Source organism: Meleagris gallopavo, chromosome 1 (assembly GCF_000146605.3).
Source record: "Meleagris gallopavo isolate NT-WF06-2002-E0010 breed Aviagen turkey brand Nicholas breeding stock chromosome 1, Turkey_5.1, whole genome shotgun sequence".
Lineage (NCBI taxonomy): Eukaryota > Metazoa > Chordata > Aves > Galliformes > Phasianidae > Meleagris > Meleagris gallopavo.
The window spans coordinates 85,083,866-85,151,777 of record NC_015011.2 but is presented as its reverse complement, the minus strand read 5'-3'; the positions used below and the strand labels follow the sequence as shown (position 1 = coordinate 85,151,777).

Sequence of the window (67,912 nt, the reverse complement as noted above, 5' to 3'; positions counted from 1 at the left end):
CCTTCTAGTCCCGGAACCGGGCCGAACCAGCCCGTAAAGTGTTGACAACTGCACTGGCTGGAAGCTGTAGTGCAGCTCTTGATGACTTCTGCATGTTGCAGACAAGATTTTGGAAATGTGAAGGGGGGGACCTACGTCTTATGAAGATGTGGCTGGCTGGCTGCTGAGCATATCCAGCATTCCCCTAAGAACCCACCACTCTTTCCATCCCGCCTAACCATCCTACATCTCCTTATAACCTCTAAGCTTCCAGGCCTTCCATCTCCCTTCTAGCTCACTGGGCTCAGGAAGAACCTGGCCCTGGAGTGTTGTGTGGCACGCAAAAATATGGCTCTGAAAAATTAGTAGTTTAAATGAAAAAAAAAGCAACTTTTATTCACAGATTTTCCAAAAATAAATCACAACTAATATAAGCATTTTTCCAAGTCACCTTCATTTACAGTAAGCTACAATTACTTAATGCTCATTCTTAGTATCTGAACAGCAGCTAAAATTACTGGCTCTCCTCAGCTTAGTCCCACAGAAAATGTCAGTAGGATCTAATTATCTGAATGAAATGAGCTTTCACTGAAGCTTTCCTTCTTATCTGCACAAGAGTTGAGCTAGGCGTTGTATTTACTGGAACTAGGAGTTTGTACATTTCATTCTCTTCCTGGAAAAGATGCTCAGATATACATACCCCCTGCATTATCAAGCCTCAGGTGAAACGGCTGAGGAACTGTGTGGCACTGGATGAAGGATTTCTTGCAGTGCCTCAGCTGGTTTTAAGGATTTGGATGATGAGTTCTGGGTTTACATCTCTTCAACCTGGGACTCAATGACCCGTCAAGCTGCAGATGGTCCTGTGCATTTCTACACATTTCACACATTTCTGAAAGAAATATGTTTGCCTGACTATGCTGCAAGTCTTGCGGAACACAGACAACTACAAAAGCAAGAAATACACAGTACATTTCCCTACCCTTGGGAAGGGTCAACTCTATCTATTGAAAAAGGTCCAGGAGATAGGCAATAACTTTTAAATATTAAAGACAAATCGTGTCCTCTGTTAATGCCAGCACTGAGCAACGAGACTGAGCAGTGATTGTAGGAAAGTTATCTACAAAGAATTTACAAATGCTGCTGAGGTAAAACAAAAACAAAAGGTATACAAGGAAGAAAATGTCAGAAGACCTCATTCTAAAACATTTGTAAATGGATTGATCAGGCACTCATTTCTAACAGGAGCATTGGAAGCAGTGTGACCTGCATTGCAGAGCTGTCCTGCTGTTTTTACCACTGCTTACAGCATTTTTAGCACTCGGAGATTTTAAAATGGGAGTGGGCATATGGCATTGTTATCACTTGTTCTTTATAACTCAGAGCAGAGAGTCTCCCCTTTCCAACAGTAGTGGCAATGCTGAAGAGCTTTGGTGCCTCTATTGACTCAGACTGGGGGCTGGAACGTAAAAAACTCCTCATCACCATTTATCTGATCCTCCCAGATTTTTGGTCTAATGAGAAGTGACTCTCTTTTTCTAGTCCTTAGAAAAGAAAGTGATTGCAACCTCCTTCTTTGGGGCAGGCAGCTTTGTCTCTCTTGATGGGCAGAAACATCAGCCCTGCACTCCTTGTGTTCTCTTAGTTATATTGCAGAACATGAGCACTGGGCTTGTGTCACCTATCCCAGTTTTACATTACTGTCTCTTATTCTTTCCTGAGGAATTGCCCTGGCACAGGCTGCAGAATGAGACATGAATTCTCCAAACACCCCTGCTTGTATTTAAATCCCTTGTGTTCATGCATGCATATAACTGCTGAACATGAGAATCTGTGATCCATCTGTAGCTCAGCCCTAGACTGAAATAGGGGATATAGAAGTTCGCTTAGTCCAATAAATGCCCTGGAAAAAAGAAGCTGAATATTGGAAAAATATTGGAAAAAAGCAAGGAAAAGTACATAAATAATCTGACAATTCAGGTATCTGTTTCTTCTAAATCTGTATTTGCCATGAAAGCAGATTACGCTCTAACTAATTTGATAAAAGCAGAGACTGGCAAAATTTACTTAGATGAGAGCATTGTAGATCCGTCCTTTGTTTTTTAATTTTAACACACGTAGCAAATGCACAGAACATTCCTCCATTGAATATCATGACTTTACTCAGCAGATTCACCTTGAATAGACCATCAGTAGTGGTAAGTGCCTGGAATCTGAAAATTAGACAGCTGCTGTGCTGAGTGTAGTTACATTATTTTATTTGAGCTTTTTCTCTAGAACTTTATTCAGTCACAGCATTACCAATTGATCCTTTCCACCTAGTGTTCCTTTGGCAGAAAAGATGCTTCTGAAAATCTGACAATTCCTTTGGTACTCCAAATATCAAAGATCAAGGATTTATATATTATATCAAGTGATTAAATACTGCAGATGGGAGACAAAGTTAAATATCAAATTTTCCCCTATCCTTGATTGCCCATGACCTCCCTCAGCTGTAGTTCTTTCTCTAGCACCAGTGCCACAGTTTTATATCCAATATTAAACTGCTTAACATAATATACAGTTCTTGAGCTTTGATGCTTGTTCTGAGAAGTACCAGTGGATGTGCCAGTGATTTTGATGAGGTAAGACGTTTTACAGTCATTTGCCAAGAAGGATTGTTTGTTAAAGTAATTTTGGTGCACAGGGGTATAAGCCAGATAACTGAAATGTAATCACTTGCCATGCACGGTATTCCACCTAACAGCTTAAAGTGACTTCTTAATTTGTCTTCCAGTTGTGAAAATGTTGAGCAGTGTTGTATTGCTCTTCCTCTCCTGACAACTGGGAGATTATAAAATTGTCATTTCTTCCACCGAGCAATCATTCTCTGTCATTTAAAAATTCCAAACAGAAAAACAGCAAATAAGTCAAATGTTTGCCTTAGTGTTTCCTAAGTGTAGAAGATCCCTAGCAAAAGTCCAGCTTCTGCTGTGTACAGTGCAGGGAGCACTATAGCTATTTAAGCCACCACTATCTAATGTTGGACTTTCTGTTTGCTCTGGCCTCTCATCCAGCTGGAGCACTCGAGCACTTGCAAAGCTTTCAGCACATGCTGACACCATGTTGAAGCCTTCCTCCCTTCTACTATATGCTTCTCTAAACCAGCACCCTGTCTCCTGGTGGGTCTAGTGTGCCTCAGTGCAGTCCAAAGGCTCCATGAGCCCTGCAGGCCTGTGCTCCTGAGCAGCCTCCAGCAAACATCTGACCTCCAAGCCTGGCTCCCAATCTTAGCACCCAGAACAGTGGTCAAGATCCATGTCTCTGATGTGTGGCCACTACAAGGTGACTGCTGGGAACCTACCTGCCTCTCCATGCTGCTTTAGAAACACTGGAGCGAGCAGGTGGCTCACCTCACTGCAACGAGCAGCCGAGGCATTTGCCTGGATTGCTGCATTCCTCCTGGAGTCCAGCAGATGGTAACATCATCATGCATATGGGCTCAGCTCTTATCTAGGGAGCCTGAAATGAGAGCTTGAGCTTTATTCAAATGCACTGCAATGTCCTACACAGAGTTAAAAGAAAATTTCAAGCAAATTCTAGCTTTTGGGACTGCACAACTGCTCTGAATCTGATCAGGACTCCTTTGAAGCTGTACAGAGCAGTTTTCTTTTGAATGTCCATTTATTAGTTTTATCATTTGTTAAGGTATTAATCTCTAGTCTGAGCAACAGCTTTAGTTTTCAACCAGAAAGTCTGACCTTACACAGGGATCGTGACCATTTAAAGCCGCAAATGACAAGAAGAGAACTGATCAGGTCAGGAAACGGGCCTGGGGGAAATGTTTGTTTATTCCCCTACCTGCTTACTCCCCTTCATTTTCTTCAAAACTTCTGAAACAGCATGTGCACTTTTAATGCTTTTATATATTCATCTATTTCTTAAAACAACAGCAACAACAACAACAACAAGATCTTTTCAAGCATTTAGGTTTTTCTGGTGAGATCATTTCTTTATTAGAATGAGAGACACAGAATCAGGAAGATTATTACAAAACAAGAATGGAACCTGTTTCAGAATAATTATTCCATTTCATCTCCCCCTTCTGCTCTTCCTCCTTTCACCATGTTACAGAAGAGCTGAGAGGATTCCTTGGGGACTGCATGCCATTGCAATAGTGGGGAACTAATTCCTATTGGAGTATGATGAAATGTCAAGTTGTGAGGGGCACAGAGAGGCTGCATGAGTTTTAGCCCAGGCTCACTGTAATGCTCTTGAGTATCCATGTGGTTTTATCTGAAACAGTTAACCATTTAGAATATGTGCCCTTGAGCATGTGACTTGAAAGCGTTAGCAGAACTGCAGGATGCATACATGTTTTTAATATAAGATCTATTCACTAAGCACTAAACGAATTCTCAGTCAAAGCTGTTTAGTATGCATTGCAACCCTGAGACTGGGACATGCATGTGTGCATGCCTCACATGCACAAAAAATAAAATGTGCAAAGTGATTTTACTTCTGGTAGTGCATGCTCTATGTACCAAGGAGATCATTTTGGTAAGATTGACATTTTATGCCTAGAAGAAATGAATTAACAAGTTTGACTATCTCTTCTTGATAGCATTTTAAACTGTACATGTTAAATCCTGGGATTTAATGCTATTAGTATAATGTAACCCTCTTTTATATTTTACTTTCTGTAGCTTCTTATCTATCAGTGTAATTTACTTAACAGAGCTTGTAAGTTTGGCAGTAATATCAACTCTGTCTTTAGCTAAATAAGAAGGCATCATTACGAGGAATCCAATATGATTCATTTTTAGCCTGTTTTTGCTCGCTCTTTTTGCTTTGTAGCAGAGTGAGTTTCATTTTGTTTTCTTCACCACATATACTCTTCATACTCTTTATACACTGTGACCTGTCAGGGACCTTATTGCCATTTGGCTGGACAAGGTCACATGAACCTTTGATTAGGAGTAGATGGTTTCTTACTTCCTCACTACTTCCTAGCCTACCACAAATGAGTCTGCAGTTGTGGATTGTGCCCTGCCCATGGGACTCCTTTCTGAATTCCTCAGGATGCAATGGCTGATGTTCCCACTGGCCCACACACTGCAAAACCCACCAGTTTTTGCACAGCTTTCCAGCCAAGAAAATTTTAAAAAGGTGAAGGGCAATACCACCACAGTGATAACTCAAAGTACCAGTAGTGAAGATGAAAGCAAACTTCATTCAGGTGTGTGAAAGTGCTCAATGTGTTCATTGTTGGCATGAAGACTGCATTCCTATTTAAATGTTTGATCTTGCAAACTTTTCTAACTCTGTGCACGAATCTTTGCTGATGAATGATGACAGAGCCTTTCACTTGGCATTTGATAATTAATTTCAATTGTAGCAGAAAATAATTGTTCTGTTCAAGCATACCAGGATGTGCTTACTCTGTCTCTATTGACTACATTAGAATAGGCAACTCAACCACATCTTATTTTTGCACAGGCCACAAACTTTATGACTGACTCATTATTCAGCCACTTCTTAGTCCTAAAGTATAGGCCTCTAGTGTGTTGCAATAGCAGTGTTTTCCCATTTTATAAATCACTCAGGTATTAATTGGTTTCTTAGAAGAATCTGGGAATCTCTAGGAATGCTGCTTTGAGACTCATGTTGTAGCCACTCTATTCTGCACAAAAGGATTAAAAATTGAGATACAAGATTTTGATTGCGGAACAGATTGAGAAAAGAAAAATACATGAATCTATGTTTTGTCTGCACTTAGGATATGTTCTAAATAAATGGTTCAAAAGTAGGCAGAATTTTCAAAGAAAATTTGATGATTCAGAAAAGCTTGTCATACTGGTTCTCTGCTTGTCTACAAGTTTTCAGGGACCATCTAGCTCTGCTTAAAAGGAGTCCTGAGTCAAAAGACATGTATCACTTGGGCAAAAAATTGTTCTGCATCATAGGTGACCCTCAGAGAAAGTAAATGTTATTTGCATTCTGGAATGTCCTTTTGTTTTTGCTTTCACTAGGAAAGTCTCAAAAGGATCCGTCTTGGGGACATAATGGTGTAAATGACAGTTCAGACCAGCCCTTCCTAAAATAGTCAGGATTGAGAAAATGGTCTGATCTGTTTCTAAATCCTGCAAAGTAGCAGAGAAAAATTTAGTAGGTGTATTGTATTGCATGAAGCTTTTCTATACTTAATTCTCACAGGGGCAGTTTTTCTATCTTCAGGGAAAGTGAATGAACATACCAAAATGTCTCTATAGTAATGAAAGAAATCTCATTGTGCCACTGGAGATTGAAGCTGCATGGCCCTGTGGGTAATAAATTGCTACTATTCAGACTCATGAGAGCATCAAGGAAAGCTGATGCAGAGTACTCTAATGACCATTATAACTGAGTGTAGTGAAAAAGACTGTTATTTAAGTACATTTCAGAATGTTCTGTAAATTGGGCAAAGGTACAGCTGTGCTTATGCTCTGAGACAGCCTCTGGTTTTATGCAGTCTGGCAGACTTTGCTCTTTGAATTCAGGATTTATCTCTGTGAGCTAAATGCTCTTAGTATTTATGGCCGCTGTTTGTAAGGGAAGATGCAAAACCAGGAAGAAGTGACTGTGTTCACACAGGCTCCAGCTGGATAGCACAAGCTTTGGGAAGTTTAGGCAGAGACAGCTGAGGGGAGAGTCCTACAGCCATTCAACACTGCACTAAGTTAGCCTGTCAAAAGCTCCTACTTGTATCTTGCATCAAACGTGACCCCTATGAAGCCAGCATTTCTGCCTGGACTTTTAAGAAGAATCTTTGAGGCTGAGTGACAATACTTCATGGACAATTACATGGCCAAGGAGAACCATGTTTATTGCTCATAAGACCTTATGGACCAGGCAGTCCAGACTCTCCTCCCCATTGCAAGTAACTTAGGTTTGTTCTGGGTACACTCCTACTCCAGTTTGTAGGCTACTGTGTTTACAGAATCATTTGAGTGTTCATATAAACCTATTTGATAGAAAGCAAGGAAAGGAAAGCACAAAGTTTCCTTGCTTTGCCATGTGGGCAGTGAAATTTATGGCACATTGCAGCATCTGATGCACGGACTCAGATGTGAAATTGTTTATTACAAGTTCTCATATCTCTTATATACCTTCACAAGGTATTCACAATTCTTTTTCTAGCTTTCCCATCCACCCCTACAATTTTCCCATCCACATTTACATGTCAACAGAGCATTCTACAAACACTCTTCTTCAACCGTTCATGCAGGCGCTTATCCAGTCAGAGCCATGAGATGTTCTTTCTTCTTCTAGAGGTGTCCTTGGTTCTCATGCTGTTTATCTTGCTCCATAGCTGCTGCTCTGAACAGTTTTTCTTGTATTCCCACAGCACATTGTCAGCCAGTCATTACAATATGTCCTTGCCTTGGGATTTCCAGCTTGAGGTAGATCAACAGCACTCATACTTTTTTTGACTAGGTCCTTAATGGTTGATTTTGCCTTTAGACTACTTGTGCCTTTTGGGTCTAATTGAGTCTTTTTATTGAGTACAGTATTCCATGTATTAATTTTTTGTCTGAAGAGACTCTTGCAGATAATGCAGAACCAAGAACTACATCCATTTAAATTGGTATATCACCTGGCAGGTACATTGTGATCAAGTAACTAAAGAAAACAACTTGCAGTAAGCAAGCAACCAGCAACGTTTGGACAGCCAACAGTGCAACAAATAATCTGTAGAGCCTTGTGTTCAGCATGTGGGGTCAGACCTTCACTATCCAGGAACCATCTAATCAGTCTGTTTGAGATATAGTAAATAAATGTGGGCATCTTAGCTAATGAATTAGTCATAGGGAAAATAAACCACATGAAATACAGTCAATTGCTTGTATTAGTGACCTTCCTAGAGAATAAAAGGATTGAGTCAAGAGTCAAGAATTTATCATAACAACATCATTGCTACCTGTCAGAAATGTCTAAAGGGACACTTCACTGGACTGGAGGTAGAATATTGCTGCAAAGAAAGTTGTTAACATACTTTCCTGAATATGTTTCCAATAATTGGGGGTAATCCATCCTGTCTTTGTCAGGCAAAATGGAGATTTTTTCTTGAATGAAGCCCACAGAAGCTAACAGAAAGACAAGTGTTTTTCTACAGAGGGGCTCTATGGTCCAAATACTGGTTGTGCTCAAAGCATCATCAAATAATTATAAAGAGGAAAGAATGAACTAGACTTAGACTCCCAGTCGCAGTCACCCTACTTTGAGTTTTCAATACTATTTCATTACTGAGAAGCTGCACAGAATAACTCATTAACTCTCAATCTCTTGCTTTTTTATTTTTACATATCTATGAATAACAACTTCATTGCAGTTAACAATGAGATGACTAATTAAGGCTGTGTGGCATTTATTAATAGGTCAATTTCCTTATTAGTGTGGAGGCTGATGTAAACAATTCTACAGAGTTTTTTTTAATGTTTCCAAACCTTGGCTATTTACTTCTCATGGTATTATCATCTCTGTATAACTCCTGAACCCAGAAGAAATTGGAGAAAGCAGCTGAAGATATGCTAGACATGCAGCAGTTCAAAGAAGGTTCTGATCAAGAATTTATCTTTCTAGGTTAGTGTTCAGCTGTACTTGTTTGATTCTTTGTGTACTTACGACCATTTGAAACAATTCCAAAGCATGAGAGCTTGAAGTAACAAAGTAATTTCATTTAGATTTGACAACATAGGTCAGAAGTTTAGATGAGTGACAACTGTAGAAGAAGTATGTGCTAAACGCTGTCACCCGCCCAGTTTGCAGGCTGAAGATCTAGTGCACTGGTATGAAAAATTGCTTGGTTTTTGCACCAAACAAAATATCTCATCTCTACTGATTAAAAAAAAAGAAGTGCAAAATAAAATCTCTGTCATTCAAATGCTTTTCCTTCGGGTATTTGGAGTGCTTAGTCCATGTATTATTTACTTTGTCAAGTGGTCATTCACTATTTTGAAGACTTTTATTGGCCCACGCTGCTCAAAATGTCTAGTTTTCCCACTTCCTACATTAATTTCAGACAGGCTAGAATCAATTTGTGGTGTGTTTTGACATTTCATTTGTGAACATGTTTAGTGACTATGCTGGTAGGAAAAAAGCATGACAAAATAAAACACACAAGTGAATGGAAAGATTAAATATTGTTAAAACTATTGCCAATATTCTGTGGAATTAAGATTTCAGAGCTGTAGAGAGTTCATATTAATGCACAGTGTTTTATAAACTCTATTGGCTAAACATACTCTGAGATGATTCTGTAGGAAATCTATTAATTAACTTCCTACTTATCTGACAATGAAGTTCAAAGAAATTTAAAAAAAAACCTTAAAAATATAGAATTACGAATTACTTGATTTCTGAAATATACTTGTTAAATATACATATTCTAGCTATATTTAATTACATATCCTTTTTAAAAATTCAGAATTTAAATAGATCTAAATTAGTTCTGCTTGTTTTAAGAAAGGAGCTCAACTTTTGCTTTATACAGGCTTGAATAATTCTGCTGAAACCAATGAGACTGTAAGAGTTTTAGTTTATTGCTGCTGAAGTAACTGGAAATTGGATCTAAGTTTGAAGGACTAGAAATTCCGGCATCACTAGCACTGAGTAAAAGCTGAAAAGCTTTTAGTGTGGAAGTCTTGAATGCCACCTACTAAGGAGTGTCTTGCATATTTCACCTTGATGCTCCATACTGGAAGTGCACATCTCCCTCCTTCTTTAGATCGTATAGAGAACTGGGCCACCAATGCCTGGGTTCAATATCTAAACGCACCTAATGACAACAGAATTAATAAACCTCCAGTCTTTTCTGTATTTTGCCTGGGAAAATGAAGGCACACAGCTAGGAGCATGACACCTTGATGTATAAGATACATGAACTGTCCAGGTTCCCAGGTAAGAGAAATAAAGTAGCACTCACAGTCACAGCTAGAGCCATTTTGAACTGACTGTGAAATCAGGCACTCTCTCCAGCAGTGTAGGAATATGTTGGCACAAGGCTGACATCCATGCTGAGCATCTGAGGTGCAAACAACTATCACTGGCTGCAAATGGGCTGAAAGGTCTAGAAGGCTAAGGTGAAGGTCACCCAGCAGTCATTCAGTCCATGCAGAGCCACATGCTAATAAGTTGCGTACCAAGACTTCTTATTCCATTTTTCCAAGCACAGACAGTAGGATTTGATGAAGACTGCAAAAGTCTGAAAAATAACATAGCAGTTGGCAGATGCTGGACATGAAAGTAAGATGGGATAAGATAACATATTCCTGAAATTGTCACTGCTCATGTTTTGATTGTGTTACAAAGGAAATCATTTGCCCAGTTTTGAAATATGCATTCAAACTTCTGTTCTATTAAACACACATCAGTATGTTGCCACCTGTTCCAGTCATGGTTGATAATGAACAGTATGCAGAGATAATACACCCGTATGGCCTTGTAAATGTGTTGCAGAGGAAAATCAAAAATAGGTAATGCAAGTCAAATTTGGATGGATAGTCTTATTACAGTCAATGTTAAATCCTGTGCTCTTAATTACTTTGTTGCCTGAATTGGAAACCATTCAAATAACTGCTGAGGGAGGGAGGGGAGAGAGTGTAAAGAATAGATCTTCATGACAATTGAGAGCTAAAGAATATGATTTTGTCACAAGATCTATCAGTTAGCTACTGATGACAGTAAATCTCTGCATAGATCAATCAGAGAGGTAGTAGAAAATGAAAGTAAGGGTTGGCACATACACTAAAGATTTAAACCTGACAGTGCCATGACTAAAGGATAAAGCAAGCAAGACACCATTGAGATCCCACTGAAATCAGCAGGAGCCTCCAATTTATCTGCAGGACTGCAGGGTTGGCCTAGATACAGCTTTTAATAATTAGGAAGGCAAAAGCATCAATTAAGGCCAGGAAAGGGGTTGACTTTAAGCATGTACTAATGCCTTTGACATATATGCTTAAGTGCTTTGAACACCAGCTTATTTTCTGGCTGAAAGCTGGAATTCTTCTAATAGCTTCCAAAACCCTTTGACTGAGTGAATTTCTCTTTCATGTCTGTGTGGAGCAAACATGGGCTTACGATGTGCTCTAAACTTCAGAGTGGAAATTCCTACTTAACAAGTTCTTCTGCGTATTTAAGAAATTGAAGCTGTAGGTGTCTCTGTTAGAATGACTGTGGAATGCTGTAAATCAGTAAGATATGAAAGAATAATATGCACATCTCACACTCTGATTTCTGCCCATTGGGCTCTTACTTGGTTGACTCTGTAAGGAATCTCTGCCAAATGAGTTTGCTTCAAACAGGCTCTTGGGCTGTTACCTTACCATGACATTTCATTACCAATCATGTTAGAAGAGAGATGAATCATTGTAAGGGCTCATTGTGCTTACACATTTCCCAGTTTATCAAGATTCCATATGGCTCTCCTAGGTAGGAGTAATATGAAACTCAGAAATGCCTCTTCTTTCTTCCAGTATTGCTCTTTTGAGAAGAAAGTACTTATAGCCATAGTATCTGAGAAGAAGTTACCTGTTGGTTTCTAATCATCTAGCAACTACAAAGAGTTCCATTCATCTCAAACTAGGTGCATGCTATATAACATACAGATGAAATGCTTTTTATATCACATATATACAGCAGATAACCCAGCCACATGAGAAAGAGCAGATACAAGTGAATCAAGGCTGGATTAAAATAATCCAGTTTTATAACTGGTTTGTATTACTATTATTATTGCTTTCCCCTGAGCAAACTGTGAAGTACTAAAATCATGCTTTCAGATGCTTCAACTGGTAGTAGTGCTGATCTGACCAGAAACTGGCTGCAAGCTGTGTTACTGAAATCCAACTACTGATGCAATTTTCTCTGAAGATCAAGGATCATCAGTTCTGGATTCAGGAAATCACTGCTTATCAGTTGGGATGTCAAACACAGCACAGCAGTCAAGTACCAGGATAATTACAAAGGGAGATTCTCATATGATATAATTTAGGAGCAAAGTTAGGTAACCACGTCATTTAGCGAGTATGCAAAGAAAGACTAATTTTCTCAACAGATAATTCAAAACCATAAAAGTAAATAAATTGAGAAGCTTAAAATGGCTGATGCAAACATATCAATGCCCTCCATGGCTGTAATTTCCCTTGTACTTTAACCGGTTATGATATTTCTCTCTACCTTCTCATACAAAGATGTTGTGTGATCTTGCAGCAGTCCGCAGGATTTCCATCATACCCTATAGTACTGTAGGCTTCTTTTGCCTGGTTTCCACTTGGAGGCTCATCCTTTGGTAGCAGAGGAATTCTACATATACATGTAATGTGATATTCAGACAGTATGATTACATCTTTGTTCCCTGATTTTGCCAAAAAGGGATAGGGTATGGAGTTAATATAATAAGTCCCTGATATAAAAATACTTAGAAGTTTTCATATTCCTGAAATTCCTGCAATATTATTAATGTTTTTCTTATCCGAGACTTTAGTTTGTGAAGCCACTACCCTATGTGCCACTCATCATTTGCCCACGGTATTATCTCATGAGTTTCAGCAAGACATAAACCATATGAAGAAGAAAAGACATTCAGAAACATTTATTTGTACACACTAATTGGTACTCAATTCTTGAAAGAATCATAGAATGATTTGAGCTGGAAGGGACCCTTAGAGGCCATCTAGTCCAACTCCCCTGCAATGAACAGAAACACCAGCAGGTAGATCAGGTTGTTCAGAGTCCCATCCAACCTAACCTTGAATGTCATCAAGAGTCATTCATCACTTCTCTATGCAACATGTTCCAGTGCTTCGCTATCCTTATAATAAAAAACTTCTTCCTTATACCCAGTCTAAATCTCCCCTCTTCCAGTTTAAAGCCATTGGCCTTTGTCCTATCACAACAGACCCTGCTAAAGACTGTCTCCTTCTTTCTCACAGCTTCCCCTTTAAATACTGAAAGGCCACACCATGTTCTCTACAGGGACTCCTAAGTTATATGATATGGGAGCCCCAGCTCTCTTTGCCTGTCTTCATAGGAGAGGTGTTCCATCCCTTGGATAATTTTTGTGGCCCTCCTCTGGATGCACTCCAACAGGTCCATCTCTCTCCTATACTGAGAACTCCACATCTGGATGCAGTACTCCAGGTGAGGTCTCACCAGCACAGAGTAGAGGATCAGGATTAACTTCCTTAACCTGCTGGCTACATATAAAGGCCCAATTCTTTTCTGACAGATGCCAAAGACAGAATTGCCATTAACTGCAATTTTGTGAGACAGGAGGTTTTCTATAACAGAAACACAGCCTTCATGAATGTGGGTGAAAATTAGAAAAGAGAGTTGGAAGGCACCATAAAATGTCACCTACTGCAGGCCAGGCAGCCCACTGGACATTTATCTGAACTCTTAAGAACTCTCCTGATGGATCTTTCTCAAGCAGACTATTCCATCACTTTACTGTCTTTAACTGAACTACCCAAAGTCTTGCCAGAATCTATTTTTGCTACAAAGCCCACTATTTTTTGTCTTATCCACTATGGATGCAGAAAACAAAGTGCCGCCTTCTTCTCTGCAGCAGTCTTTTATGTATTTGAAAACTATTACCATGTCTCTGCTTCATTTTCTCTTCCACAGATTGCACAGAGCCAATTAGTTCAATCTTTCATTGCAGGTCATGTTTTCTAGTTCTCTGATCGTTCTCACACTGAATAATAAAAGCTCTGTGAAAGGAAAAAAGCATCAAAATTATTGTACTGGTTATAATTATTATTAAAATTAATGATTCAATCACAATGCATTTTATTTGGGCTATTGCTAATCTAACTTTTCTTTTAATGTTTAATAATGTGTACACAGATATATCCTTCCAGACTGTGCCTTTGTGCTAGGATGGCTCACTGCCTTTGTGAATTGTATTTCAGGAAATAAAAGAAAGCCTTGCAAGCTAAAAACATGTGCTCCCAGAGCTGAGGAATGCAGACATCCTCTCTTTCTTACTATATCATTGCCAGCGCTCCTCTGATAAGAACAGATACTTGCCTGAAGCTCTGTATCTCCTACCAGTGCACAGGTCTGCAACAGAGATGCAGCCAGACCATATTTCCTCGTCCTATTGGCAACAGCCCCAGTCTCTGATTGCCTTCCAGCTTCTACCTCAAATCCCCAGTAACTACACTGTCCCCCTGGTTCCTGCTTATTTCCTCAGCCCCATGGGTCACCATAGAATCAGTGACTCAAGTATAATGGATGGGAGGGTTGAGTTTCAGTTACAATGCCAACCTTTCTTTTCTGATGGAGCTGCCATCTGAATAGCCTTCCTTTGAGTGGAAGTTTCATGTACAGCACATGATAAAAAGACCACATGGGACAAAACTTCTGAAGTGTTTCTGTATGTAGAATTCTGTATGTAGAACTGGCAGAAGTTTGCTTAGACTAGAAGTTTCAGTGATAAGCTGACATTGTTATCAAATGTAAATACAAGGGTAGTCCTGAGGGGCTGTTTTCAGAAAGAAGCCCCAGTTATTGTGTCTTCCAGCTGAGTAGCATCTAAAAATAAAACTATTTAGTACAATCTTCCTCAGATGTATCATGTACAAGACACTCTGTCTGCAATGAGTGCAAAAAGACACTTTGGTGTGCTTACCAAATCATGTGATCCTAAGCAAAGGTGAAGAGAATCTGATTATTACCCCAAGAGCTATAGATAGGGATATCCAACAAAGAGTTAATTCAATTTCAAGATGAAAACTTTACATGCAACTTGCTCCCTTAAGAGGTGCGTGATTCTCTTTCACTCAAAGACTCAAAGAAGAAAAGAAAGGGAAGATAAAAGCTGCTAGAAAGCTGTGCAATTTAGGGGAGAAAAGAGAGGAACAAAACCAGGGGAGAAAAAGGAGGAACAAAAGAAACTCACTCCTAAAAGGAAAGTAAAGCACATACACTAAAGAGGAAAGAAAAGATGGTATCAAAAGAGGTTTTCAGCCACAGACATCCAGCAGCCAGGCACTGCAGGTGATATCAGCACCAAGAACTCTCTGTAGAGAGAGAGATTCTTGCAGGACATGCTACTGGTGTAGGGGTTAGGAGACAAAGTGTGATTTCACAAGACTGAACTTCAGAGAGATTCTTTGAGAACCAGGATTCAAGCTGTTTTCCACTTGCTGAATGAAGCTTGGTGACCTGTTTTGCCTTTTGGGTCTCTCCCTCTCTCTCTGATTTACCTGTTATTTTTGGACTCATGCTTCAGTAAGTTCTAATAATTAAAATAGATCTAGCTGTTAATATTAGGTACAGTAATTTTGAATTTTGCACACAGAAAAGAATGTTCCCTGTAGAGAGTTCATATTTTTATATAAGAACTCAAGACCACTTGAATGGCCTTCTAGGCGAGACTAAAGAGAAATGAAATCTGATCAGAATTGTATGGACTTCTCTAGTTTCTTATTTCCCTCATATAATAAATTATGAATTAATATCTTCGAGTTCCCTAGGTAACACATCTCCTAACATCCCCCCAAGGGGTGCTCAGCAACTTAATGTGCCCAATGGCGACGTCACATCTGTGGGTCACTGTCATCAGGATTAATTATTCATGATCTGTCGTGCAGATGCTTTCTTTTCCTGAGCCTAAGACCACTCACAGTGCAGGAGCTCCCCATTTCCAAGTGTAAGACATCAGGATGTTTAAGAGGCTGCTGCTAACTTGATGTGCTGTAATGTTAACAAAGCCAAGGAGCTCTACGAGCTGAAGAAGTAATAAAACAGAATTTCCAGTGGATTTGTTTCAGTTTGCTTGAACAATAGAACTACAAGACCTAAGTCCTCCGCCTGATATTAGGTGCTCCAGAAGTTATAAAATCAGTGCTGCCCTCCCTTGCAGTCCTCCTCTCATGGGGTGCCTTGGTGGCAACACACAGGGTGCTGGGCACCAGTTAGAAGTCACTGGAGAGTATCAAAATCAGTTGGGAAAACAGTGTAATTGTTGGAGTCCGGTCCCAAAGCCCTGCCTGTGGCTTTCTTGTGAAAAGGGGAGACAGGGTACTATTTTGTAAACTATCACCCTTCTCTTATATTTGACTGAAATCTGCCAACTGGTTTGAAAATCATGGTGGAATGGGGAATGGAAAAGCAAACAGACAGTTGTGCACAGACTGGCTGATCAGATCAGCTTTGTTTTCTTAAAAACCAAACTAGAAAATGTGCTTAAGGTATCTTCAGGTACTGCACTGACCTTGAGCTTGCTCACTTCATTAATTTCATGATTTTATCACTGCATTTTCCAATTAAAAAAATTCTCCTCCCTCTTCCTGGGCAAAAATTCTTTTCCCTCCCTCTTCCACTCTTTGCATTTCTTTCAATTCTCTTAATCCTTGGTGTGATAATAGGTAAGGAAACATTCCCAGACAAAAGACTGATATTTTAATTTTGATAACCTCTCTGAATAGAGAGGTTTGTGTAGGATGGAGATTAATGAAAGAAATGAACAATTCACTCATGTCACCAGGTAAAGTTAAGAAGCAGATAACCCTCAGGGAAGGAAATGGTTGAAAAGGGGAATAAGTAATAACACATTTTAATTTTTCATGCATCTCTACCCACAGAATCCTCTCTTTAATTGAAGGAAAACCCAAACTGTGAGCAAAGAGAAGATGAAGAAGAAACAGCAGCCTTATTCTTTGACTGGGTGTACACAGAGGAGGGGCTCTGGGGGCTGGCCTGTGGAAAGCTGCAGCCAAGGGCTTATTTTTTGGCACATTTTTGCCCTTCTTTCCAAGGAGGCCAGTAAGCTGCACAGACTCCTAGCCCCAATATACTTATCATGCATTTTATTGCTGGAATTACTCTTAAATCTTTGGATATAGCTGGCGACCTTTACTGATCTCCTCCCACCACCTTGCTCAAATTGTATTACAGTGAGGAGTTACTGAAATGACTGAAGGAGTCACAGAAAAGTAGCTTGCACCTTGGCTTTTCAGCTAGTGAAATAAACTTCTAAAACTGTTTCTGAAGTGTTTCCCGTGTGACAACAATGCTTTGTCAAATGGTTTGAGAACCCACTTTCAACACTTTCTGAATGGACATGTAGCCCAAGGCAGCTGCTAGAGAGGAGAAAAAGGCTGCCTGGAAGCATGGAGGAGGCAGGAATGACTGAAAATATGCAACTACTTTACATATATTACGTAATAAAAATGCTAAATTGCAATAAGAAAACTGAAATGACTTCATGTGGAAGAACTTGGAGTTGTTGCTCATTAGGATGCCTTCCTGTCATTGTTTGCATGAGGAAGCTGCAAGGATATACTCATAAGGAAGGCACAGAAATCCTTGTTTCAGCCAGTGGATTTGGGCTCTTGAGATAGAGGACAATGTTTAGATGGTGATGTTCGGGCCATCACTAAGTACAGCACTAGACAGGAATAAGAATGGTCATTGCTTGTTGAGTAGGTCAGACACTGTAGATTAATTCCAGTCACTCCCAATTATGAGTTCAAATATGATCTTTCCTGTTTCCAGAAAGTCCAGAAAGCAAGCAACCTACTTCTCAGTCATGCCAACTTGTCTGTTGTTGCCTTCTCGGTAGACCAGCCCTTTGCAATCAACTCCCTACAGGCAGTGCTGGTCACACCAGGGCTGTTCAACCCTGGCCATGCAGCCTCATGCTGCCTGCAGCTCAGGCAAGTCTCGACATCTCGTCCTGTGCTTTCTCATCTGTAACACAGCTGTAGGTACACGCTGACCCCATTTACCTGTTTGTTTGCTGTTCTGTTGACCTTGTGCATTCAATTCACCGAATCTGTGGCTGGGCTTGAGCAATAACAGACTAACCAGCAATCTCAAGCACCTGCCTGTCTACACCCACACACTTACAAAAATTAATAACAGAAAAAACAATTATTCAACTCATTTCACATTCTAATATACAAAAGCTACACCTGAGCCACTGACCAATATTACCTGGATGTCATTTTGCCACAAGCCTTTTTCAGCATTAGAGATTCAGTGGCAGAACAGATTTTTGTGCTGGTTAGACTACAGCATATTCTGGAAATGCTGCCAGGCTCTGGGTTCCCCTCTTGCATCTTGAAACTCCCCCTCATATCTCAAACACGACATACTATCAAAAAACTTGTTGCACAGCAACAGATGCTTTCCTGACTGCATACATGTTTTTGATCTAAACTTCTGCTCTGTTCATCTGTAATTCTTCTCTTGTAGCCAGGTTTGTGAATTCATCTCAATTTTATGACAACATAGGAATTTGGAAAAGGTCCTGTGCAGAAATTGTTTGCTGTGACTGCTGTGACTGTTGGCTGCCATGACATGTACTGTGTAAAACAATCAGTCTCCATCTTAAATGCTATACATTTTGCTTCAGTCTTCCTTTTGAAGGCTGTTCCCAAACTTCTCCCTTTTTGTGATTGGAAATCTTCCAACCTGCATTGTGAGTTTATTCAAAGGCAAGCAGCTGCTGCTTAATTTTTCCAGGTTTATCCATTTCCTTACACTTCATCTGTCTCCCTGGTGCTTAACTACCGGCTGTACTTACAGAAGGCAACAGGATCTCACCCTGGCACTGTTTTACTCCTCTTTCCTGCTCCTCTTCCTCTTGTTCTTAGTTCAATTCACACTTGCCGTGGACAAAGTGACAACTGAGATACAACTACTGTTCTCAGGAGAGGCTGCTCTGCGCATACAAAGTCCACCTTTGTTTGGCAAAAAAGGACTTTAGCTTGCTTTATCACCCCTTCTTCACGCAGAAGGAAAGGCTTGCGCTTGATGCCAAATCCAAGGGATGACTTTGTGATGAGACTCATAATGCAGACTTATACTTCTCCACCCTCTTCAAACATCAAGGTGCTTCCAAATTTTGAAGAATTACAGTAGTGATTCCATAATCTGGGTAACAGGACAGTGACCCAAGGACTACGTTTCAGGGTCATTTAAAAGGTGACTAAAGCCAGCAGACTGAGTGTTGGTGGGCTTAGATTTAATTTATCCATGCAGGCATCCACAGGAAAACATATAGGCTTCCCCAGACACAAAAAAGATTGCAAGCAGCTCTCTTTAAGGATTAACACAAAGTGAAGATCATTGCTTCTATTTAGGTCTCAATCAAATACCTAAGTTTCTCTAGAAAAAGTTGGTGAGACAAATATCCCTTTCTTCTCTCTGGGTGGTATTGAAAAAGTATTTGCTTATACATACAACTGCCGCTCTGTGAGTATAACTGCCCCATCATTACACAGACTAGTCAAAAGTCGGAATTATTCCTATAGGAAAACGTGCTGTTAGAAACTATACAGTAATAATAAGTACATCTTATAGCAAGACTGCAGTGCTAAGCCCTGGACTGGCAAAATCTTGCTCCGTCAGTGTTAAGCACTGTGGGTTGTCTGATGGAAGCTCAGTAGTGCTGTCTGTGCTGAGAGATGCTAAGCAGACAGAAAAGGTTTTATGGGACCAGGGGTCACGCAGAACACCATGGGCTATAGCTGTGCTCCCTCAAGGGCAAGTAAGAGAACAGCTAATAACTTTGCCTTTGCGATAAGGGTCTGTTTGTCTAAGGATGTGTCTAGAATGGTTTTTGGGACTGATATTTTATCTGTTTGGAGTCCAAGAGAGCTGAAGGGCAGCTACCTCTCAGCATCATGCATTAGAATGGCAATTTCTGGAACAAATATACTCTACCACATGACCATTTTTTGCTTTCAGTGTGATGCATGGTTTTGCTCTGATAAGAAGAGGAGAAAGGCCACAGGAGGTCAGACTAGAGCTTCATCTGGACTACAGCATCCCGGCCTTGCTGCTGTCCAATTACACAGGGAAAGCATGTGAAGAAATTACCACTCTAAAATGAATCACATCTGACAAAGAACATCTGATAATATTCAGGTGCTTTCTGACAAGACACATCCAAATGATCATATTTAATAATGATTGAATGTGAATTAATGAGTCTAAATATTTGCGATCAAATATGTACCATGGATTTCTATATCCTGTGGCAGTGCACTGTTCAGTTTTTCTTGGCAGCACAAGTCATTCTTGGACTTCTTTTTTTTTTTCCAGAAAGCTAAAAATATATTGCTATTTCTTCCTTGAAGCTTTCAGAGTCAGACTATGTGAGACCAGAAACAAGAATTCCCCTGTCTATAATCCTACAAACCAATTGCCTTTGTGGCTATTGCCTGTCCTGTCTTGCATCTGCCCTGTGACATCAGTAGCATTTTGCCAACATGCCTCTATGCAACTGTCTGGTTCATAAACACCTTTGTCTTGGTAGCTGCTGGAATGTGACAGTATCAGCCAAAACTAAGCCACGTCCAGTAACGGCATTACCATGTTGTATTCCTCTGAGAATAGAATAAATTGTTCTTTTAACGTTGCCAGATTTAATGCATGTTATTGATTCATTCTTCCCTTTCTTTTAAGTGACAAAATCTTCTAGCCCTTAGAAAGAAGACATCATACATATTCCAACACCCATGATAAACTTGTATACAGGCGTTTCACAGTTTTCCTTTATGCCTGTTACTATTCAAATATAGTTTCTCTGCATACTGTTGAGCTGATTGCACATGAGTGGAAGAAAAATTCTACAGCAGTCTGGAGATAGCAAGTCACAGAAAAGGAACCTCTGCTAGGCCCATTGAAGCTATTAAAGGAGACTCAAAAGACAGGTCAAAAGTCAACCCATCAGTTCTGAGGTTTTCTTCCATTTTCTTTCTTCCTTTATTTTGTTTTGTTCCTTCTTTCTTCTTTTCTTTATCTCTTCCTTCCTCCCTTCTTTTTTCTTTCCTTCTTTTCTTTCCCAGAATCATTAAGGTTGGAAAAGACCTCTAAGATTGTCTAGTCCAACTGTCCACCTACCATCAACGTTGCCTGCCAAGTCTTGTGAGGAAAGCTGAGACCTGAGAGGAGACCTGTACAACTGAAAGGACATTGTGGCAAGGTGGACATCAGCCTCTCCTCTCATGTAATGGTGATAGGATGAGAGAGAACAACTTCCAGTTACACCAGATAGGTTTCAGTTGATTATTAGAAAAAAAAAAAGTATTCTCTGAAATAGTGGCCAGGCATTGAAACAGGCTGTTCAGGGAGGTGATGAAGTCACCATCCCATTTTCTTCCTTCTTTTTTCCCCACTAGACTTCACTACTCTTCACCTTGATGCAAATGAGCTCTAAAGATACGAAGTGACCCAGACTACCTCTTTGGTCAGTATAGAGAGTGTTTATTCATCTTCATGACAAATGTGCTTCAGCAGCTTCATTATTAGAAAAGAGAAAAGGTGTGCTTGGCACTCCTGGGGCATTCACATTATATATAATTCTCTTATTACTGTTGGCCTTAAAATACCTTAGTATGACAAGATCTGAGCCAGTGTCATCCTTTTTTATTTAAATTTAATTTACACAAAATAATGTTCTTCTTGCTCCATTTCTTCCCATTCCCTTTATTTTCCTCCCTTGTTCATTTTTCTGTATCACTTCAAAGTTAGTTCCTTTACCAATGTCATTCCTTCCACCGTCCCACACTTCACCTCTATAAAGCACAGAAAAAAGGTTATCCATTCATTCTACATGTCCATGCCCTTTTTAGCTATTTGTTTGCAAATTGAGTAGCACTGCCATTTAGCAGATGTCATTCAAGGCTTTCAGAGGCAGGCATAAGTTTTTGGTCTCCACTATTTATTTTCTTTTAGCTTCACTGTTACCTCAGCTGGTGCTATATCCTTCTAGTATGAACATCTTGAGTACACATCATGAGACTTTTTTTCCCTGGTATCTGTTTTTCATAGACACTGATGTCCTCTCTTCAGCTGGCTCTCAAGTTGTAAGAGCAAGCTGTGACTCTAATATGTAGGACAGCAGTATGTGGTTGAATTCCTGTAGACCCATATTCAAGTACCACAGTCTGTGATAGTGAATGGCTGGTGAAACTTAGAAAGCTATGTTAAATTTTACACACCCTCAAAGAGCAGCTGTGACCAGCTGAAGTTGTTCTGCTTCAACATAGCTGAGCAGCTGCCTCTCTGCTCTTTTAATTTTTGTGAAGACTAATTATTTCATTTTTTTTTTTCTTAGTAAACCAATATGTTCTTTGCCACTCAAAAGCTGCCTTTCTCTGCTTGGAGAATAATGCTTGCTCTCACAGACTCAACAGGTACATTCAAGGTGTCACAGCAAAGTCTTCATCAGGCTCTGGCCACCTCGAAGCAAGGCCTTTTTCTCAGAACTCTAAGTACAAACACCTGGAGGCAGAAAGAGTGATAGTTTTAGGTGTCCTTAAATTCCTCTCAGAGGTGAACATGCCAGCAATTTGCCCTTTACCAGCCACATCAATGAGATCTTTGCAGTACTGTTTGGAGCTCTGAAAAAATCTCACTGCACAAAAATTATAGACTTCACAATAAAAATTCACGGATTTCTGACAGAAACATAACTGGCTCTTATTATAAAGGTAACATACACCCCCAGAATGTCATAGAAAGAAATTCACATCTTGAAGTCCAGGTGATGAGGCAGCCAAACATAGCTGTTGTTAGTTGCTAAAAAAAAAAAAGTTAGTGATGAAGCTACGCAGCTAATATATTAATGCATATGTATATGGCTGATTATGTATTATTACTACAATTAAGGAATATTGCCAATGGAGTACAATGTTATGACAGTGTAATGTTCTCTGAACTGCTCTCTTGGCAGATATAAAAAATAAATGAAAAGAGAGAGAGAGAAAGAACACGAATTGCACAATGGATGAATTTGGCCCACCTTCCTCTCTAGCATAACACAGTTGGCTCTGGATTGCAATACTGGATCACTTGCTTATACTGCCGTATCATCATCTATTTCATATCTGTCTGCAGTCCCAGTTGCCATAGCTTACAGTGTCACAGTCCAAAAGTGAAAAACTTGGACTTTGCTGAGGTTATCATAGATGGTTATTTTTTTCTCCTCTGCAAGAGTTCTTGGCTCCCTAAAACAGTAATTAAAAGCAGCAGAAACACCTCAGTGTGGGTTTTGTTGCAGCCCCTCCTGAATTATCATGCCTAAAAATGAATCATGCATTAGTCAACTGCTGAACTGGTTTAAACTGGACAGGCTGGAGAGCTGGGCAGTAAGAAACCAGATGAGATTCAACAAAAGCAAGTGTAGGGTCTTACACCTAGGGAGGAATAATTGCATGCACCAATACAGGCTGGGGGATGAGCTGCTGGAGAGGAGCTCTGCAGAGAGGGACCTGGGCGTCCTGGTGGACGACAGGTTGGCCATGAGCCAGCAGTGTGCCCTCGTGGCCAAAAAGGCCAATGGCATTCTGGGGTGCATTAAAAAGAGTGCGTCCAGCAGGTCGAGGGAGGTGATCCTCCCCCTCTACTCTGCCCTGGTGAGGCCTCATCTGGAGTACTGTGTCCAGTTCTGGGCTCCCCAGTACAAAAAAGACAGGGATCTCTTGGAAAGAGTCCAGCGGAGGGCCACAAAGATGGTGAAGGGCCTGGAGCATCTCCCCTATGAAGAAAGGCTAAGGTGAACTGGGTCTGTTTAGCCTTGAGAAAAGAAGACTGAGAGGGGACCTGATCCAGGTCTATAAATATCTGAGGTGTGGCGGCCAGAGTGGCGAGGCCAGACTCTTTTCAGCAGTACGTGGAGACAGGACGAGGGGAAACGGACAGAAACTGCAGCATAGGAAATTCTGCACGAATGTGCGTAAGAACTTCTTCACGGTGAGGGTGACGGAGCACTGGAACAGGCTGCCCAGGGAGGTTGTGGAGTCTCCTTCTCTGGAGATGTTCAAAACCTGCCTGGACACCTACTTGTGTGACCTGGTGTAGGGAACCTGCTTTGGCAGGAGGGCTGGACTCAATGATCTCTGGAGATCCCTTCCAACCCCTACGATTCTGTGATTCTGTGAAATGACCAGAGCTCCCAAAGGTACTTAATACCATGTGAAACTCTTATTGTGACTCAGCTGAGCCCCTCAGGCTTCTACAAGAAAAGCCACTCCTGGGAGGCCAGGCTGAGTCTGAGTCCCTGACGGTAAGCAAGCACAGCTGGACAAGGTTGATTTTTTGCAAGTCTGTGCCCAGATGTTTGAGGGGGTGGCAGCTCTGAAGATGCTGTGAGCAAAGGTAAAAGGAAATAAAGAATAATTGCTTTGCAGACTTTCTAATCCCAACATAGCCACATCTAGGGTAAATCAATCACTACTGGAAAAACACCATGGCTCAGAGCTAAGCTCATTTACACCAACTACTAATCTGGCTGTTAAAATCTCTGCATTTTGAAAATTGCTTTTTCTTAACCAGAACAATTTATGCAGACAGGTGACTACATCAGGGTAGAGAGTGGCTGTAGGAGAGTAGCAATGAACCCCTACTATCTTCTAACAACAGAATTATGTTAATAGTTATTGAATGAGGTGAAAATAAGCTAAGAGGAAGCAAGTGAGGAAAATTTACAGGAAGGTGGCTGAGTTTAGTGAGTCACATCATTAAAATGCTGCAAGAGAAAGCGATCATCTGCATGTCACAAACACGTTTAGCCAAACTCCAAACTGCAGAGAAGTTAAGCAGTTTCCTTCCTCTTCTGTGCTTAGACACACAAGGGGAATTTCTTTAAAAGAAAAGCCTAAAGTTCCATTTGAGCAAATTCAAGCTAAAAATCTAATCCAAGGCCTTGCTTAGCTACAGTTACATTTTGTAGCAACTTAACAATGATATAATCTTCTGGATAATTATTTCATTTGCAAAGGATATTTTAAGCTCTAAAGAAACATAAAAAAAAAAAGCAGAAAAATTCAATTTTCAGGATCGTCAATTGCTGAGGATATGTAGGTTTTCTAGATCTGCTTTCCTCCCTATTCTTATTTGTTTTATTCATAGTGTATAATTCTAGAAGTCTTTAATATAATATACAGCACAGCATGGCTGGAAGAGACTGTTGCTACAGAAGTCAGTGCTGTTACTGTCCAATAGACATAAGTAATACCTATAGTCCAGAAGTGGTTGTGGTGATGCATATTCAGACAAGTAGGAGGCACCAGGAGTAAGAGGAAAGGACAGAAAAATGAATCAGACCTGCTGCTATGGAAGACTGCATCAGGCATACATATAGCTCCCTCTTGGCTTATTTGGCAGTCTGTTACTGAGCAGCATAAGCTACAGGTTACAGAGATCTTTGTACACAGTTGGTCCTCTCATATTTTTTCAGATCCAACTCGTATTCGTACAAGGATCCCAACCCAATGGAAGGAAATCCTTTTTTGGCTGTCCAAATGTTGCTCCATAGTGTCCTTGGCTATAGATCTTAAAGCTACAAAGCAAAAGCATTATAGAAATAATCTAAATAACGCACAAAGGCTTTTATCAAGTAGAAATTTTGTTCTACTTTATCTTTTAAATGTAGTAGTGGGATCCTGAGTGGGTTAAGCTGCCACTAACTCCTACAATTGTGCCAGTAGGACCAGTACCATTAGTTCAAATCATTTATCCCATGGCACTTGTAACACAATGGAAAGCACAATGATGACAACAGAGCAACAAGATCCTAGGCCACAGCAAGTGAAGATCTGCACAAACACAACAGCAGTGGGTGTAGAAATAAGAGGAAGAAGCTACTTACCTTCAGAAGGCCTGTAACACCCTCAGTTAGGCAGGGATTCCTGGATGAGGTACCCTTGCCTCAATTGCCAACCCTTAAATGAAGACCGGGAAGAGGCGGATCCTGGATCCAAGCCTTCCAGTCACTCAGGTGCACTGCATGCATCAAAGTGCCCTTGGGTTAACCCTGCCTTCCTACCAGGTTGTCAATCACTGGTTCAAGCCATGACTCAGCACTTCCAATACAGCATTTTAGGGAAAATTCCCTTCAGAAGTTCTTTTCCCTTCTCCCTTTTCTTTTCTCCCTTTTCTCTTTTCCTCTCCTTTCCTCCTCTACGCTCTGGTCTCCATGAAGACCTTTCATCTTCCTTACATGTTCTGCAGATTCTTCTAAGATAATGGTTCGCATTTTTCTTTTTGAGTGTGTGCATACAGGAGCTCATCAAGATTTATGGTGTGGTCCTTGTCGACCTTTTCCACAGCTCTCTACTATGTTGGATCAATACATTCATACAAGAAAATAATAACCTATTCTTTTTGGACAGGAACTCCACACTGGTGATCAGGTTCCTATCACACTGGTTATTTGCACATTAAATAGACGCCAGTGACACCTATACTTCAGTGCAAGAATCATTTCAAGAATGTACAGACTTCTGTGGTAGTCTCGAGAAGCTGAAGGGAGGTGGGCCTGCAGCATGAACCCAAACATGACTTAAGATGTTTTAGTTGTTGGAGTTTCTTGCCTTTAAACACAGCCTCACCTGTCCAGAGAAGCCATTTCACATACCTGATAAAGCAGAAGTCGAAGAAGAGAGATAGGCACTGATATCTCTTAAACAGTAATCACTCTTTCACTCTGGATAGCAAACCTGAAAGGATGACAAAGAAATCCTAAGTTCTGACCATCCTATTCCTAGACCATTCTGTTGCCTTTGAATAGAAAGCCCTCCCAGAAGGCCATGTGGCAAGTGACCACAAAGTAACCCTTGTGCTAGCCAGGGATTTGGGGAAGTATCACTGGGATATAACACTCCATGGAGTGGGCTACTTACAGACCAAAGTGCTGACAAGAGGAAGTTGACATCACTGAAGAGATGCTTTGCAAAATGATGGAAGGCAATATGTAGCAACACAAGTAAATGATTGCAAACATTCAGAATCTGGCTAGGTGTAACTAGTTAGTTAACAAAGCCATTGCTGGGCTGATAGCCATGGGAAAAAGACATTTTCCTGGATCAGACATTGTGTGCCAATGGCAACAACAATAAAAGGATTCTGTCATAACCAAGCACCTGCCACAGATTAAAAATATGGTTTTCAATCATTTTCAGGAAATTAACATTCAAAATGAGGTAGCTGGACTACACACTATTGAAAACTCAAATACAACGATGATCCAAATGAAAATGTGTGTGATCATGAAAGCAGTATTGAGGGAGAGAAATCTGTCATGGTGGCATCTTTCAGAACCTGCTGGCGTTCTAATGATTGATCTGAATGTTTATAGATTGATCTGAAATGTTTATTTTGATATCCAAAGTTTGTTTTTACATTTTGGATATTTTAAAAAGAAAACATGATTTTAAACCTTAGTTTTGTATTATAAATATGAACTGAAGTCTGCGAAAGCCAATGAGAACATTTCCAGGACATTCATACCATAGAGATTAGCTTTGGGAGCCTGAGAAGAGAAGGAAGGAAGAGCTATTTGTAGATGACATCTTCCTTCTCACTGTGCTAGGGAAAATAAAATGGAGTCAGGGAATGCCCTTCTCCAAACTCTTTATGTGACTTTCCATGCTCATTTTAGTGAAGACGGCTTTCACAAAGGCCCTGCTAATATTCCCTTTTTGGAGTAGCTGATGATATGACATCAAGAACTGACTAGGGAGAATCAGTGCACCATGCAGCAGAGCTGAGATTGTTACCCAAGAAAAACATTAGCTTTCTCCTTTATGACAGAATTATTTACAGCTGAAGAGCTCATTTTAGTTGTATTTTTTCTGTAAAGCAGATAATATTCAATCACCCGCTGAGTTATAGTTTAAAATACAGTTAAGCCTTCATTATGCAGGGTGGTGAACTCAATTCTCTTGTGTAAAGGAGTTGAACACCCATTGACTACAGTGAGCACAGTTCAGACAATACTGGAAAATGTTTTCATTTAATAAGAATTGAAAAGTGATTAAATACTTGACTGTTACAATGCATTCACATGAGTTCATATCATGCTGCATTCTCCCATTGCAAATACTTGTTTTATAAATTATCTCAACTGGGATAACACAGGAACAGCTCAGATGTGTCATACAAGGTTAACTTTTCATATTTATTTTCAAAATGCTTTTAACCAGCCTACTCATTTTATTTCAGAAATTACAGGTAGGATATGTGCTTTCTCAAAAAGAATTTCATAAAGACCTTTACTCTCAGGGTTTCAGTGAATATTATTTTAGTGGAGAACAGTGAGATATCAATGCAGCTCATGCTATGGAAGGATTAAGATATTTTTCTTTCACATGGAATCCTTCTCTTCCAGTGAGCCTTCATACCATCAATACTGATGATCAATATATGGCTTTAGAAGAAAATACATATCTAAATACTTAGATCCCTTACTCTCTGTTATGGATCCAGTATTATGCAAGGTGAATAACTGAATGTTATATTTCAAGATATTAGGCTAGGTCCTGGCAGGGAAGATGTCTAGTGTTAAGATTTAGCCCTATTCAGTATTGGGCTGGCTGAGACTTGAATTTGCTAAGCAGTGCTGACAGGTCAGATATCAGCTCTAGGTTTCCCCACCTGTCATCTGGATTGTTCTTAAGGAGAACTATTTCATTACAAATGAGAAGTTTCAGATGCTGAGGTCTACTGGAGATAAATGTTATTTTGCTTGTTCCCAAATCCCTGTTTCTTTACTTTCTTTTTGAATTGTGTCAGAGCTTCCTGCACCAATTCTTAGGGGATTCCTGTAGCATACAGTGCTTGAGCCTGTACCACATTTGCAGAAGTCTCTACACCACCTTCTAAGGATGAATACATGGCAAACAAAGCCCAGTGAACAAAATGTAGAGTTGGTTCAGCAGCAAAAAAAAAAGAATACAGAAATTACCTGTATGTAGATAGTTAGAAACAAATGTGGAATAAAATGTTACTATTATCTGAATAACTCTGCTCTGCAGAAATTCTGTCTGAGCTGAGAAAACTTTGATGGAAGGAGACTTTAATATCTGGTCTGACTGGAAGGGCACATATAAAATGAGTAGCTTGCCCTGGTGATTTTATTCGTAATTTCATGGATAGCGTTATCCAGAAAATGTCAGAGGAAATTCCATATTTTTCATCTGTGTTTTGCCTCAGGCTCCATCTATGGAAGTGATCACTAGTGTATTTGCAATTAATTTTTTAAGGTTCAACAATTTGCAATAGAAGAGACTAAAACCTGTGCTCTCACAGAGGCACTGGGATAGCAGAAAAATGACTGACAGAAAGACAACTGCTATCTTGGTACTGCAATGCAGTACCAAAGCTATGTAGGGAAGTTTTTGTCAACAAAATGCCAGAGCAACGTCTTCTGGAACAAAAATACATTATTCATGTGGCCAAAAATCTATTTTCTGTTAATTTGGAAACACGGGAAACCAAAACAGAGCTCTCTAGGTTATCCTGTTTTGAAAGAGAAAACTTCAGATTGGAAGTTATTAATTAATTGAAAGAGAACAAAGTTATTTGGACTTTATCTCAACTTTGATCGTCCAAATGACTGAAGAGATGGTACATACTTATCCACATGATCTCCACATGATCTCCAATAGAGGCATAAATTAGTTTGGCTTGTGGTCTTGGCTAGAATGTTTGGTATGTCTGCTTCCCATTGTTAAGAGTTACTAGGATATCTGAGAACTTCAATCCCTCTCAACTTTGGATATGGAGCCAGAGATATCAGGGGTATCTGGTTAAGACAGGTCTTTCCCCATTTGCATCACTGATGTCTATCTGATATGGAGGGACATTAATTCTTGTAAGGGAGAAAGCATGCTTCTGACAACTTGATCACTACCCTGACCCTTTCCAGGGTATGGCTGGCTCTTTGGGCTGCCAGGACATGCTGCTGGCTCACATTCAACTTTGCCATCCACCAAAACCACAGGTCGCTTTCTGTGTGGTTGCTCTCCAGCCTCTCATCCCCCAGTCTCTATATATATCGCCAGGACTGCCCCATTCCAGATGCAGAATCTGGCACTTGCTCTTGCTGAACTTCATGTGGTTGGTGATTGCTCAGTCCTTTAATGTCTCAAGATCTCTCTGCAAGGCTACTCTGCCCTCACGGGAGTCAACAGCTCCTCCTGTACATAAAGAAAGCCATTTTGTTAGCACTCAAGCTTTTAAAAAGTCTTAGTACTCCAGATAAATACTAAAATATTTAGAAAGCTCTGGCTGAAAACTAGAGGTGAGGGAAAAGAGAAAGAGAAGAATATCAGCATGATAGGACTTGAAAGACTTTTTTCAAGTTAAGAAATATTATTTCCTTCTGGGACCCAGAAGGTGCAAATACAGGAGAAAAAGAGATATTTTAGCTTCAGATTATGCAGGCACTAGGGATAATGGTAATTAGTTCCTCTACTGAAGAAATGTAAAATCTCCTAGCTGGAACTCAGACATACTGTCTCACAACTTAGGGGAGATTAAGTATTGTTTTAATTTGAAGCCCCACAGAGAAGCCAGGTGGACAGAATATAATTACTTATAGGATATCAAAGATAGTTATCTACATCTGAAAAACATTAAGATGCTCTCTTTAATAGATATGAACAGATAGGATCTTGTTTTTCATCTGCAACTTGGATTTCAAATATATTCATAACTTTTTCCAGTGTGCTGTATACACTCGGTAAGGGCGATTTTTGGAATGAAGATTGAAATTTCAGGGATAGCTCTTGCTGTCATGTAAAAAAGTAATTTCTAAACTGTAAAGAAGATCATCCTTTAATATCTCAAGACAGGAGCCCTCAAAACCTGATACATAAATCTTGCTCTCACCTGTTTGAAGGGATTTATACTGGATTGTCTTATGCATGCCTCCTGCATCAGTACAAGACTGAATTTTGTTATACCTAAATCATCCCTAAAGAATTTTATTTGTTCTTATTTATTACTGAAATGGCTTTTCCTGTAGCAGAAAGTATGATAAAATCGCAGTGAAAAAAAAAGAGCAGGCAAGATCAGCTTATCAGTCACATTGCTGATTTGTTGGTCAGATTATGCATGTCTCTGATCTTTCAATGAGTGTGATGACAGTGCTTCAGGATCATGATTATTAGGTGAAAATGTGCATAGAGCCCACCTTGGCTTGGCACAATCACATGAAATGATGCACAGTGTAAGCAATCCTTATCTTCAGGTTTTGAAATCTGAATAGGAAATCTCTTTAGTGACCTTTATCTACTTCTCAGGTCTCCATTTCACATGGTTCAAGAGCACTGTCTAGGAGAGAGTACTGAACTTAAAAACTACTCAGATGGCCATATGCCTGTAGATATCCAAACGAGTACTCTGGACAGTGAACTAAGTGATGACTGTGGTACTTATGAAAGAATAAGAGAAATGGGAGCAGGCAAGGAGAGTCTGAAAAGAACTGTTCTGAAATTGTGGAAACAGGATTCCACCTCCACAAGTCTAAGTACAAACTAGTGATGGATCTAATTAGCAAAAGCTTGGTAGTATCTGAGGTTGAATAGAACTGGGCTCTGTGAAATCCAGTAGGAGTTTAGCATTATGAATTCTGCATTAAAATTATTGATGGAGATAGAAATATTTAAAATGGAAAGCTGCTTCATATTGGTGCACATGGAAAACCAGAACTAGATTTTAAAGCCATTCATTCATTGTTACTTTGTTTATATACATTTAGCACTTAAAATTTTTCTTGTGAGAAAACTCCACCTATCATTTCAAAAGTGGGCAAAAAACTTCCTTGTCTATGCTGATCCTTATAGAAGATCCCATTCCATGTGGCATTTAAGTATATCTGTAACTGTTTAGCTAGATAAGGACTGCAGCTTTCATGTTCTTTGCAAATATCATATTCTACACATGAGCTTACTTTTTGTGATTCATTCCCTCTGTAAAAATAAATTACAAGCCTTCAGATGGGATTTATTCTGGATTTCAGAGATAAATGTGTGCACGTATTTATAGATTAGGTTTGTATATGTCTCTGCATTTATATATTCACATTATTGATCAAACCGTATTGTTTGTTGCCTGTTGACAATTCCAGTCAAATGCAAGAGTTTGGTTTTGTCCAGAAATCTTTTGAGCACAAGTGATACTATATGTGCCCTACTTGAAAAAATGCATAACAGAAGAAATCCTTTCTATCAGCTTTGGGATCTTCCTATTGTTTAATAAAGGGCAGGACATTAAATTATTCTTTTCAACAGCCTCAGGACTGTTTTTCATTTTGCTGATCTTCATTTTGCAAAGATTTTCTTTCTCTGACTACTAAGCTATCCTTGGTTTGTGGAAAAAATGCAAAATGTGTATAAAATGTCGCAACGGAATTCCTGAAAAGCCACTCTCAAATTATTTTTATCCCTTCATCTGGAGCTAAGGCATGAACTAATTTTGGTTCTCTTCCTTGACCAATGAGGTCAGCATCCTTCGATCTTAAGAGAAAACCAATAAATTGTGCTTACTTTAAATTCATGGTTGATGAGATGCAGTGATGTGGAATCAAATAAATACACCCTGCAGGTTTTCCTGCAGTTGTTATATCTGCCATTTAGCTGTTCTGGGTCAGGCAGAGTGACCTGGAGTAACAACTGTGTATCAGAAGGTTGCAGTTCCTCTTTTGCTCCACTTTGTGTTGTGCTTATCCTTTTGTATGTGTGGAAGTAGACTGTTATATTCTTTGCTGTCCAAATAAGCTCATTTCCCTTTAGTGATGTGGGACTTAGGGCACGATTTTTTTTCATGCGGTGAATGAAATGACCCTGCTTGTTTATACAGAGCTAATTGCCAAGTACTACGTGTCCTGCTTCCACCAAGCTGACGGACAGGAGCTGGTCCAGAGGCCAGCACAGCTTCATGGCAGCAACCACGCCAGAGTGCCTATTTTCAGCCTCTCATCCCCTCTGCCCAGGCAGCAGAGATGGACCTCATTCCTGGTTCATAGGCATATTGACTGGAAAGCACCCCATGGCTCTCCTCTCTACACCAACTCCCTTGACTTCAGCAGGTTTGAAAACAACGAGTGGGGTACATGCTCCAGAGAGAGCCCCTGAAAAAACAGGGTGTTCAGAACACAGACAAGGCATTGAGCTGAAGATGAGTTGTAACAGGCGCTGCTTCAAACCTCAAAAGCTACGTATTTAGCTTAAGTTACCTGTAACCATAACAATCAACAGACAGTGCTGTGGAATATAATTCATTCCACCATTCTCTTACACATGTCTAGAAGAGACCTTTCCAAATACAAATTATCACACTAACTTCTTCATGGCTTTAGCAGAACCCAGAACATGATTCTAGGTGGTGAGGGAAGATGAATGTGCTGTCTGTAGCCTCAAAACACCTATCTAGTAGATAGATAAGTAATATTTTCTGCTGTCCATTATGGTACATTAAAGATTTTAAGAGAGAGCTGAAGGACATGAGATGGCAATGGTAGGTTTTGACTGAAAGCAGTGAGAGAGTCATAACAGGCTAAGATATCAATGGTGAGCATAGATAAGGAAGATGCTGGTGGTGGCAGAGCAATAGGACTGCAGGGCAGGCGTGAAAAAACACAATCACATGCGGCAGAGAGAAATTGGGCAGCCTTTAAAAGCTCCTCCTCAATAATTATATTTGAAGAGTGAGAACCAATGCAGGGACAAACACATCACAGCAGCGAGTCATAGGATAGCCTTAACAGATTGTTAAGTGAACCTCAGGGAACTGCAGAGTTTTGAGACTAAAGCATTAGTAGCATGTGAAAGCGGGACAGGTTAGTAACAAAAAATGAACACATGGAACAAGAAAAATTCAGATTCCACCTGGATATATGGATCAAAAGCAGGAACTGGGTAAAAGATGAAACAGTAAAAGCTTGAATCAATCTTTTTAACACCTGCTTGTGTATGAAACCTAAGATGTGACATATATAACAAACATTTTAATTAAGAGTGGAGAGACAACTAGCAATAAAGAAATTAATGACATCCCCAAATATGTGTGAAGTACATTCCCATAGCTTGGTGGATGTTTTAGAAATTAGAGGCCATCTCTGGTGCTACTATTTCAAGCAAAGCCTTTTGATCCAACAGAAGGCAAATCTTCCTCTACTTTAATGGGAGCAGGTTGAGGACATACATTGAGTAATAAAAACCCAGTGTGTGACTTGATAGGCTCATCCACCTGTAGTGAGAGCAATATACAGGGCTAGACTCATATAGTAGAATTTCTTACCTAGCTGCTACAAGTACAAATGCATATAGCAAATGCTGAGCATTGGAGAGTGTACGTGATCCCAAGTGAAGTAGCTGTGTCATATCAATGCTCTAATAGAGCAAGAACAGGAGAGATACGTTTAAAAACAAAATCTACATCACTAAGCCTCAACAACATATTCTTAGGATTAACCAGGTTCTACTCATTCATTTACAGGTATAAATGCACATCTACCACTACTTTTGCAGTGCAGCAGGCATAGGGTCATGAGTCATAAACAGTATATGTTCTTCCCCTGGTAAGACCAGTGTTGAATTGGAAGGACAGTGCAGCAAAGTCACAGGATGAGTTCTTATCTAAAAATATGTCCTGTGCTCTGAATTTAGTCAGGATGCAAGCAAAGACAAGTGAGTCAAATATACAGTGTATGAAAAACCAGTTCAATTGCCAAGTGTAAACTGTGAGTAATGTCCTATCTGTTATCAGTTGATTCACTGAGATAACTTTCTCTTTGTTTAAAAACCACTGTGACTGTCCCTGCTAATATCAGAGCAATGGCATTTCTCCTGATGACCTTAGATTTGGTTTGATAAGCTCTTCCATCACAGAAAGCAACTGTGGAACAGCAGCCAAACTTGGGTACAGCTTTATGAAAAAGCAGACACCAGCATCAATATTCCGATCTTGTTTCACTTGCTCACAGTAGGATCCATAAATTGATCTTAATCATCTTTAACTGCAAAATACATTTTGACAGTGGCTTGTGTCCAACTTTGGAAGCTACTCAATTTCTGACACTTTGGAATCTATCACTTAGATATCCTATCCTGAATTTTGATAGCAGAAAAAAGACCTCTGCTAAAGGAAAGACAGATAATTGATGCAAATAAGTCTTAGCAGCAGCAAAGATATCTTCATGGTATATGACTTGTGTGTGTGGCATAGGCAGTGAGGACAGTTTGGGAAATTGTATGCATCTGCCTTAACTAAGAAACAAACTGCCTCACCAAATGTGGCTCTGTATAGAGTTGCTCAAATTGTGTGTACGTCTGTTCAGAGCAGACAGCCAGCCCAAAGAGAGCTAGCTCTCACTGACTGGTGCATCAGAGAGCTCTGCTTCAAGGTGAGGGCAACTCTCCAGACCTTTGGAGAGATGTTGCATGATGAGGAAAACTGCGGCCAGGAAGCAGAGACAGCAGAAATGTGAAGAATGCCTCACAGCTATAGGGCTGCATGACAGTCTTAAAATGATCCAAGTTTGCCCACTCCCTTCCTAGGCTCCAACTGCTGCAGTACATTTTACCTGGGCTATGTGCAGAGCTCTGGGTTGACATGCTTCAAGAGTTCCCACATGGAGAAGAGGTAGAAGAGATAGAAGTGCAATATATTCACAGTGGAACATTAAATGAGAAAAGCAAGGGGGTTTGATGTTGATGTCTCCAGGCAAGGGCAATAGATAATTCTGATGAGTGGTTGTAACCACACAGCAAAACTAAACTGTGATCAGTAATTTGACATTATGGTGAAACGTTTTGTCTGTAGAGGAGAATTGGTGCCCGCAATCATTTCATAAATAGAGACAAGCCTTGAAACCACTCAGAACATTTTGCAGATAGGCAGAGATTTAACTAAAGACAAGAATGGATCCTGGATTCACTCGGTGTGATTAAATGCAGGTTTGTGTGTTATCTGTTGCAAAGAATATCTGTGGCTGTGAAAGATCACTGGTAGAGAGGCACATGAAATGTCAGATGCTGCTTTCAGGGAGTTGAGCAAGATCTATTGCCTGGTGATAATTAACTATCTATCAATAAATGATAAGAACTCCGGGAAACCAACATGAGGAAGAAGTTGTTCAAAGGAGAAAAGCAAGTCATTAGAAGGAGCAAATGTACTGGAAAATTTACAGGAAATAGATAGCACATATGAAGGTGGTGGAAGGTAGGTAAGGTGTCAGAGTTGCAAGCATCTAGCTGGAGGCTAAAAGGTGAAAGAATGCTGAAAACTTCACAAATAGGCCAAGTTCAGTGTGCTGCACTGACAAAACTTGACACAGAATTTGTCTCTACTGCATTTAATTGTTCAGCAGCAAGAATTTAAAAATATTTAAAAATAAGTTTGACAACAGAAAAAAAAGAAAAAAAGAAAAAAGCAAGAAAAAATAAACAAGTCAGTTTTCTACAGATAGGTCAAACTCCAGTAGTCCTAATCTCATCCCCTGCTAAACACCTGCCCATCATGCTTCTCCAGCCAAGCAGAAGCACTTACTAGCAGATATACATCCCCAGCCAATCTACTGCTCTTCCAAGTGACTAGTCCTCTTTAGTTGCTGGGAAAGTTGGTGTTTCACTGGACTTTCTGCTTAATTTGCTTTGAAATAGTCCATAGCTGCTTCTTTTCTTCTGTATGATTCCTTAAGTGTCTTTACTGAGAATATTTTAGGCCCAATTACAGGGAGTTACATTGAATTAAAATGCTGGATCACTATGTAGTGAGAAAAGTAGAGTGGTATCCTTGTCTGCAATCACTTCTCTTTCTTGGTGCTGCTAAATTTAGATGATGTGATCTGAGTTTTAGGCCCTCAGTTCAGCAGTAGCAGAGCTGCTTGCAGGTAGAGATATGAGAGCAAAGATGGGAGTGCAGGAAGGAGAGGCTTGGGGTGCCAGGGCTGACAGGATGTAGGATGTCTAAGTTTTGCAGGTCTTTTCCTGATTCTTTTGATTTTGTAGTCATTAGAAGCTGGTGGAAGTGACAAGGAAGTCATTAGAAGCAGTGGAATCACAGCTCTGTTTGTTGAGGATAAAAATCTCATTGAGATTAGAAATGGCTGGAATAAGATACATATGCTGTCTAGCATAGAAATTGAAATGGAGCCTCATATCCAGACAGCAAGGTGCCTACTCTCAGCTATCCAGTTAACAAATGATTGCAGGCTTTTTCTTGTGTGAAGGCAATCATGTAAGGGACATGGAAGAATCACAGTCATATAAACACAGAATCATAGAAATGTTTGAATGTGTAAGTGATCCTTAAAAGTCATTCTGTTCAATTCTCCTGCAACAAACAGAGACATCTGCAGCTAGATCAGGTTGCTCAGAGCCTGGTGCTGCCTGATCTGGAGTGTCTCCAGGGACGGGGCATCCACCACCTCTCTGGACGGAAGCAAAATTATTATTGATGAAGCAAATGGATGGAACATTATTGGTGCAAGAAAAAAGCCTAAGGGCAAACAAGACAGATCCTTAGAGAGCTTTATTAATCTCACTGCTTGTAATGAAACTCATTTTATGATTAACTTTTAAGATATTTGGACTTTTCTAAGACAATCTGTTTTTTGAAGGTTTGGGAATCAGTCAGGGTTTTTAGGCCTGGCAAAAGTGGGAAGCACTTTAAAGACAAAGCATGGAAGAGCAGAGCAGAGACTACGAATGTGAAGAAAGAGGGACAAAGTCTTTAAGATGATCTACATGATGACATTTTATTAACACTGCACCACATCAGCAGAACCAGAGTTCTGATGATAGCATGTGTGCTTATGCCAGCTACACAGATTATGTTGTCAGAAATCACCACTTTTCCTGGTACTTCTGTAATTCTCAAGTATATCAAAAGCGTAAGGAAGGTTTGTGCTTAAGGAAAAAAAGGTAATGTGTTTCTTGTGAGTAATGGGTCACCTAGGGCTTTCCCCAGGGCTGGATTAGATTAAATCTTTTGCTTTCCCCTTCCATGGAAGCTCACTTGGTGTCTGAGCACTGGCAGTTAAAACGCAGGGCCTCTCCCAGCCCAGCTTTGCAGGGGAGCCAGCAATGCCTTCCTGTGGTCCAGCACTGGGTCTATCACCATTTTCAGTGTGCAGCTTTACACTCCTCCTGCCTTGTTCTTTCACATACAGTTTTCTTGAAATAGGCCCGGTAATGCTAATAGTACTGCAAAACCTCATTCTTGCTCTTCCTCGTGTTCTCTGTCCATGCAAGGCCATCACATTCACAGTGGTGGTAGCATGGCCTGGCTGCTATAGCTCTCTGGGAATTTCCAAGGCAAAAACGACACTGCCTAACATCAGCTGAAGCTTCAGGACAGCCTGTTCTTAAAGAGGCCTTGCTATTGAAATGTCTGTAACCTGCTGTTTACAATGTAGTAATGCAAGGTCTTCTATGGGATTTATTTGCTATCAGGTTTTAACTATGTGAGGTGAGGACACCATGCAGTTAATTTCTATTCCCTGTACGAAGAGCCAGCTGAGTTCATTCCACACATGCCGATGAGAGACCAGCCTGAATCAAGTTTGTTTTAGCTGTTAAATCACATTTCTCAATTGTTTAAATAGTTCAGACAGGATTTGCACAGTAACATTTTAGCTTTTTATAGCTGTCAAGAAGTAATACAAATAATTACTATGTTCCCTGGTGGGTTTTATCTGATTAAAGTGACATGTCTGCTTATGCAAGATATTTGAAAAGAGACATTCAATAAAGTCAGTAACATTTAATTTCCCTTCTCCTCCTCTTTTTCTTTTTTTTAAGCTACACTTGGTATTTACTTTAATGTTATTTTTTGAGGTATGTTTTTTTTTTTTTTTTCTAAAGAGTTTACATAATGGAACAATTTAGCAGAATATTTTATAGACTTGCAATGAAATATTTCTTCACATTATAGCAAGGTACTAATATACTTTGTCTATGCTAAGCACTACCATGCCTGTCTGCCATGACTGCTGCAGAAATACTGCTTGAGTTGAGGGGAACCAAGATGGAAGCCACAATTTTCTCCAGATTCAAACAGGAACTGTTGAAGCAACTAGGAATTAATCAGAAAGATGCCTGTGGTGTGATGACCTTGGTGCCTTACATTGCAGAAGCCTTTTGTAGGAGGTTTTACTGGTACAAAATCCCCTATGATTATACACTCCTGATTACAACTTTTTACTGTTTCATCTATTATCCATCTTAGTACGCAGAGATATTTCCTGCAGAAGTCTTGATGCTGTTCCAGATTTCAGGGCTTGGCTCACTGGCACATAGATGGCAAAAGCAAAGAGTTTAAATTTCATTCTTATCTTTGATTCTTAACTCATTTAGACAATGAATTTTCAGGTTCTGTAGTACAGGTTTTGCACCAGACTATTGTAAGAAATATTAATTCAGCCATCTCTCTTAATTAGTCTCTTGGGTTTGTGTTCTTTAGAAGGTCAGATCAGGTTGTTACAATGGTATTTTTCACTGCATGATATAGGGATTTTTTAGGTTATAAACACCAGGAAGCAAAACTGAGCCTATTAAAATCTCAAGCAAGATGGAGCAGGTAAGAGCTCCATACTTGCTGTTAGTACTATCTGGCGTTTATATGCATGGCATAGCAAGTACTGGCTAATATATTTTGTCTTAAACAAAGATGCAAATGGCAGGCTTCATGTCTGCCCTGAGGAGCCTTGAGTCAGAAGTTTCTTTACTAAGGGAAGCTTTGGCAAGGCCAGGCATATGACAGCCTGCCTCTGGAGCCAGAAGAGGTGGGAGCATCCTCGCTCTGTGCAGAGAGCAGATACCTGCAGTACCAGTACTGGTATTACTGGGTCCCTAGTGCTCCTATCTCATGGCAGCTCTCAACATAGCCCTTGCCTTTTATTGTGTCTCTGCTCCTTTAAACTGATAGGAAATACTGCCTGGTTCTCATCTTCTCTACCCAGCTATTAAAATAGTCAGCAAATCCCCAGCTTCTTTTGTGCTTTATTTCCTTCTTTTTTATGGTTTTGGTTTAGATGTGACATTTCCCTTAGTTTTGGGAGACTGCTAAAGATATTTTGCTCCATTTTAAAGCTGTCAATGGTCTGCGTTTAGATTTCTGTGCAGATTATGTGAGACGAGTGAGGTTACATGTTTTATAGTTTCTTTCTTCCCAAGCACGGCCCTGTGTTGTGAATCCTATAAGGCAACACATTGATATCTTCCTTGTAAAAATGATTCTATGAAATGCAGCTTCTTATATTACTTCATCGTTACTAATGTTCATTGATTTCTACTAAAAGTTCTTCACATGCCCTAAAACACTGAATGGAAAGACACAAAAATCTACAGCAAAAATGAAAAACAATATTTCTTTTTATCAACACTGTATTTCTCTGAATCTGATTCTTGATTACACCGAGGCCGTCTTAAGCTGTTCCAGAGAGTAAAAATAGCAAAAAAACCTCAAAGGAATTTTAGGTATAATTTGTTCCTTCTTTAAGAATGATATTCCCTGTCAGTGTAATAGGAAATGGTATTGGTTTCAATGAGAATCTTCCTCTACTCTTGCAGATGCTGAGGATATTTAGAAAAGGGCAAATAATGCTGAGGATATTCAGGAAAGGGCAAATACTGATTTATATGCCACTGGTTTTAAATCTGTACATCAAAATACAAAATATTTCTCATTGGCCTATTGTAATAATTCTACACAACCAAAGGGAGAACACAGGAGAGCTTCAGAACAGTGATAATAAGCAACTGCAGAAAAATTTATCACTCCTGATGGCAAAGATTAAAAAAACTCACCATTTATTTCAAAGAGATAAGTATGACACCTTAACAATTCTGTCTTTTCCTTACTGCACACATTTTTATTTCAAGCTCTGACAATATTAAGGAAGAAATTTATTGGAGTTCATCACACAGCCTGAATCCTGTGGAGCCAAGGTATTTATAATGATGCCGAAGTGACAGTGTCAACAATGATTTAAATCATTTAGTCACTGTGATAAACATTGTGTTGTCCTAAAATTTAAGGGATGGACAGGAAACATAAGTCACTCCCAATAAAAAAACAAAGTCAGTGGCAAATGGTTTGCATTCACGAAACCCATCATTACCCAAAATAAAAGATTGGATGAGAGGAACTAACAATGAAGTTGTAATATCCATAAGACTCATGATATGTCATGAGCCAGTGAGATAAAGATAGATGTTCTGTGTGAAAGCAGAACCTACTTTTACACCCAAAGAAGTCAGCACTACATATGCCAGTGAATAGCTACAGCAGAATAGGATGAAGTACAGACAGGACATTTTCTGTCTTCCAGATAGTAACTGTTCTGACCATTATTTTTGTCGATAAAGGTTTGATGTAGATTGAATCTTGATCAACTTGCCAGATGTAGCTTACGATAAACTGGAAAGAAAGATGCAGAAGTGGAGAAAAAAAATTAAGATTTCTATCCACAACTTCTGTACTTTATACACAGGTAGGAAGAGAAGCAAGAGAATGAGAAAAGGGAGGAGATGTCGCTCAAGATGCCTGAAAGAGAATGAGTTAATTGAATTGAAAGTAATCAGGGAAACAAACAATAAGACAACAAAAATGTAAAAAAGAAAGAAACCTCGGAGATAGATATAAATTCAGAAGTAATCTGTGGAGGATTAAATAAAAAAGACACTGGGAAGACAAAGCAATTAGACCTCTAACTCAGTTTATAACATACAAGAAGGTCCTTCTAGAGAACATCATGTCAGGATCTGAGAAAGTAGGAGAAAAGCACAGTGGTAAAGTGTCTCCAGAAACCTTAGAGACCTAATGGACGTACTATGGTATGCTCAGTCTGTGCAGCCTTCCTCTTGTTCTCACGTACCCAAACTCTCAGATTTCTTTCTTTCCTTCCTTACTAGCTAAGCTTTTCACTCAACATCGTCTTAATTGGCCTCTCAATCAAATCATGTTGCTCAGGCACCTCTCACCTGATCATAACACACTATACCAAAATCTTCTTATGTAGAACATCCTCACTACTATGATTCTTGTTTCTAATTTGTATTTTTTAAAAAGTGTTGATTTGCATACATTTCTGAATTGGTCATTTCTGTTCACCTTTTGAAGATGATCAAAAAAGTATTCATGCACTGAACAAGCTGTAGGAAATTTTGTTACCAAGATGTTTGACAGAAAATTTCTCATCCTCCTACAAGATCCTTCCAAGCTCTCCAAGGCCAAAGTGTCTTAAGTATTTCCTCCCTTTCATCAAATTAGCAATTAAACTCACCTCACCTTGGAAAGGTAATTTTCCATCAATTTCATGTGCAGCTGCCCAAAGTGTGATAGAAAATGCCCTTCAGCAATTTTCATACTTCAGCCAGTTAGTTGTGGATCTGAAAAAAAAAAAAGAAAAAGAAATTACTGGCGACAAGGCTGATATAAAAAGCATTTATAAATGTACTTATAACATGGAGTTGGATTTCGTAAGACTGAAAATAAGTAGTTATTTCCACCTAACTTTTTAGGTTGAAAAAGAGCAATTAAATACAGTTGAAAGGTGTTGGTTGAATTTGGAATGAAGTCAGATTGGGCAGAAATAACATAACAAATGGCTGTAGAGAAGTCCTCAGTGTATTTTCATTATGCTTGGGTAGATACACGTGCTTGCACAAGCCTGCAGTGTGTATTCACTGTCACACACATGTTTTCATATAGTCTTGCTGCTGTGGTCTCAGCCTCCCTTGAAGAGAGGGATGACTGCATCAGTGGCACAGAGGAGGCTGTGAAGCAGCTTAGGTAGGTGATCATGAGTCATGCTCAGTGGTTTAACAGAACTTTCTTCATCTTCCTCCAAATAAATAAAAACAAAATTATTTTCTAGACTGCTTAGCAGATCTGTAAGGCTATATTTAGAAAAATTTACTATCAGTGGTTCAGCTCAGGTGAGTTGCCTTGGGACCATTAGAGAAGAGCCTTTTTGTTTTTGCATGACCATAAATATGCCTTCTGTTTTAAGGGTATAGTCCTTTAAAGATTTACTCTATGGGAAGAACTTTAACACAGAAGAACAATTCCTTTAAGTGGAACAGTGCTACAGTGAGCAAAACAAATATAATATCATCTATTTTTAAAACCGAAACCATGGCTTTTGCAAAATTATTCTACTTATTAAGAAATTATTTTAATAATTAAAAATTACTTGGTGTGTTGTGGAAAATGTGGCAGAAGATTATAAAGAGGACTTTTTAAAACAGACAAACAACAAACAATGGACCATTCTATTTAAACTTCTTTCAGATGAAATGTTATAATTTTCATCTTTCAAAATATTGGACAAATTTTGAGTGGACAGGCACAAAATGAAAACTCAGCTTTCATTCATTTTGTTCAGTCAACAAAAGCTCTTGTGGAGGCAGCAGTGAATGACAAAAATGGGCCTAACTCTTGAGCTTTTTTGTCCTACTTTATGCCCTTCTTAGGTACCCAAGAAGAGCAACCAGAAAAATCATAAAGTGAATCAGTTAGCAAAGTTTGTCTTCCTCCATCATCAGATATGCTGGGGTGGGCATGGCTCTGCCGTGACTGAGAGATGCTCTGTTAGTTATCAGCCTCACAGGAGGGAATCTTTTTGCTCTCTGGCTGAGGAAGTGCTGGAGCGTGCATCCACAGCCAAAGCCACATGTTGAATGAAACAACCAGGCCTGCCAAGGAACCAAGAGCATCAATCTGAATTGGCTGATAATGGGCTCTTATATGGGTTTCTCTATGCTGTGTACTTCTGTTTAGGTACTACCAGAGTTTAAAAATCTGACTCATGCAGCTTTATTTGTCAGGGTAGATGGAGAAGGACAGGAAAAAGATTAGTTTTAGTGAGATGTAGCTCTTTGAAATGTCAGCGCTATTGATGATGGGCCTCCTTCACCCACGTAATTAAAAACATCTACTGAAATGTCAGTGCTGCCACCCAATGATCAGATGGACGGCTCTGTCTGGGGGACATTCTGACACACCACAGTCAAACTGTTGGGATACTGTGGTATTTGTCAGATGTCCCCTTGGTCCACAGGTGACGAAAGACTATTGAAGACAAGGAGGGTTAGTCAGCATTTTATAAAATGATTAGTCTCTGTGTCTAACTGCACTTACTTAGCTAATATGTAGTGGATTCACATGACCTTTTCCCAGTTCCCAGTTTGACCTGTCCTACAGCCTAAACCTTGTTTTCTTAGCCCTGAGCAAGTGACTGGCAAAGGAGACTGTCTCTGTTTCAATTTGGACTTCATTTACTGAAGATACAAAAACCAGTTCACTGACACTCAGCAATCTCTTACTCCTCGAGGACTACATTAAAATTTCCTCTTGTGCTCAAGTTATAACTTGAGTTATACTTTGCCTTACAGTTCTGCCATAGGAAGACTAACATAAACTGTCCCGAAGTGAAGAACTCCCTACTGAATATCAGAAAGTATAGAAAGCTTGATATACAGTTTGGGAAAAGTAGGTCATGAATCTCTCCAGTCATATTGTGCATCTATCATAAAAAAAGAAGAAAAAGTAAAAAGTAAAAAAAAAAAGTAAAAAAAAAGTAAAGAAAAAATAGCTTTTAGTTTAGCCTGGCAAGAAGTCTTCCAGGAAATGAAAATCTTATAACTGCTGCTGCTTGTCAAAGACCTCATGAAAAAGAAATGGAAGAAAGTCACCAAAGGAAACTTGAGATGAGTTGTGGGACCCACTGCTCATTTTCTTTTTCCTTTGCTCTTCAAGGGAATTGCTTTCACCAAGCAGTGTAAAATATCAGGGAGCTACAGACAGCTTTCTTCTGGAATTTGTGACAGACTGTTGTAGAACAGTGTTAGATTCTATTATTATGTAAAAGATCTGCTTTTGGAGATAGGTCATAATATTGTGGGCCTATGCTGCAAGAATGAATGAGGCATTTCAGATGTCAGCCTCAATAATTACTACACCTTCTAGTATTACTGTTTGTGGAGACCAGAGCATTTTTTCTTAAGCTTTTTTTTTTTAAAAATGCAACCTCTTGCCCAGGCCCACAAATACCAGGATGAAATATGTGCAGATTTTTCTTCCCTCCAAAAGAAATGTACTGTTTGAGTTTTGATCTTCTGCAGCTTTGGGTGAAATATTCTCACTTTTGTATCAGAAAGCACAGAGATGTAAGAATAGTCCCTCTCTACTTCAGTTGGACAGCTTTAGCTCTCAGAGGCTTTCTAGACTAGATGAGAGAACTATTGTGCTAGGCATCACTAAACATATAGCAGGAGACTGCGTCTATAGTTAAGAGATTATTTTCTACACAGGGAAGCTGCATAGAGTTGCCAAAGGAAAGTGTCGCTAACAATATTGCATAAACATGGAGAAGAGATACTAACAGTATCACCTAAAACTCCTCATATGCATTGAAACTTCTTGAACATTCCTTCTAAGCAATTGGGGTGATCTTGTTTCATGTGTTGAAAACTACTTACAGCTAAGACTGAAGACCCCTAACACAAGTTACTAACTTGGTAGAATAAATGAAGAGAAACATTACAGTGATAATTTTTTTGGTCCTTCTTATGGATATTACTATCACACAGAACCTATTCCAATCAGTTTAGATGTATTTCCTTGTCTTGCTACAATTGGAAAAAGCACTTATTTAGCTCTATGCTTCTAACAGTTTGTATTCCGAATACCTGAATTTTGAAACTGGCAAAAAAGGATCAAAAATTTCCTTCATTCTTTTTCTTGATTAAAATACTTATCTTACATATTCCCTTAATTCTAGCAAAGCAGATGAGTTTTTCAACACAGGAAGATCTTATAAGAAGTTTTAATATATAGAAAATATCTTGGTGACAGTGTTGTATGGATTTGAGTCAATTAATGTTAGTAAAAGGTTTTTGAAAAAAAAAATCCCAAAATAAACACAATTAGCTAAACCACAAACCACAGCCCCGTTTTTTAAATTATCAGAACTGCATTTGTAAATAAATCAGGAAAACAAAGGAACCAAGGATATGGAAGTGTGATAAAGGCACAGAGTGCATTTTGCTAGATTAGAAAAGCACATTACTTATGCTAAAATTGTATTCCTCTCTGTTTTCAGCGATGCTTAATTCAGGGTCGGATTCATTTATGCTCTAACTCCTTCAGTTTTTGCAGAATGGCTGACGTTGGAAGGGAACTCAAATCTGATGCCCTGCTCAAGTAGGGACACCGGAGTGGGCTCCTGAGGACTATAACTAGGTTTCTTCTGAAGATCTCCAAGGAAAGAGGCTACACAACACCCCTGGAGGTTTTAAGCTTATAGGAATATTTATTGCAAATAAGCTGAATATCTTATCTTTTCCAAAAGCACTTCATAACCACAGATATTAAAAAAAACACAGATTCACATATACACTTTTGATCAGACTCTAGCAAAACAAATTATAAAGTAGTATAAGCAAAGGAGTTGCCATAAAGCTAGATGTGAATTAACCCTCTTTCATTGTAACTGAGGTATTGACACATGGTTTATAGGTAAGCTTTGATGCCCCTTTGATCATATTTTTTAATGATTTTTATTAATTTTTTTTTTTCTGCCAGTCATCCAGAAATATAACTTTGAACCACTGCTTTATAACATAACATTCTCTTAGCATTGTCCACACAAGAGGAGCAGACACAAGTGAAAAGACTGAATAGAACCTGCTTGGGGAAAATGTACAGAAGTTGAGATAGTGAAAAAGAGGAAGATTATACTAATAGGAATTACAGACATAGTGAATGAATAGGTATGGTACTGATATGTTCAAGGAACCATAACAAAAAACGTTCATTTTTTCATTATGTATTGAAATCCATTATAGGCTATTTGTATTATGTGAGTATTAGGTTCTCAGGAAGCTGCATAACATGGAGCTCTTTTGGACACCTTATTTCTGCTCATCTTTACATTGCTTCAATTTCCGGTTGCAAGTGACTATCACCTCTGTGGCCACTGTAGTGGTGTTTGTACAGAAAAACAAGATTTGAGACAAAATAAAAACTAACAAAAAGCCCAAACAAAACCCTTAATATTTAGATTTCTAAATAGATTCTAATAGATAATTTAGATTTCTAAAGAGCCACTCCAACAGTTGAATAAAGAAGAGAACATCTCAAACCAGAGAGTTTTCCTAGACTATCTGCATGTACTAACATAGCTTTCAGAAACATAAATAACAAAGATTTGCAATATTGCTAAGTGCTAAGCTGAAGGAAGAATATATTATGTGTGTTTTTTCGAGTCCCTGCAGTGTGTAGACATTTAGATAAACGAGAATGTATTTAGAGTAATTAACTATTTCTCAAAAAAAAAAATAAATAGATTTAGACACCTAATAGGGAAAAGTGACTTGAAGGGAATGAAAGCAAGGGTGCTTGTGGTGTATGAGGATAAGGAACCAGTGAACTCTAGTCCCCACTTTTTATTACTCCTTCCAAAGTCCAAACAATGGTGGAGGAAAAGCTCACTATGGTGATGTCATCTGGAAATTATAAGTACATCTGAACACTGAAGAAAGTACCGATGTACTGGTTGCCCTTTGACTTCCTCTGAAACAGAACAGGAACCATTCTTTCTCCAGTCAGAAGACAACTCTTTGAGTGATTTTCTCTGGCACCAGAGATCACAAATCATTATTGGACTTCTGTGCTTCTGGCATTCTATTTCTGTGTTTCAGGAAAATTCAGCTAGTAATTTCTTTATGAATGCCTTTATTTAACTTGTAGGTGGTGTTTCCTGCTGCCTGAAGTAAAGATCTTACTCATCACATCATCTCTTTGTTACCATTTGTGAACGTAAGAAAGAATAATTTATGGCATTCATGTATAATCCTACATTTAACAATTCCTCAAGGGTTTAAGGCTTCTTTCTCTATTGATTTAAAGAGAAAAAAATCTCATAGGCTCATGTAATAATTGAAAACACTCTACTTTCAATATAGATTAAAGCATATGCAGGAATGAATGCCTTTAATTCATGTAAACCCAGCCCTTTTTCACTGTTACCATCCGTTAGCTGCCAAAACTGAAAACACTAGAGAAATAGTTTGATTTCATAATCAAATATCAGTACAAAACCCATTTCCTCTAGCATAGCTTTTACACTTATATTTAAAAGAACTGGGAAGGCTGGGAAGTTCTGCCTCATTTAGAGACAGGAGTTAAAATGGCTGTGAGATACAGGGCAAAGTAGTATTAAGAGATCTGGGTGAACTTCAGGTGTCTAATAGCAAGAAGAAAGCATATCCCTTGTGCATGTGCCAAAATGAGTCCAGGGACAGGTTAGCCGACTCTAAGTCTGGTCTCACGTGTGCAGTCAGGCCACAGGATGTTCACTGCAGGCTCTCATATGAAAGGCCTTCAGGAAGGGACCAGGCTTTGGTGTATGCATGGTGTGGCCGCTCACACCATGTCCAGCTGACACTGAACATGGGCTGTTGGAATCTTTGGAAAATGATGGGAAATAACTGAGGGCTCATCCAGCAATTAAAGGTGTAATCAACTAGCTTTGGATTCAAAGAGATACACTGGAGATATGTTTCTTGTTTCTTCTATTTCCTTGATAGAGCTACAGCTGAGGAAGAACCATTAGGATAAACATTAATTTAGTAACATTAGTGTATTGCACTTGGTCCTCCTAGAAAAAAAAACCAACAAAAACAGCTTTACTGACTGCTATACAAGAAGGAACTAATTAGTTCTTACAACACACTTCTCCAAGGGAGAATGTATGAATCTCACCTCTCTTCACAATCAGGGAAATTCAGGTGTTGGGAGTAATTTGCCCATTGCCTATCAGGATACCAACTAGAGAGGAATATTATGAACTAGCAGTGAGTAGTGAATCTATTCAACTGAGGACTGAAATGACCTCTTCCATGAGAGGATTGGCTGCCTAGAGTCATTCCTCTTTTTTTACCTGTGGGGATGCTATTAGTCTCACTACATGACAAGTCACTGTAACTTCACAGGTATGAGAACGACGATACATAACTAAAGCATAAAACAGGAAGAAAAGGTCAATGCGGGGCAGAACCCCTCTGAGACACGTCTTTCAATAACTCACTCTTTTCTTTTGCATGTGCTCTATCTTCAGGTGTTAAAATAAGGAGGTTGCCACTCATACCTTATATTCTTTCCTCCATTCAGGTCTTCGATTCCCTACTCAATTTTCTCAGTTAAGTGTAAGCAAAAGCACCTAGCACTGAGAGCTCCTGCTGCAGACAAAGTGCTGTTATTCTGCTTCTACAAGCTGCTGCTCAAGCTGAGCTCTGCAGGGGAATAGGCTGCATGTGCACTGAGAGAAAGAATAAAAGAAAATGCCAAGCAAAATTAACTTAATCAGGGAAAATGTTGCCTTCCTGGATGTTTCTAAGAGTCTCCCTGCTGCATTTTATTGCCCAGAAGAAGAAATTAGCTGTACAATGTGGAAATTTGCAAGGAACTGTAACAATATGAGGACAGAAACTGAGTGGTCACAAAGGTTTTTGCTACAACATGAAAGAGGAGTGAGACAAAGAGATAGCTTCCTCTGAAAGGAAACCTCTCTTGCTGCTGATAGGTATGTCTTGGAACAGAAAGAAATGTTACTGCTCTGTGCAGTTGCCTGAACTAGAGAACCAGAGCCATCTAACTGAGAGAGAAGGTAGGAGCAATGGAGTTTGCTGAGAGGGCTGCATATTGGCCATTGTTTTTGCCAGCCAGAAAATCTTCATAGTGGTGTTTCACACTTCTAAAAAATGTTTGAGGTGATTTTGGAAGAAGGAAGTTGCTGACTTTTACTGTGCATTGTATGATAAAGGAAGAGTCCTTTATCTTCTTTCCGCTTGAGGGAAAAAGACAGGAAAAAGGAGAAAAAATAAAAATAAAATTAATTTGACCTAAAATACATTTCTGAATTTTGTTCTGAATTTCTATAAATTTTGTCCTTCATCAGTGACTGCTATTGGCACTGTTACTTGAATTACTTACTTCCTTGTGGATTAAGGTAACTCACATTTTTTTTAACTCATCCTGATGAGATTCAATTTCAAAGGAATAAAATTACAACAGTTATACCAGCAGCAGCTGAGCTGCCGTAGATCAGAGATAAATTGTCATTTTCTTCCATCAAAATGTCAGTTAAGTTTGCCATTTTCTGTGTAATGCTCACCCTGTGATAGGTCAAAGCAGAGGGCTTGGATTCAAAGAGTTTTTCCCTTTATCAGTGGGAGTAGATATTACAGGGGATATTTTTTCTAACGCTAGCGGGCCAATTTATTTTGGTGGAAGTTAACAACAGGAACAATTGTTAAACAAAATGGATAAACAGCAAGACCTTGACTCTTGGAAACATTCTTCAAACTTTAAACAAATCATTAGTCAAGCTATTTGCAGATATTTTCTTTCATGTTCTAGTGCATCTGTCCCTTAACTAATAGTTTGAAAGCCCTTGAGAGCAAGCCTGAACAAGATTTCACTAGAAGTCATGCATGTCATTACAACTATTTTTCTTCAGAATAGGTTCACTCCATTTAAAATGTTGATCAGTCTATTACTGCTTCCACTGAAAAGCTTATGTTAGCATCTAGCAACTGAAAAAGCAAAAGAAAATAAATTTTAAAGGCAGTATATTTTAAAGAAAGCAGTGTGTGACCTCACCTTAAATTCTTCTCTGGCCTATCCTTATTGTATGTCATAAACTTCCTCAATGATATAATTATGAGAGGGACAAGATGGACAGAAGAGGAGAGGAGGAGGAAGAAAAGGAAGAGGAAAATCATGAAAGATATTTAAAAAAACTCTGGCCAAAGGGAGAATGGGGTTATCCAAGATGTAATACAGAAGTGCGTATGTTGCTCAGGGACAGAAGCAGTGTTGCTAAAGGGCATTTGTTATCTTGAGCACCTTCAGCACCTATGGGATGCTGTAATAACACTGACTATTTACATTTTTGTTGTTTGTTTGTTTGTTTGTTTTGGCAATCAGATGGTTTTAGCTGCCTAATAAGCAGGACTTTGGCTATCCCATGCCTTCCACAGGTCTCTTTGCCTTTCGAAGTACCCTTTCCATACTCAAGAACTTTGCTTAACAGCTTAAAATCAAGTTTGTTTTACCACAGTCTCAAAGGTGGTGTTTCATCAAATTTATGTGGACTGAAAAATGTGTCCCATACAAATACAAATGCTCCATACATATGCCTCTGTACACACTGAGGAAATACTAATACCCTTACCATTCACTAGCCATCAGGGATTCAATTGTTGGGGGGGGGGAGAGTAAAATCTGACATCACTGCTTCCAAACCTAAATAGCTGCTAGTTAATGGTGGGGACATGCTGTGCTTTGAAGTGGGCAAAGCATATTCCTGTGGAAAGCTGTTTAAATCTGGGATGTTAAAGCCAGTAATATATTTTTTTCAAATGGCTTGTGGTGTCTCAGTGTAATAGACTATTATTTGCTACACTGTTGCTCATGAAATATTGTTAGCAGGGTGCAGATCATTCATCCATTAACACCCCATGAAGTCACCTTGAATCCCATGTTTCCAGAACAGTGGAAAAGACCTCTATTTCACAGATGAAAAATATGCCATTTAGATGCTATTAAAGTGCCAAGTAGAGAATCTAGTTATTTCAAGAATGCTCTCCTAGCTACCAAAATTTTTCAGCTTTAAGATTTCATCTGGAAGAGATGCAAATATCTCTCCAGCTGATCTGAACATACAATATGCCAGAAATTAATATGACCCTTTGACTCTTTGGTGGTAGTTCACTATGAAGATATTTTTAAGGTATGTACTATAAATACATTGGTTGCTCTAAAACTAATGTGTCCTCTTTATTTCCATGGAAACTACAACAGATACAAAGAGCATAATAATGCTGTTTGATAGAGCAAATTCTCAGCTACAAAATACTATTCCTCAATAGTTGCTACCATTAGCTATGCATTTGCACCAGCGATGAATAAGAGTCTGCGTGCTGTGCTCATAAACATCCGCACCAGTGGAGTTGACCCACTGCAGCTGTCACCACTATTGAAATGCACTGCCCACCACCTCACTGTGCTCACATCTATGGTCATGGTCTCCATAAACATTCAGCAAGTGTCAACGAATGTCAGTGGGTGTCATTTTTCCTGCACGGAGGAATTCAGTGACACCTTTGCTTCATATGCAATCCCAAGTCAGATGTCATTTTGTCAGGCTGCCCCTCTGCTGCCATCTATCACACAGCAGCAATATGTAAGGGAACACTGGTGGGATGGTTCAACCTCTATAGTCATACCGCCAATATCTGCCTCTGACGTCTTGGGTCAGCATAATAAAACAGGAGTCTTTGCTTTCAGAGTAGCACTCATGTTTTTGTATATATTATAACATACATCTTATTTATCCGCCCACACTGGAGTGTGAAGAAAAATCTTTAATTCTCACGATTTGCTGCAGGTACAACACAACAATCACAACAAGTTCAAGAGAAGCAAATCCTTGATGTTAAAGTGTTTTTAAAGCAATCCATTTTGAGAATTTTCCTACTCATCTAGTTTGGAAGCTCATGTCAGGAGAAAGATGGACAGTTTTGAACTTTGGTGTCTTACAGCTCATGGACAAAACACTGATGGTCCATCAGTTCAGATTTGTCTGTAATTGCAATACTCCTCTCTCTTGCCCTTCTTCCCTCCACCCAGAGCAACTTATTGACAATATTAACATTTACACAGTATTATCTTGAATTTTAACTTGCTATTGTGGGCAGAGTGGAATGAAGCTAGTTCTCTTTGAGCGACTGTGTATGTCTACTTTTCCATGGATGCAGGAAGATTGAACTAGTTCAGAGATAGGCTTCCTCCACAGTCAAATGCTTCATTTTCAGGCTATGAAAAACTAAAGTTGTCAGAAACAGATGGTCCTGTAGAGGTGAGTGCGCTAGCACAGAGTTCACAGTGCCATCTAATGTCAAGGATTAGCCTCATATACTTCACAAAAGATTTAGTAAGGAGCAAGAGATGGGTTTGAGAAAAGCCAGGGGGTCTGTGGTTGGAGAGGTTGGATGAAAGCACTAAGAGTGGATTTCTAGGAAACATGACCCAGCAGAAAAAAAAAACCAAACAAACCAAGAGATTATAACATTGAGAAGATGTCAGAATAAATCACCAAATATTCCATAAGTTGCTGCCTTGGGACTAAGAAAAGTAATATGAGCTTAAACTACAGCAAGTGAGGCTGATAAAAAAATGAGAAAGGCACTGAGTGTTAAGGATAAATAGACACTTGAATGACCAGTTTGGGAAGACGGAGGAATTTGTCTGCACGAATGATGTTTTTTAGGACAGGTGATGCAGGTATCTCTTTAAGATCTGGTCTTAGTGAAGAGCTGTGAGATGACTGCTGGTACCCTATGCCTTGACATCCGAATCCCACTTGGCTTTTCAGTAGCAGACATAGTTCCTTTAGTGCAAAAGCCACCATCCTCTACATTCTGAAATGACTGTCTGTGCACACTGCATAACCATGGTCACAGTGGTTATAAAGGAGTGCACAGTAAAACACGTAAGAAACAATCTCTAAACATTTTTGTTATTCATACCCAGTCCTCTGGGCAGCAAACTCCTTTATTTGCACATATTAGCTGATGATTTGATAAGTAATCCTGCTGAAATCAATAAGATTGTTATTATTAATTCATACAGAGTTCTAATTACCATGACCAAATTAGACACACATACTTCAGCAAGTGTGGGATGGAATCTCAATATGCCTTTGCAGTAGATGCTGTGCCAGGGAGGTTCTGCAGCACTAGGGCTGATGCTGGTAAGCTAGCTCACTTGGAGTGAGCATGAGATGCGGTGCACCTCTCTTCCACAGCTTCAGGATGCTGTTCTTGGTGACATCTTAAATTAGATATTCTTTTGTTTTAGCTATTTATTAGCTTTGCCTATTCTTGACTTGAGGGTCTATCTATCTACATATACTAAACAAATGAGTCACAGGGTTTTGTCTGTACCTGAGGTTAAGGCTTCCTGTTGTACTGGTTGCCAATTTATGTCATCATTTAGTTATACAAGAAAAATAATCTGCACTACACATACTCTGATCCCACACCACTGAAGTGTTTTTGTCGCTGCCTTTAGTGGGAACATAATTAGAATTCTCATAAAGTATTTTGTTAAAGCCTCAAATACCTGTGGAAGCCTGTGATAATTAGTTCAATTAAAACTGTATTCTGAAAAACCAAGTGCAGTAATGAAAGCCTGGCATTTGGTGATTTTGTGTAGTAACTCCAAACTTTGCTTAATTTGCATGCTAAAAGCGGAGGCTACAGGTCCCCTTCCTTAGGAATAGCTGTCATGAATATAAGCTAATGAGCAATCACAGACACTTGTAGGCTTTATGGCCCCACTAAATAGGCTGAGAAAAATTTTCAGGATGGATCTGTGAGCACAGGCAGGTGGATCTGGGGGAGTTGCTCCAGTCCTTCATCACCTCTCTTGCCCATCACTTTCCCAGGCACTGATGCCCTCCTACAGACCCAAGGGAACAGCTGAACCATACACAAGGAGCTCCTGCATCCCCACAATGTGCAGACAGTAGTACAATCAAACCTTCAGCATAGACTACACTGTGTTGACGCCCATCTCAGCATCTATCTCTCATAACTCAATGAACTCTTAAGTGGAACTACTGAAGTGGGGATCTTTGAAGGGTGCCCAATTGTGAAGACTTCTAGCAGAAGATGCAATCAGAGTTGAGTAGAAATGCATAATCTTTACCACTGTTCTACGAAAGTAGTTGGCAGATGAGAGCCTGAGCACCAATTCCCAGCTGTCGGGGATTAACAACAGCAAGACTGCCTTTACAGGATGACATAATGCAATCCAATGACTCCTAAAAGGATTTTTCCTATAATAAAGGAACTGTCAATAGAAACTGTTGTTCTTTCCTTTGTCCCAGTGAAGGTGGTACAAATTTCTCCTTTTAACATACTTTAACTTTAATAGCATTTTCTCCTCATTACTGATTTTAAAGGATGGGTGACTAGTTTCAGAAAAAAAATCTGTTTTTGCTGTAGGTTTTGTCCACTAAAAAGAATTTTCAAGTTTGATGTGGAAACTGTGCAAAATTAAACATCTTATGTTTGAGTCAGAAAAATTCAGTGGAGCCTGCCAAGTTTTGCTATGCAAAATTGGATTATCCCATACCTACCAGGCAGTCAAAATTCACAGTTGAGAACGCACAAAAGAATAGCCAAAGCATGCAACAAAAAGACCTGTGGGTCTTCTATATACTAAATTGAAAAGATATTTTGGATTCTTCAGTCTAACACCTGAAGATTTAGTGATTAATGTACATAGTGGTCTGTTACATTTGATTCATTTGCAAAGCATATTCTTTTTTTTTAATTATTATTTTTTAGCTTAGAAGCTAGTTACAGTTCTTAAAAAGATCTCAGTTTTCTAGTTCATATTTCAGTCACTTTTCAAGTGACCCTCTAACCTACACATCATACTTCTCAGAGGCCTGTGCAAAATGCAGATTCCCTTTAGCATTTTGAGAGGGCTAATAATTCAATTCCTTGTCATTTAGTCTATCTCATGTCCATATTGTTGCCAAAACATAAAGAAAACTCAAGTTTAGAGATGTACAACCTCAGAAAAAAATGAGTCTTAGAAATTAATAGAAAACATACATCTTTGCTAATTTTCAGCATGTTTAAATCAGAATAATTTAACATGCTGGGTCTGGAAATAGAAGCCATTTCAAAATGTGTCCAGAAATACCTGAGAACAAACAGAACCAGAGTAAAGGTTGTTGGATGCAGCCAGTTACAAGGACTTCTCAGGTCATGTGCTGTCACACAGATCAATGACAATGAGAGAAAAAAGGAAAATTAGGAACTAAGAAAGCATTAAAGCAGAACAAATACAAGAAATCTAGAAAAACAAGCATTGAATTCTAACTCCGGATACACTGTAATAAATCCAAAGATGGGCAGTTTTAATGAAAGATGTCCTATCATCTTCTGATTTTCTTTCTGTAATGTCTCAATTGCTGGAAGTTCTTCAGCAGTGTAAACTGCAGTATTGTCCTACAGCACCAAAAAACCTTTTTGTTGCTGTATGTAAATGAGGGAGAAGTTGTCTAGTACTGCATGTTTATAAGTCTGCAAGTGGTTCTCTAGTAACAAATCCTTGGGTTGAGGAAATGAAACTAACTTCCTTATCATGTTGGACACTTGCTGTTTTTCACTTAGGTTTTTTTTTTTGTTGTTCCTTTTGATCTTTTTAAAATGATGATATATTCTGAGTTCTGCAAGACCAAAGCATAAATTTCTCTCTCTTTAAAATGTTCTGCATTTTTCAACTCAGTCATCTGAGCGCTTTCAAAACTCAAAGCAAAAAATCACAGTGGATACTTCCCATGCTGCCTTCTTAAAGATTTAGTGCCCTTGTTTCCATAGTAAATCTCTAGTAACCTGGTGTTGGTTGGTAGTCACAAGTAGGTCCTTTCAGTTTCCTGCAGGAACCTGCAGGTTTTTTCTCCCTTTCCTTCAGTAACTGCCTCCTCTTTGCTGGCTGCTTTCTGAGCATTCACATAAGAATTCAAAGCACAAAGCACATGAAGTCATGGAGCTTTAATGTTAGTCCAGAATTAGTCCTGGATCCATCGTCATGTATACTTGAGATAATTTACTTTTGAAAAAAGAGTTATCCTAGGCCCCAATTCTCACAGCACCACTGAAGCTAAGCAGTAAATAAGGAAATGTACCATTTAATTGGATTAGACATTAGTGCTCAAATAGCACTTGTTGAGAATAAGCATATGAAACTATCAGTGAACAACAACAAACAATCTGGAATTGAATTTCAAGTTGGGTGACCTTGGTGCGTTAGCTGGACTCCTCTGGAAACATTTGGCTTTCTTGTAGATCCTACTTGCCTTAGAAAGTACTCAACATTTTCTTAATTATCTCAGCTTACAGCTACTTAATATGTTTAATTACATAATCAACTAGACATATCCTGTTTGCCGCTCACTGTGACTTTAAAATAATAAATAAAGGCAGTATAATTCAATAACTGTTAAATAATCTTTTATATTGTTACTACAATAGTACTTTTGTAAGTTACTAATCACAATTATGCAAATGTTAATTAAGGTTTTGCAGCTCAGTTTCTGTTGACTGGGGAAAAAAACAATTCACAGGCATAATCGCTTGTATCACACTGCGTCAAAAATTTCAGGTCACTACAATTACTGAAACAAGAAATAGAGGCTGTTCTGGTATGTCATGCTCACTGTACAGAAGGTATATATCTTCTGGAGGATTGGCCTTCCAAACCATTCCCTTCCTTCTTTATCTGCTCTCATTTTACTTCCTAGTGAAGAGTAGGATCCTTCCAAATACACTAATGCTAATTCAAGAAAATGAAGTAGGGAGAATGAAAAAAGCATAAGAAGGGAGAATTTCTAACTAAGCTGAGCAAAGTTAGCCATGGTATGCTCAGCATTTCTTTAACAGCTTCTCAACTTCGGGATCCTTTGAGGCAGTAATAAGCTGACTAGCATGTACACCTTCCACGTTTTTGAGGGTGCCTCTCAAGTCATTCCCTTACACTAAACTGTTTCTCATTTTTGCCAGGTTTACTGCCCATTTTATGCTCCTAGGAAAGTGTAAAGAGGATGCACATAGAAAGGAGTTATACGTCCCTGAAAGATCACAAAGAATATGGAGTGAATAGTTCACCACATACCACGCATACCACAGGTTAGAAAAGACAGCGAAAAAATGCTGACACTTTGCAAACATTGGCAGATAAACATTTGTAAGAGTAGAAAAGGAAGAATCTGGGTTAATGGAAGTGGAAGGAAAAAGATACAAAACTGCCACCTAATTCCCTGCCTCCCTGCTGCAGTGACACATACTGCCACCTCGCTGGAGACTGGTAACCAATCAAGGTGTCCAGTAAGAGGATATAAAAGGTCTAAAAATTGCTGCTGCAAGTTGGTAGGGATAAAACGAATTGCAATGGTCCTGGAAAGTGCACACTCATCCTCAAAGACAAGCACAAATCATTAGTTGGCATTTCCAGGAGGGAAGCATCAAGTAAAGATACATTTAAGGACAAATCAAAACGCCACCGGCCCACTGAAGGGATGATGATTTTGGTGCCAGCAAACACAGGCAGCTGTAGCATCCTTGGTTGCATTCTCTTTGGCATTGCTCAGTTCCTCTTCATGCTGCTGCTGAAGCTTTCTCCATGGACTGCCTCCTGCTTATGTCTGGGCACCCTTCAGTCTCTGCATGGGAGCTGGAACCACGTCTTTCACAGAAAGCAGATGCTGTACAGATTGAGCTCACCATGGGCCTCTTGAACTTAGCCTTCCTATCTGAGATATTTGGATGTGCTGTTGGGACAGTCACAACAAAAAACGGGCAGATGTCAAGAGAGAGCAAGTCTGCTATTGGTGGCTGTTTCATCTGGGGCATGAGACGATGGGCCACGCTCTGATAGCCAAGAAGAGATGGGTGATGAGGTTTTCTTTCCTTTTAAATCTATATCCACCAGCTGAGTAGAAGAGAATAAATGAACAGCCAACTTGGTCACACCTTTCTTCACTCAAACAGCTCTTTTTTGCCCCCTAGACTACACCCATCACAGTCCTCTGCCTGGTACTAGAAAAGTGGAGGCAGAGACAGGGCATGTAGCCTGTGCCTTTCCCACTTACATTCTTCTGGCCATGTCAAGTAACAAATCTCCTTCCCAGGATCACAAAACAACCAACTTGACTTTGTAGAAATGACTAAAAATTGTACAATTAAGGGGCAAAACCAGATTAATGGGCTCTGTCTCCTGACATTGATTTGGTCCCAGAGCTGTACACTGCCCTGGTTTGGATCAGGTCTGCAGCTCACATTTGTTCTTTGGATTGGACTTTGCTGCAGAGGCTGAGGCAAAACTCAACCCTTGTCCCTGGGTTCTAGCCACTCTTCCCTCTCATGTTACTGTTGCTTTTTTTTGTGTCTGGGCTCACGTTTTTAATTAAAATCTTCCACTTACAGTCTTCTCATTCAAATTTTCTGTCTGCAGTCCTCTCTGTTATCTATTGAATATCTTGAAAAAGTAAGTGGAAAGTAGCAAAATCTATAGATGTCTTAGGCATTCAATTTGCCTCATTTGTCCAAAGGAAAACACACATATCAACACACTGCTTGAGCTAAAGAACATCCAGGAAAGTGCTGCAAGGGAATAAGCTCTGGTTTCCACTGAGTAAGCACTGTAATTTCTTTTGAAGAGTCTGTTGATATGAAATAATGGACCAATAAGCTTTGGAATAAATTGACTATCCATTTTTGTCTCTCTAGTTAATGTTGCATCCTGTGATTATCTAGTTTCATTCTCTTATTTCAGCCAAAGCAGAGTATTTTTAGTAAAAACCACAGTGTCTCTTTTCAAAGGCCGGAGAGTTTAATTGTGGCCAGTCCGTAGCAAGCACTTAATTTTGAGAAAAGAAAGACCAGCACCATATGTACTGCATCAGTGTTCTGCTTTGACAGATTAGTTGGAGTACTATTTTCAAATTCAGTCCATTCATAGAGAAAACACGCTTCTTAATCATCCCTCCTGGCCCTTTTAGACACATTGCTCCTCTTTGCCCCTCAGTTTACACTAAACACAAGTGAGAAAGTGCAAGTGTCACTCAGAGGCACGCCCACAATACTGTTATTGCAGGCAGCAGAGAGCAGTACTTTTCATTTCCTTGAAGTGGGCAAAAGTGAGTGATGTTAGAGTGACAGCTCCGGAACAGCAATCCATCTTTCTCCCACCTGTGCCAGGTACACAACAAAAACGGAATGCAAAGCAGTTCTGCAGAACAGCACTAACCTAGCTCAGCTCAGAACTACAAGGATCACAGCAAAAGCAAAAGGATAGCTTATGTCTTGGGCTTATTCAGTATTCAGACTCTCAAGAAGTTGGGGGAAAAGAAAAACTTTTTTCTTCAAATCAACTTTTCAACTCTTTAAGACTGGCATGTATGTAGTCCCTTTTTCTTGGATATGTAGGAGAATTTGATGTGGAATGACTTTCAGGGACTCATGTGTTAACAATCTAGGTTAGAAAAGTCATTCTTGTAGACTAATGGTACAGCATGGGCTATCTATCAACTTCCAAAACCTGGCTTGATGAATGATCATTAAATATGCAGAGAATGTTTAACTTATTGAGTTAATGAATAAACTAGGAATTCTCTATCATATTTTGAGGATAAACTTTATTAATATATGGTTTGCTAATAATTAAAAGCATCATTGTGTTTGCAAGAAAAGAACTGTAACCTCTCATATACTTCGCATTTTACTGTATACACACAGATTGAATTAGTCTTCGCTTGAAAAGAGGAGTCCAAAAGGTGAGACACATGAAGATGAGGATGAAATAACAGTATATAAAATAAAAATAAAAACAAGTCATGTACCCAGATCTTTCCACAGCAGTAGGAACGTTAAAAAAACAAGCAAACATAAAAAACCTCCAAGAAACAATTATGAGATGGAAGTGCCTTTACAGAAGCTAAATCCCCACGTTCCTTCCAACAGATACACTAAGGTTGCCCAGCGCCGCATAAAGAAACAAACTTGAAGGACAGTTCTACAAAGGGACACCTATTTTAATCCACGTGGTTAAAAATAGCAGACTTGGCAGCCATCACCAGATTCACAGTATGCTGCCTAGAACTTCACGACTCGACTCAGAGTAAAAAACCCATCTCCCAAAGCAGGAGCTCAGGACCCTGTTTTCAGCCAGAAACTGGCAGTGTTGTTGCGATGACACATGGCTGAAATGCATTTTCCAAACTGGCGAGTTAAAAAGAAAAAACACTCTGAGTGAGAAAATTCAATAGAGCACGAAAGGAAAAGACTGGATCTTTATAACCAGTTTCCCCAGCTCACATTACAAAACTAATGAAAAAACATTTTCCAAATGTAACTGCAACCCTGGGCCTTTTGTCTTTGATCAAGATGTAGCACACATTGGCTGCAGGCCTGGTCTGCGGCTGGCTCCAGCAGTGGGTGATGTTTGGGCCAGCACTGGGTGAGCTGGTGGCTTGCCTCCCCACTCAGACATCACCACTCCTTCCCCCATTTCTTATGGGTGGTGGGCGGCGGTCTCCCTAGCAGTTCCCTAACACATTCTAAGTGAAAGGCTGGAAGACTGCCCTCTGTGATGTGGACACATTTACCTACAGAAAAATTGCAAAGACAGGAGCAAAGTGGTGTAGAATTTATAACAGAGATTTGTACCTTGAATACTTGTGAGTAAAGTTTCTAAGAGCATGATGTTAAGAACCTTCACTGTTCCTTTTTGCTTTGTTCCCTCCTTTTCACTTCCTGTATTTCCTCAGCCTTTGACTTTCTGTTGTGTCACTACTTTCTTTCAAGCACTAAAGGCAATGAATAAAACTCTTAAGCATTTTTATAAGCAAATTTGGTTTCATTCCTATTAATTGATTTATTAAAAAAGCTCTCCAGATTTGTATCCGTCCTCATACCTTCCATCTTACCCACGAAATCTCCTCTTGCTATCCCCCCAGGGCATGCATAGGTTTCTGGCCTCTGTTTGTAGTGAGCTGTGCAAAGATGCCCCACTACAGAGCAGAGAGGCAGAACTGCCATGCCTTACAACTTTCACAGCATGCAGCAAAGCATGCAGCACTTCTTTACCTACAACTCCTACTGGGGCTGTCAGCTGCCAGTGATCTTTCAGAAGAAAAGAAGAGTGGAGAGAAACTCAGTTGACTCTTAATCTGATAGCATATGGTGTTGAGGAGAACAAAGAAGCCATAGTGACATTTATCAAATGAAATAGTTAAGTAGGCTGGAACAGACCTGACACTGATGGCAGAATGACTGCAGCAGCCCAATTGGCTCTGCTGTTTGCAAAACATGTGCTGAAGTTTGGACGCTGCTTGCATCAGTGGTGCGGGGAAAAATGAAAGGACAGCAGATGGCAGATTGGCAGTATGAAGGGAGATGTGGGCTGGCCTGTCTTACCATTTTGCTATATCGAGATCAGCACTATGTCCTCTCATTCCCAGGCTGTTCAGGGTGCTACGAAGTTACTGTAAAGATTTCAGCTGTTGCCTCACTAAGTGGCAGCAACACAACCTGCTGAAGCAGCAAGCCCTGCCCTCACCAGACTCCATCACTGGGAAAGCAGTTAACAACAACTGTGCCTAGCTGTGACTCTTCTTTATTGGCCCTTCTGAAAATGTCTGCAATTTCAGAGAAACACCACCAGCAGGAAAGAAAAACAGTTGCTAATGGTTCATCAGTTTGGCATATTGGAAGATAACAGAGCATGCCAGCAGCAGAGAGGACTCCATGTTGGAGGGCCAGGCCAACTCTAGCCAGTAGGCAGAAGATTCCTAGAGCCCTTCTCTTCCACTCTCTCTTCCCTCATGCTGAGTCTTTCATGACTGATATCTGACCCCAATCCAGCCATGTTCTGGGTCAACTCTCATGCTGCAAATTAGTCCCAAGTGTCCCTTTTCATATTGCTGTACTGACGTCGTCTCAGTGTCACTCACATCACTTAGATTTTGTCCCTGTTCTCCTCTTGTGGCCCCACTGTGCTCATCTTTCAAAGACCATGGACCATTCCAAGGGCCAGTGACATATCTGTGTACTGCGAATCCTTTCCTTAAAATTATCTTTTGGGTTCATTAAAGCTTTGAGATTGGAAGACCAGCTGAATGTCCTGAGCCAAGGGGCAGAGACACAGTTGAGGGTGCTGTTGTGAGCTCAAATTTTTCCCTTTCATCCCTCTGTCTGGGCACAGTGCATTCAAAACCACAAGTGGAATTATCCTGAAAACCTACAGCTGGTCAGCAGCAGAAGATAGATTACTACACAAAACAAACCTGAACTATGAAAACACCAGTTTTCTCAGAACAGGGAAATTTCAGAAAAAGGAAATTCAAGATATTTTCAGATACAAAAATAGTTATTAGAATAATAGCTTGCATGCTGTATAGATAAAACATTAGTACAATAAAAGACAAGAAAAACGCATTCGTGTGAATAATGGTTCGACTGGTTTTGCTGTTAACCTGAACAACTTCACAATGATTTTGATTTAGCTCAACCTGAAACAGAAATGATGACTGCTTTCTGGAAAAAGAACATAAAAACAAGATGAAACAAAACAAAACAACCTGATAACCTGGAAATGTACTCTCGGTTTGAATAAAACATCTTGTTTGATTTTCATCATTGTTTGTTTTGGAGTTGTAATCTGTTTCACTGTTCTTGATACTTTTTGTTTTGAAAAAATTGGTCCATTACAAAACAAGAACAATTTTATATATATTTTTTAATCTCCAAATATTTTGTTCTCACCCACCCCCATATGTTTCCTGTCCAAACTGTTCTCTAATAGATTCAAATCAATTTTGGTCTCTACAAAATTAAATTTCCTGGTGAATTTTGGATCAAAGTCATTTGATTAAAATCCCCAGCTAATGCTTACTCTTTGCAAAACTGTGAGGCAGCAAAGACATGCAGATGATAGTAAAGAAACATTTTTGGATTTTGCAAGATCCAATCTTTAAATCAAAGAGTAGGTGCAATTTGCTGTGTGGATATTTTTTTTTTTTTCCTATTTACTTCCTGTACTTGAGATTGATACTTTGTTCATTTTGAGAGGTGGACAGGGAGAATTTTTTACTCAGGATCTGAGCCTTCACGGTGGAATGGTTTTAAACTAAATCAGGGGAGGTTTAGGTTAGATGTTAGGAGGAAGTTCTTCACTCAGAGGGTGGTGACACACTGGAACAGGTTGCCCAAGGAGGTTGTGGATGCCGCATCCCTGGAGGCACTCAAGGCCAGGCTGGATGTGGCTCTGGGCAGCCTGGTCTGGTGGTTGACCCTGCACACAGCAGGGGGGTTGAAACTAGATGATCATTGTGGTCCTTCTCAACCCAGGCCATTCTATGATTCTATGATTCTAAGATTAGCTGTAAATCAAAACAGATGCTTTGCTGAAGGTAGGCCTATCAAATCAATATGGAGATGAATCACAGAAACACCAAGGTTGGAAAAGACCTACAAGATCATCCAGTCCAACCATCCACCTATCACCAAGAGTTCTCACTAAACCATGTCCCTCAACACAGGAGCCCCTAACATGATGGAGATAACTTTTAAAGTACTTTAAGGCTGATTTACTGCTCAGGTCATGAATTTCGTGCTCCTGCCCAGCCCTGGTGAGGCTGAGGCCACTGACCCTCTTGCAGAGGCGGGTACTAGCCCCCAGCAGGCCACTGGAGGGGAGGTTAGCAGTAGTCACTGCTAAAGAGGGTTTCTGCACTGCACGGGATGTGGTTACAGTGGTCTCAGTTCCGCCCCATATTGCTCTGTGATGCAAACAGCAACCAGATCCTCATGTGCAGAGCTCAATGCCAACAGAAACACTGTTGGGTCACACTCATGCACCTGCTGTTCCAGAGATGCCTGCTGCACACTGAGCACTGGTGATAGCCATGTGCTGCTTCACTGCAGAGCTGCTCTTGCAGATGCAGGGTTGCAAACTCCAAACTCCAGAAGGGAGAACGTTCCGTTGCTCTTTAACTTTCAAGATTGCTGGCCTTTTTTTTTTTTTTCTTTTCTTAAATTCCTAGCTACTGGAGTTAGAGGATAATAGGATAACTTTTAATGCAGCTTTCCTTCTTAGAATAGGTTTCTGACCTCACGTTTGCAGAGAAACTCTGCATGCTATCCCTTGTAGTAGGTAACAAAGACCAAGGTAACTGTATAAAAGAGTTAATTCTAAAAAAAAACCCTCAAACTCACAGATTTTAAGAGAATTTTATAACTACATTGATCAAGACAATATTTAAATGATTACAGTGAAAATCAGTCCCTTCTTTTCAGCTTGTCTATTTTTATTTCTTCTTTGTTTAATTATTTCTGTTATTCTTTTCTCCTAACCATCTATGAATTGAATTGTTTTCCATACGTTTAGCCTAGCATTTACAGGCTGGCTGTCTCAGTGCTAGACTTTGCAAGTTGTTTATTCTTGACTTTTTAAGCAGAATTTTGATATCTTTCATGAGCAAGGAAATTAAAATAAATAGCAACTCTCCTGCTGTTGAATGAAACATGTTATTTGCACTTATTCTGTGCAAACCCTTCTTTTTGTTTAATTCATTTCCTCAGGCCTTGAGAGTTTACACTTCCAAGTAGAGATCCTTAATGCTGCTATAATTCACTGCATTTTCAATTCATTTCTATGATAGCTATGGGATGTACTAGGATCTCCTTAAAAACAGTAACTTGCTTAATTGTACCTTCAATTTAATTCTCAAAAAAATAATTCTATTTGAAAAAAGTATATAGAGTCACTGAGGTTTTTCTAAATTTCCCTTATTTATGAACAAATTCAAGGTTTAAAATTAAGATTTTAGTTTTTATAACAATATTTCCAGAAAAAGAAGAATAGTATTTCCTGGTACTCATCTTAAACTTTCTTGCTTTTCCTTCTGTCCTTCATTTGGCTGATCCAAATCTAAAGAATACACAACTTACATTTTATTTGAAGTACCTATTTAACTCACAATCTTGGCCTGCTTTCATTGTGCTGTGCCTTGAAAACATAGCCCAGATATAATATATATACAGCAGCTCATACAGACACCCGTCTCCTCAGAGTAGCTCTCCAGCTTGGCACAGATTGCATTCAACACATACACAATTTAAGTCAGTGGAGAAAAATATTTATGCATATTGTATTCTATGGTATAATTGTAAGTTGGTATGCCCAGAGCTGCTGATGGTACAGAGCACACATTGTGCATTCTCTGTAGTTAGCTGAAGTTTTAGAGGATCTTAAAACTCACAGAGTTAAAAATATAAAATGGAATGGAATGGAATGGAATAGGAAAGAACAGAACAGAAAAGAATGGAATAGAATACAGTAATAGGGTTTAACATTTGCTAAATATGAGTGCAAAATGCAACTTATGACAGAGCTTTCTGTATATGGAAGAATTGTCCTGTACTTTTTTAATGCTGGCCTTAATCCATCATTTTCCTGCATTATAAAATATAAAAGCAACACTCTATAAAAACTTTACTTGGAATCTTGGCAGTCTTCTTGGATTTTCACTTTTAAACTGAGACTGATGGGTATGTTTCGGTATTTCAAGCATAAATACATCTTTGTTCCTAACATGCAGCAACCAACTTGAAAGGGGATTTTACAGAGCTCTGGAGGACAGAGAGTAGATCTGCCTGAAGTGAAAGAATCTACTTCCACAGAAAAACAAACAAACAAACAAACAAAAGACAAAATCCCCAAAACAATAGCACAGAAAAGAAGAGCTACTCTCACCAAATGAAGATATATATAGAGCTGAAGGATGTTTGGTGAATGTGGAAGGAAATGCACCAAAAGAAACAATGTTTGAGGTGAGAATGGGTGGATTTCATGAAAGTGTCATAGTAGACTGTCCTTTTTGATTATTATCCAAACTATTAACAAATTACACTAATTACCACTTTGTGCAAGTGACACTCTTCCAGGGCTTTTTCTTCCATAAGCTATCATGCAGTTCCCAGCAGATTTCCAGCAGAAGTGAGTCTTTGGGAAGGATCAGAGAGAGGTAGATCACTTTGTAGTTTCGCTCCATAAAGATGTTTCCATTTTTGGCATATGGAGGTGGTGACAAAATAGTGGATGAAGATGAACATCACTCGTCATTCAGGAAGTATCCCAAACAGAACACAGGGGAGTAAAGATGGCTAGGTCAGTACAATTCTCCGACAGTAAGCACATGGAACTTAAGTCTGAGTTTGCAAGTAAATAAGATCTGCTGGTGAAATCTGTGCTTCAGCTTCATACACATCTTTCCCATGGGACATGCAAAGATTATCTTTCAGATGAAAAAGACAAGATCATGCTTGACATACTCCCCCAGTACAGTTATGCAGCCCTCACATCAGTGTGACTCATGAAAATATACTCTCTGATTCCCCATCTGCCACACATTAGCCAGCAGCAACTTGTCCTTGAAATGACACTAAGCACAGGTTTCCATCTGGACAGTGACCAATCAGTCAGCTTGCGTGGTGACCTTTTGCCTTGCGATTGCTTTTAAATGAAGTCTCCAAAATCTGTATTGTTCTAAGAAGGAAACATCTGAAACTATTTTCTAAGGAGTGCTTAGTACTTCTCTACCATTATACCACTGTGCAATTTAAAACACATCATCTCACCAATTGTTCAATCTGAGAATTTGATCTATAGCTCTGCTTTCTTGCTGCAGTCACTTCTTTGGAAACAAAGATCTTCCATTCCTTTCAATATTGAATTAAAACTGCTGTCACCAGGAGAATTTCTGCTAAATCCAAATATCCACAAATCCACATTGTTCTTAGACTGTACATCACCGCTACTCACTGATAGACAGAAAGAACCTTAAAACTTAACTTTCTTTCCTTTTTATTGGACATATGATGGCAGACCAGAGCATACCAGTGATCCGAAAGGTCACGAGGATGGCTTACAGATGGCTTCAAACCAAAATAAGATTTATCAATTGCTTTTATTGCCAGTGTATATTGAAGTACAAACAAATTTTTGCAAATCCTATTTGTAGTTTCTACAATGACTGCTTTTGAAAATATCAAAATTATTCAAGATTGACGTTAAAAAGAGCTAAATTTTCTGAAGTCACTGTTTGCAATGTAGTATTTGCTCAGATACATTGAACTTAAATGCAATGGTAGTCTGTTAAACAGTCATCTGCTTCATTTTGTATAAGTTTTAAAAATCTATTATGATTCCTCTTTATATCTCAGTTCAATATAAAATGATAGAATAATATACCACTTTAAACTGGCTATCACTTCCTTTCCATCTGAAAAACATAAAATATTTCCTTTTAAATAGCTACTATCAAAACCATTTATTTAATAACTTCTAACCTCTCATAGACTAGAAGCTGGAGATCTCACAACACTGAATGTGTATTTTCTAAGATGTGTCTTACAGGCAGTAATGTACTGCGGAAGAACTATTAAGAAGGAAACTTTCAGGAGTCACAGCACAGACATATTGTAGTGCATGATATAAGTCAGTGACAGAG

The 67,912-nt window shown here is 39.3% G+C and overlaps 1 long non-coding RNA gene across 2 annotated transcripts; it reads right to left on the bottom strand.

Moving 5' to 3' along the window:
* Positions 1 to 12,886: 12,886 nt before the first annotated feature.
* Positions 12,887 to 29,937, bottom strand: LOC104913605. 2 transcript variants are annotated; one of them, XR_004161745.1, is made up of 3 exons: positions 29,379 to 29,937; positions 26,381 to 26,462; positions 12,887 to 13,712 (listed from the first exon to the last, which is right to left on the bottom strand). It is a non-coding gene; the product is annotated as an uncharacterized LOC104913605 (long non-coding RNA). The 2 variants fall into 2 exon arrangements; XR_002118923.1 differs by lacking the exon at positions 12,887 to 13,712 and adding an exon at positions 20,810 to 22,542.
* Between the last annotated feature and the right edge of the window lie 37,975 nt (positions 29,938 to 67,912).